This window comes from Carassius carassius, chromosome 19, assembly GCF_963082965.1.
Source record: "Carassius carassius chromosome 19, fCarCar2.1, whole genome shotgun sequence".
Classification (NCBI taxonomy): domain Eukaryota; kingdom Metazoa; phylum Chordata; class Actinopteri; order Cypriniformes; family Cyprinidae; genus Carassius; species Carassius carassius.
In genome coordinates this window covers 10,977,888-11,049,976 of record NC_081773.1, presented here as the reverse complement: position 1 = coordinate 11,049,976, position 72,089 = coordinate 10,977,888, and the positions used below count along the sequence as shown (strand labels likewise).

General features: G+C 39.9%; 1 protein-coding gene across 2 annotated transcripts; it reads right to left on the bottom strand.

Moving 5' to 3' along the window:
• Positions 1-13,438: 13,438 nt before the first annotated feature.
• znf804a (zinc finger protein 804A) lies at positions 13,439-70,427 on the bottom strand. 2 transcript variants are annotated; one of them, XM_059499810.1, is made up of 4 exons: positions 69,762-70,427; positions 28,285-28,428; positions 17,591-17,721; positions 13,439-16,811 (listed from the first exon to the last, which is right to left on the bottom strand). In XM_059499810.1, exons 1-4 carry the CDS (start codon positions 69,870-69,872, stop codon positions 13,796-13,798), a joined length of 3,402 nt encoding a protein of 1,133 aa, XP_059355793.1. In that variant the 5' UTR covers positions 69,873-70,427; the 3' UTR covers positions 13,439-13,795. The 2 variants fall into 2 exon arrangements, with proteins under 2 accessions (XP_059355793.1, XP_059355794.1); XM_059499811.1 differs by lacking the exon at positions 69,762-70,427 and having other exon boundaries at positions 17,599-17,721; positions 28,285-28,420.
• Between the last annotated feature and the right edge of the window lie 1,662 nt (positions 70,428-72,089).

Here is a 72,089-nt window from a genome sequence, read left to right as displayed (position 1 = left end):
ATAACCACCTTAAGTGGAAACTGAAAGTAATATGGAACTCGACTCCAGGGAGGCCTGGTGAGGCCTACTACCTGACAACCACAGAATGTGGGAGCGCACCATCAGAGAGGCCTGATGAAGCCTACTACCTGATAACCACAATATGGGGGAGTCCACCCAGCCCCTCATGTTGAGGGAAGCGATGCTTGAGGTGTATAACAAATACACACTGGTTGAATAAAGCCCATGGACCCCAGGGCTAATCATCTTCAGAAAGGGAATGAAGCGGAGCGCGTAACCCCTACCGTACAGGATTTTAGAAAGTGCAGAGTCTTGCGTGCACACTTACCACTTACGTGGATTTCAGACAATGCGCAAAGTGTTCACGTGCACACTGACCACCATGTGGTTTTAAGAAAGTACACAGGCTTAGCGTGTGTACAGAAAGGTTCCCAAGCATCGCAGAGGCGCTGCATCAAACGGGAGAGGTGAGCTCCAACCCTCAAGTGAGGGGAGCATCACCTGAGGCAGTACATACAGAGGACTCCATAACTACAGTACCACCTCCCCAGATGTGCCAAGCGGCCAGGCGGCCCCTCAGAGTGACCTGGCCGAACATCCATGAAATTCCCTGCAGTGCTGTGCCAATTCTGATGATCAGCCAGTCTCCTCGGGAGGGGGTGTGGGATGGACAACCACAGAGCGCTTGCTTCCCACGCGCGGGTCTCACTCCCCGCCTACCGAAAGCCTGTGATCTTGGCCACCTAGCTTTTTCCAGAGCACTGTAAAGGAAACTCACAGAGTTTGTTAGTAAACATATAACCACCAGCAACATAACATCCATAAGCAGGTAAAGCAAGGATTACGTACTTACCCACCTTCCTGTACTGAAGTCCTGCTTGCGGGGCGCCCCCTTCTGGTCCGGACCGTCAGTAAAGCGGTTACTATGAACATAGTACCAACCAAAACATCATAGGTCCAGGAAAGGAGACTGTTATGTGACAGACTTTCCACCTAACCTCGATCAGGTGGAGAGCTGGTGGCTACAGGGGAATTAGGCAGGGGAGGATAAAAACAGAAGTTAAAACAGAGGTTAAAAACATCCGGAGCTACTAGGTTTTTCTATTGCTTTGATCCGGGCGAGGACGCTGCCTCGTCTGAATCACATCCCTCAGACCCTGCTTACCTCTCCGTGACCCGCGGTTCCTCTTGCCCCTGCCCTTAGGCGGGGGAGGAGCGCGAGCCGCGACACTAGCCTTCTGTGCCCGTCTACGATCCTCAGATCGAGATGGGCCAGGACCCCTTTGTTGTTCGGGCTCGGACCTGGACCTTCGTGGAATGAAGGATTTAAAGGCAGCTGAGCGCGCCCTTGCCTCCCTGAACTTTTCGACCTCCATCTCGACGGAGGTACCGAAAAGCTCGGAAGGCGAGACTGGAGCATCGAGAAGAAACCCCCTTTCTTCCCTCCCGATGTCTGCCAGGTTCACCCACAGATGTCTCTCCGTTACCACCATGGCCGCCATAGACCTGCCCATGGCGGAGGCGGCCTGCTTGGTAACCCGGAGAGAGAGGTCTGTGGTGCGGTGCAGCTCGGCTACCTGGTCAGGTGAAAGGCCCTCGCCTGTATCCAGGTCCTTCAGTAGGTCAGCCTGGTAAGCCTGAAGCACTGCCATCGTGTGCAACGAAGCCACAGCCTGACCTGCTGCCGCGTATGATTTGCCATTTAAGTGGGATGTATCCTGGATAGGCTTAGATGGCAAAGAGGGAGATTTAAGAGAGGACGTTTCCCCCACAGAGAGATAGCTAGCCAGCGTCTCTTCTACAGGGGGCATCCTCTCATAGCCGTTTTCGTGCATGCCCTCGATATTAGCATAACTTGTATGCTGAAACTGAGGGGTGCAAGAGGAAAATGGCCTCTTCCATTCCTTTTCGACTTCTGCATGCAAGTCAGGCAAGAATGGAAGGCTCACCTGGGCTGGGGAGCTATGATCAGTCAAATAACGCTCATCGAGGCGACCTCGTGATGTTACCTTTCTGGCACACTTCCATGGCAAGTCTAATTTTGCCGTGGCGCGATCCATAACCTCTTACAGCTCCTCATACGCAGGGCAGGAGGATTGATAAGGCTCAGCCTCAGCTTCTTCGCCACTCTCAGACATCTCCTGCTCTTTCTGGGTAGAACCCAGCAGAGCACTAACTTCAGTGTCAGAATGGGTTAATTGACAACGTATCTTCCTCCCGAAGTTCACTCTCGTTTGCCGCCGGAGAGTGTGAAAGGAAAAGTGCCTCTCTACACTCCTCAGCGAGATCCACCTGTGATCCCCACGAGCTCATTCTCCTCCGTGCCTCGGCAACGGCGGGTCCTGAGCCGCGGGATCAAGATGGCTGTCCCTCTTTCCTCGAAAAGAGAGACAAACGAGAGCGGAGCTTTTTCACAGAAAAACGCTCGCAGTGCACGCAGATTGCCCCCTCAAGGACATCGCGCGCGTGCTCTTCGCCCAAACAAGAGACGCAAAGAGTGTGTGTGTCATCAGGTAATAAAATTAACTAATTATTTAAAATCAAATAACGCTGACACGGATGCACACACTGTTTAAACAACTTGCTAGAAGATGCCATGATAATAATAATAGATCGCTCTTCGTTTCTCAGATGCACGCTTCAAACAAAACAGTCAGTAAAGACGAAGAAGATGAGTGACGGGTCCTACGGGCGCGTATTTATAGTCGCGCTGGTAGTGACATCAGAGGCTGTCGCCGGCCAACACGTTGGTGTTTTTCAAAGTATGCTTCAGACATGGGTCACGACGAGGTGTTCCCCATAGTGTCCCCTCAGAGGACGCAGTTCGAAGTTCCCTTGACAGCGAACCTGTATATTATTTTATTTTGTAATATCTCAAAATATTACTGGTTTTACTGAAGTTTTGATCAAATAATAAATGCAAATGAAAAAAAAATCAGTGACCCTAAACGTTTGAATGGTTGTGTATGCAATATGATATTGTCATATTAGGGTGAAACATCTCTATTTAAAAAGCTTAGTGAAATTACTAGCCCCTGACCCCTATTTTGACAGAAATCATCTCAGTAGCAGTGCAGTGCATTAAGATGACAGCAGGATCAATAAAGTGATCTAAGGGGACAGTCATTGGGGCCAGTGTGAAGATAGGCTGTGTCATGAGAGCAACAAGGCAATTCATAGCCATCACAAAGCATTCAGAGTGTTAAGACTCTGTGACCTTCTTTCCCCTCACATGGGAGATGTCCACAGTTCGCTCTTGTGACTGAAACAGCATAAAACATTGCCTGCTATGCAGTATTCACAGAAAGTATACTCAGTATTCATGATACAGTATGCAGATGATATCTGGCTGATAATACCATTTAAGGTATTTCATCAGCACTACAAGGGTACGTGTTTCATGTGCCAGTGGGCCTAAGAACACACAACTTAAAAGACAATGCCAGCATGGCAGATGTGCAATATACACCACACCTGTATGACTACAGAATGTACTTCTTAAGTGATTGAAAGGTAAGTTATACAGTAGGTAACAACTTAATAGCCTTAATTCAGTAAATTCAGAAACAGCCATAGTTAGTACGTATCAGTTTGAAACTAGACCATGACCTTATATAAACTGCAAAAGCATCTACAGTCATGGTCTACATGCAAATATATGGGAATTACTTGCAATATAATATACATTAATTGACCGATTTTTTTTTCTCATAGAATTCTAAAAATATTTTTACCTCAGACTTACTATAAAAAGTATGTGAATTCAGACTCAGCAATATTTACTATTACTTAATATTTACAGTCTTAACTACCTCAGCAGGCACAAGATGTCAATATAATGTCAGACATTGTATTTTGGTTGAGAAGGGTTTGGTTGACAATTTGACATAGAATTAATGTTGGATTTTGGTTACACACAAAACGATAAACATGTCAACAATACTGCTGTACAACATGCATGTCAGTATTGGATATTAAATTGCATTGACATTAGACGTTCAATTGACATAAAACCTGATTCCAAAAAAGTGGGACACTGTACAAATTGTGAGTAAAAAAGGAATGGAATAATTTACAAATCTCATAAACGTATATTTTATTCACAATAGAATATAGGTAACATATCAAATGTTGAAAGTGAGACATTTTGAAATGTCATGCCAAATTTTGGCTCATTTTGGATTTCATGAGAGCTACACATTCCAAAGAAAAGTTGAGACAGGTAGCAATAAGAGGCCTGAAAAGTTACATGTACATATAAGGAACAACTGGAGGACCAATTTGCAACTTATTAATTCAATTGGCAACATGATTGGGTATAAAAAGAGCCTCTCAGAGTGGCAGTGTCTCTCAGAAGTCAAGATGGGCAGAGGATCACCAATTCCCCCAATGCTGTGGCAACAAATAGTGGAGCAATACCAAAAAGGAATTTCTCAGAGAAAAATTGCAAAGAGTTTGAAGTTATCATCATCTTCAGTGCATAATTTCATTCAGAGATTCAGAGAATCTGGAACAATTCTGTGCGTAAGGGTCAAGGCCGGAAAACCATACTGGATGCCCGTGATCTTCTGGCCCTTAGACGGCACTGCATCACATGCAGGAATGCTACTGTAATGGAAATCACAACATGGGCTCAGGTATACTTCCAGAAAACATTGTCGGTGAAAACAATCCACTGTGCCATTCGCCGTTGCCAGCTAAAACTCTATAGGTCAAAAAAGAAGCCATATCTAAACATGATCCAGAAGAGCAGGCATTTTCTCTGGGCCAAGGCTCATTTAAAATGGACTGTGGCAAAGTGGAAAACTGTTCTGTGGTCAGACGAATCAAAATTTGAAGTTCTTTTTGGAAAACTGGGATTGCCATGTCATCCGGACTAAAGAGGACAAGGACAACCCAAGCTGTTATCAGCGCTCAGTTCTGAAGCCTGCATCTCTGATGGTATGGGGTTGCATGAGTGTGTGTGGCATGGGCAGCTTACACATCTGGAAAGGCACCATTAATGCTGAAAGGTATATCCAAGTTCTAGAACAACATATGCTCCCATGCAGACCTTGCCTCTTTCAGGAAAGACCTTGCATTTTCCAAAATGACAATGCCAGACCACAAACTGCATCAATTTCAACATTAGAAGAAGGATCCGGGTACTGAAATGGCCAGTCTGCAGTCCAGATCTTTCACCCATAGAAAACAGCTGGAGCATCATAAAGAGGAAGATGCGACAAAGAAGACCTAAGACAGAAGCCTGTATGAGACCAGAATGGGACAACATTCCTATTCTTAAACTTGAGCAACTTGTCTCCTCAGTCCCCAGACGTTTGAAGACTGTTATAAAAAGAAGAGGGGATGCCACACATTACAGGTACAGAAGCAGTCAGCTTCCAAGATGGCGCCAGTGTACCTGTCGGTATGCTGTCTCTCACAGTCTGATGCACCTGTTGCACCTGCTCGTCCTGCTCGTCTGGCATCGGTGCTGTTCTTATTTTCCATGGTGGCGCACTGGTGTCATGTAGACTCAGTGTTGACCTATGATCGCCAAGTTTTGCTCAACATCAAAAACTGTATGGGATTTCATCCATTTTGTCCTGCTCTGTATTCTTGCTTTCAATCCTCGTTCAAGCAGCCCGCGTTAGAGTGCGTTTGCCGGTTACCTTGCGTTCCTCTTGTAAGGAAACGCCGCAGAAAGAGAGGTAATCTTGGTGGTGTTCGAGTGAGAATCAGATGGACAATTGCTTCCTCCATACAATCAGCGGAGTTTCCCTTGGATACTTTAAACTTGGAAGGACTTCACTTGACGCGACGCTCATGGGATTATAAATATGTTTTTCATCTGCCTATTCTCCCGGACTTCTCTCGCTCGTCAGTCTGCTCTGCCCCTCCGCGATCACGGATTCGCCACAGAGGAATAAACTGTTCAAATCTTCGCCAACTAGATTTTGTTCAAATGGATCTGCCCTCGTTACTTGAATCTCATCTAAATATGGCTCTAGTAAATGCTAGGTCGGTGTGCAAAAAAACTTTTATTTTAAACGACTTTTCTACCAGTCATGATTTGGATATTTTATTTTTGACAGAGACTTGGGCCAGTGCTGGTGAATCGACAGTATTCGAGGAACTCTGTCCGCCGACCTATAGTTTTATTAGTACCCCAAGGTCCGCTGGCAAGGGCGGAGGGGTTGCTATGGTTTTTAAACCGACACTTAACGTACGGACAGTTTCCGTTAAAGCCTATTCGTCATTTGAGGTTCAGTGTGCCGTGTTAGAATCTATTACTTCCACTTTATTCTGTGCCTTGATTTATAGGCCACCTAACCTGAACAGTGCTTTTATTAGCGATTTTTCAGAATTCATAACTTTTATCTTGCCTCTGTATGATCATATGTTAATTTTAGGTGACTTTAATGTACATTTATGCTGCCCAGGTTGACCCTTTGTTGCTGAATTTTGTAATGTCTTGGATTCCTTTGGTCTAAGTCAACAAATAAATCAAGCAACACATGTCCTTGGTCATACTCTCGACCTTATATTGTCATACGGGACACGTATTGATAATGTTAATATTGAAAATGCTTCCTTCTCTGATCACAAGCCGATTGTTTTTAATGTCCCTGCTGTAAGCTCTGGTGTGTTAATTACGCCTATTGGCTACTACTCCCGTTTTATAAACTCACTTACTGCTTCTCAGTTTAGTGAATGTTATCTAGCTAATGCTGTTGAATTATCTATCTTAAATGCTGCCTAGTCTTCCTCTGGGCACGATGACTTGATTACTTTATTTTATACATTTTGTTCTAACATTTTAGATGTCATTGCACCCTTCAAACTGAAACAACCAAAGCAAAAATCTTATTATTGGCTTGATGATAATACTCGTTTTCTCAGACAGGTCTGTCGTAAAGCGGAGCGGAAATGGAAGCATGATCGTTTAACTGTGTCCTTTGAGATTTTTAAAGACAAAATTAGCAAAATAAGCTAGATCAAGGTATTTTTCTGATTTAATTGATTAACCTTCATAGGCCTAAGATTTTATTCACCACGATTAATTCAATAATTAATCCGAGTTGCCAATTTCATGGGGAACCTACCATGGTGAACTTTGTGAGAAATGTTTAACATTTTTTTCTGACAAAGTGATTGCCATCCGTTCTTCCTTCACTTTACAGTTCCCAGATCTGACTTTGAATTCGTTGGCTACTCGGGAATGCTTTTATAGTTTTCAACATGTTTCTTTAAAGGATCTGGGTGATCTGGTCAACCAAATGAAAATAACTTCCACCTCACTTGATGTCCTTCCCTCAGAGATTATAAAAGCATCTTTCTCTGAAATTGGCCCCAGTATCCAAGTATTGGATTCATCCAAATTCATCTTTGGATGCTGGGTTAGTGCCAAATTGTTTTAAGCATGCTGTTGTTCAACCTTTGCTTAAGAAACAGGGTTTGGATGAGGGTACTTTAAATAATTATTGCCCTGTCTCTAAGCTGTCTTTCTTGTCAAATTTGTTAGAAAAAGTTGTGCAATCACAATTGATCCTTTTTTAAATTCAGCAAATTTATTGGAACCTTTCCAATCTGGCTTCACTGCTTATCATAGCACAGAGTCTGCTTTGTTAAAGGTATCTAATGATATTTTACTTGCAGTTGATGCTGGTAAAAGTGCTGTTTTAATGCTACTAGATCTTACAGCTGCATTTGATACAGTTGATCATGATGTACTTCTTTGGCATTTAGAGCATTTGATTGGTATCAAGGGTACTGCCTTACAGTGGTTCACTTCATATCTTAGAGACAGGTCCTTTTCTGTATCATTGGGCAAATTTTTCTCTTCTTCAGCTCCTATTATTAGTGGTGTCCCTCAGGGTTCCATTTTGGGCCCGCTCCTTTTTAACTTATATATGCTTCCATTAGGGAATATTATTAGAGGGCACAATGTTTCATTTCATCTATACGCTGATGATACCCAGTTGTATATCCCATTGAAAGCTGCTGATTCCATTCAACAGTTGTTGGAATGTCTTGATGATGTCAAGAAATGGTTAAAAAATAACTTTCTCCAAATTAATGGAGCTAAAACTGAAATTATTGTTTTTGGTCTCCCGAAAGTTAGAAACGGGCTTATTAAGGAACTTGGCAATCCTTTCCCATCAGTTTCTTCTCAGGTCAGGAACCTAGGTGTCATCTTGGACTCTGAATTATGCTTAACCAAGCAAATAAATTTGGTTGTTAAAAATAGTTTTTATCAGCTACGGATTATTTCTAAATTTAAATCATTCTTGTCGTTTCAAGATATGGAGAAGGTCATTCATGCTTTTATCACATCATGTTTAGATTATAGCAACTCCTTGTATTTAGGCCTTCCTCAGTCAACCATTTCTCGCCTCCAGATGGTTCAAAATGCAGCTGCAAGGATGTTAACCAGAGCAAAGAAATTTGACCATGTCACCCCATTCTTAACATCGCTCCATTGGCTCCCAGTCCATTTCAGAATTCAGTTTAAAATTCTTTTGTTTGTTTTTAAAGCTCTTAATGATCAAGCCCCCTCTTATTTAAAATATCTTATTATCCCACATTCATCTAGTAGATCATTAAGGTCTGCTGATCAGTATCTTTTATATGTCCCTTGATCACGTTTAAAAACCAAGGGCGACAGAGCTTTTTCAGTTGCTGCCCCTCGCTTATGGAATCAGCTGCCACTGGATATTCGTCTAGCACCTTCTATAATCATTTTTAAAAAGAGGCTGAACACATATCTTTTCTCCCAGGCATTTTAATCTAATCTTAGTACTGTGTTTTTAGTATATTGTCTTCCATGTTGTTTTATTCTTATTGTATATTTATTTATTATTATTGTTTTTTTTTTTAATACTCTGTTCAGCACTTTGGTCAGCTACGCTGTGTTTAAATGTGCTATATAAATAAAATTTACTTACTTACTTACATTGGTAAACATGGCCTTGTCCAAACTCTTTTTGAGATGTGTTGTGAGTTGAGTTGAGTTGTGTACCAAAACTAATATTTATATATCCTACTATACATTTAATCTGCAATTCCTTCCCGCATGTAGTGCTGTTTTATTACTTCTGTAAATTGCTGGGCAATTGGAAACCACCTACTGCTACTATAATGAACTACTGGAATGTTTATTCCAGTAATCACTAATCATAAATGTAACTCTTGTCACTTGAGTCAGTGCATTACAGTGATTTAACATGGATAAAAGACTTTTATGCACTCTAGTTTGTGTGCTGTCAAAGAACATGTCTTCTGTAGTAAAACGAATGGCCTATCATGGCTTATTGCTTTCATATTCATTAGCCATGCAACACTGATTCTTAAACGTGTTTAGATGTTTATAGTATTTGATATTTCTTTATATGCTATTAATATTTCATGCAGAGGCTTCAGGCAATGAAATGTGTAAGCTTGCTACTGTCAGATCCGCTCTTATTGAAGTTAGCAATAACTTTCTTGACAATTTCTTTGACTTACTGCGGGATTCTCTTTTACGGGAGCACTTTAAGAATGCAAGTAGTGCTGATGAAGAAAAGGTACAAAGTTGAGGTGAGATTTTAATGCACACCACAGACGTTACATTTTAGAAACCGAAGCCAGATTTAATCATTCACAGTCCCTAATTCAGATGCTTCTCTTGCTATTTGAAGCCACACAGATTTTCCTTTCATTCTGTAATAACGAGGGTGAAATTATCCAGGAGCTCATCTTCGTTTAGTAATAAAAAATAAATAAAAAAACGCTCTAAGAGAATGGAAGCGTTAATTAAACTTTGTTTAACAGCTTGACAGTCCTGCGTGTGTCTGTGTGTTTTGCAGTTTCCTGCATCACTCTCTTGTGTATTTCCCTGACCTTGTGAGGAAAATAAAAAGAAAGGCAACAAACAAAAAGGATAATGAGACGGCACAAATGAGTTGCCTGAATTGTTAATTGCATCCCCAATATAGAATCCATCCTCGGAACCTGAAACTGTGATCAACAAACAAACAAAATGACTAAGATAATGTTCCGATTCTGATGAATACGAAATCCTGATTAGGCCGGTACAGTGCTCAGATTGTAGAGAATGCTTTTGTCTGAGGGTAGCCAGGCATTTGTTTATCCCTGCATTATTCTGGCTGTGCGAGGCAGTGCTGTATGTGGGTGTTTGTAAAGAGATGGTCCATAAGTCTGCAGGCAAGATACGCTCAGAGGAAACACAACGTTCTAACTAGCAAAATGTTGCAATTTGGTGCTTTTATATAACAATGGGTTAATGCAAATGCTGCATGTCAATGTATGTACAAGGAAATAAGTATGGACTTTAGTTGTTTGGCTCATTTCTCACAAGGACATGAGCCCGGTAGTCATCATCCGGGTTGTCCAAGTTCAGGGAGAGGTGATTAAACATGGTGCCCAGCAGTAGTGCGGACAGCAGGAAGACCATGTTTTAGCTCTGTGGGATAGAGGTAGCGGGTGCAGAAATCATACAAATCCGTTCCAGGGAAACAAAATGGCACAAGGGAGTGCTGTGACTGGGCCTATGAGTCATAAAGTACGAGGAAATCTACCAAGTGCCGTTGTGTATGGAAAAAGGTCGCCGCACAAAACCGCTCTGAGAGCCTGCAATTGTAGTGGAGCAGATAGAAGATCATGCTGTCTAACAACAGAGGAGCCTCGGAGAGATGTGACTCAAGGACTTGAGGGGAAATAACAGGAGAACATCTGAGCTAATCAGTCTCATACAGGATGGCAGAATAATTTTGCATAATGATGTCACTCTCACAGAGAGGTGAGGGCATCAGCGCTGTTGCAGGAAGCTGCCGAATTTTAAGCCACCCGTAGTAGATGCTCAAGCGCCCAATGGTCTGGCGAGCACTGCCTCAGAGTTGCTAGAAAATGACCACGGCTGTCTCGCTCAATAACCTCTGCATCGCTTGTGTGAGACCTTAAGATGAAATATTCAACAGTTCTTTCCTAGCTGTGACAAAAACCCTGGATTTTCCCAGGCTTCAAAAAGCATTCATTTCTAGTGTGTTTGTAGCTATATACTGTAGACTTTTTCACCTGAGAGTGTGGTGAACCCACCAAAAGCTGTCTAAAACACACACATGAAAGCAAACACTCGTTTCTTTGTTTTATTACATAGTACTTCAGCATCATTCAGTTGGCAAAGTTTTGTAAAAAACATAGTTGTTTTATCTTATCTAAATAATTCATAAATACAGAGTACCTGGCACAATAAAAACATAAAACATATGTACATGTACATTACATATTACATGTTTTATAAATAGTACTGATTTACAGCATATACAATTTTCCAAAGGAAGGTTTTTTTTTGTTTTTGTTTTTGACTGAAGGAAAAAAAAGCAGTAACATTGTGCATTTACACAATTTTCTGTGTTTGAGAATTGACATGAATTAAAAAGGGGCAGTCTGGTGGGTTTCAGGGCTTTGTTAAACAGATTTTACAAAAACACCAGGCTCTCTCTTTCTCTACACCACTTCTGAATGTCTCTGCATCACTTTTTGTCTTTTATTTTCATAAAACACATTTTAATGCATATGTATTTGTAATGAAAATACATGCTTCTGGGATATTCAGAAAAAAAAAGACTGCACTTGAGTGTAGTTCTGCTGAAATTCTTTAACTGGGACATTTGTAAATTAATCTACTTCACATTAATAGATTAATTTTTTTTTATGTCTTTCAGACTGGACCTGGTACTCATTAAGCATTGAATACAGCCATTATCTGTTCACATGTATTTTATTTATTGTTTTATTTGAAACTTTGATTTCCAATTATTATTTACTAGAAGTGGTGCAATATAATCGTGGAGCTGTACAGCTTTGTATTTAACATTTGTTTCTGTTTTAAATAAAAATATAGTAAAACAAAACATATGGTAGCATAATTATTAAGAATTACGTACAATCTACCCTCCATATGGCTATTTGCAAAATCAGTAAAGCTAAGTCATTAATTCCAATTCAACACATTTCCTTTGAAAATGAAAGGATTTTTTAAAATTCTAAAGACACAGAATTACTTATGTTCTTCTCTAACTAGACTTGCTTTTAGATTCAAGTATCTTAGTAGTTAGTTTTTTAAATAAGTAAATGAATCCTTCTCTTGAGTTTAGTCTCTTTCATCTGATGCAAGCTGAAGAAATTGAATCCTTTGCTAACAAAATCTAACTTCTTTTTTGGAGCTACCCCAAAGCAGGATCTCAAAAAAAAGTTCAGTTAACATTTGTTAGAATTAATTGTATTACCAGCATTTCATTACCAAGGCTTGTCCTTTTTATATATATGTGAATCAAACCAATAATAGTTTATAAGGAAAATTGCCTTGGTTGTAAGTACTTATTTTGAAACATTGTTACTGTTAAATTACTCCACATGACAGGCCATTTGGTCATTCTAGGATATGTAAACCATTCAGATTTACAAACAGGACAAAAAAAAAAAACATATATGGAAATATAAAATTCCCTAAATAACTGCTACAGGGCAGGGTTCTCCATGTCCTACATATGTTTTCAGATCGATGTAGCCTACTGTATGTTCCCCCCTATTCAAGCAGGTTATAATATGAGGGATACAGGAAACATCCACGCATGGATTTGCACTTGGTAATTTTTGTGCTTCTTTTCCAACAATGTATGCAACTGTATGTAAGATCTACAGTTTGAAGTACATATTAAACCACACGACACATTCTGTAGTCTGAGCTTCAGTCTGTCATTCAAACTGTCATTCTGTTTGTTTATTTTCTGCACTGAGGTTGACACTGCCCATAATGAGCAAATTAAGAAATAATTTGCCAATATTAGTTTAGCTTTCACAGTCACATTCAGTTTCCCCATTACATGCTATGGACTTCTTGATTTTTGAACTACTAATTTAAATGAGCACTATGGATGTGTTCAACACAGTGCTGTCGTAGCACATGGTGCATAGTGCTATTTTCTGCATTCTGCTAGGCATCAACAGGCACAGCAACATTATATTCTAAGTAATTACTATCATACAGTAGTGCCGATGTGATTCATTTTAAATTCTGTCACATGTGATGAATGCCTGTGTTACATAAATTCTCTGCAGGTTTACTTTGACCCTTTAGGACTTCACTAAAGATTGCAAAAACAACCATCACATTTTCTATTGTAATTCTCTCCTCTCTCTCTCTCTCTCTCTCTCTCTCTCTCTCTCTCTCTCTGTATGTGTGTGTGTGTGTGTGTATATATATATATATATATATATATATATGTATATATATATATATATATATATATATGTATATATATATATATATATATGTATATATATATATATATATATATATATATATATATATATATATATATATATATATATATATATGTATATATATATATATATATATATATATATATATATATATATGTATGTATTCTATATATATTCTTTCTTTCTTGATCATGTCCATACTGCCCTTGATTGAATAAAACTATTGTCTTTGAGGTGATTAAAATCTTTTAAAATCTTCCAAACAACAGATCCTAAAAAACATCTAAGAATTAATCAGGTAGGTGAGTTATATTTTTCCTAATAAAAGTGTTGTGCAATTTTTTTTTTTGCAAGAATCTCTACTGACAACATGGCACAGAAACAGCATCCTTTCCAAGCCGCAAAACAACTCTTTGTATGTTACCCAAGGGCTACTCAAAATTCTAACTAAGGGAGCAGGCGCTGCAGATGTTTCTCTTGCTACTGCAGTATAAAATACATTGTGTTACATAAAGAAATACCTGTAGTCCTAGAAGAGAGGCTGCAGGGGAATGACAGCAGAATGAGGGGGCAACATAGGAGGAAAAACTGCAGGGCGCGGGAGGGCGTGAAACGTCACAGTCATTGGGTGAATATTAGGGGGAGCCACCACCTGTACTTGTGGAGGGGTCACAAATGAAGGTCCTGCGGATGGACAGATCTCCGGCCTAAGGGGGAGTCGAGAAACAGGCACTACCTGGGGGTAGATAGGTGGTTGTGGGGGCAGGAAAGCGGTGTGGTGCTGTAGTATGGTATGACGTATTGTGATGGAGCCAGAAGGCACTGAGGATGACAGGTGAACTGGATGGAGGACAGCAGATGACATGGGCAGATGTGGCCTGGGCAGGACAGATTTGAGCTTGGTGGGGAACACCTGCTGGTGAAGCACCTGTCCATGGCTCTGGATCTGCAAGAGGCAGCGTCTCTCCATGCCGTCTGAGGGGGTCTGGAAAGTTGGAGAGGGTTGGAACAGGCTGCTGGTGGTGTGGAAGCACTCTCTGCTTAACTTCTCCTCAGCCTGAATTCCTAGGTGAAATCTCTGCTGTGGGGTCTGAAGGCTGTGCTGACATGATTTGTCATGAGTGGCTTTTTCAGTCCTCTGCAGAGCTAAATCTCTTACATCAAGCAGGCAGGCCTGAGCAGCCACTGAATACATGTTACAGTTCTTTAAGGGGGTTTGTGCTGCTTTAGACTCGCATCTGTGGATGTTCCTATTCTCCTTTGTTGGCTCCTTCGAGAACATTGAATCTGTCTCCAGTAGAGTTAGACTCCCCTTGGTGCATGAAGCATTGATCTGAGAGGAGGAGCTCCGCTGCCAGTCACTGTTCTTCTCCACAGTATGACCCAGGGCACTGCTAATGGAAGTGAATGTCTGAGAATCAACTGCACCACTCTCTCCATCATCAATACTGCATGAGATTTGGTCTGACCCATTCGAACTGTCACACACACCTTTTAAAACAAGGCATTTCGTGCTCGACTCCTCTGCAGCCTTGTCCTGTTCTTCCAGAACACTGTTTGTAACAATGGGGCATTCAGTTGCAAGGCATGTGATTTGATCTTGGACATGTGAGCGCCTCTGTCTTTTCCTTCTAGTCCCGTGTTCACAACAGGTAAGATCTGTGCACCCATCAGGAATCTCTGCCGGTGATTGACAGGGGTTGTAAGACTCATCTCCATCACTTAGAGAATCTGTACGCCTTCTTTTCGAAGTTTGTCCTTCATATGGTCCAGTCTTTGTTAATGGTGGTGTCTCTTCTCTGCACCCTTCTGATGCACTGGATCTTTGAGAGTGAGATGCATCCTTGCTGTGGGTACACTGCCTTGTGGTTGTTTGCTCCCCTGCAGCTGGATTGTCAGACTTTTCCCTGCTGTTCCCAAGCACCTTTTGACTATCAGCACAGAACTCATCAGAGAGAATGATGCAGCCTGCTGAGCCGTTTACGTTGTCTGCTGCCTCCTGCCTCCTGCCTCCCACCCCTTCCTCAACTAAGGGAGCTATGCTGCTGTCCTCAGCCTGATTTTGAGCTGATTGCTTTGACTTCTCTAATGGATGCACTTGCTGTGAACTGGTGCCTCTAAATTGGCTATCAAGTCCTTCCACACACTCAGGTCGTCTGTGGAATTTCTTAGATTTCACTATATTGCTCTCTGTCTCCCGGTGTCTGTCTCTCCTCCTTTTGCGCCTCCTCCGCTTCTTTTTGCAGTGGCTCCTGTAATGACGTCGGTCCCTGGCCCGCAATTTTTCTTCTGCCCTCTTACTTGCGTGGATCCAATCTTTGGAATGTCTACACCTGTCATGTGTTTTCAGCCCGACACAACTCTCTGTGTCACTTGAATACTGATAACACTTTCTGACCTTGCCTTCAGGTCCTTGGCCGGGACTGTTTCTGGGGCTGGCTGTGGATTCCTCAACATGCTTGTCAGAGTGGCAGGATTTGAAACTTGAGCAGAGAGATAATTCCTCATCAGTTTTGGGCTCAGTCATCTCCTGAGTGTCAGTAGACCTTTTAATCCGTGACCTCTTGAAGTCAAAATGGAGGGGGTTGCAACTGAAAGACAGGGATGGCTCTGTCCTTGTGAAAGTCACCATCTCTGAGGGCCACTGGAAGTTGGTGTTACCGTCTCTGCTTAGGACAGAGAAAAAAGGCTGGCTGGGTTTTGTGAATGGATAAGGTGTCTTTGTAGTTGCATCCTCCACTTGCTCTTGTTGTTGAGGGGAATCGTTCTTGGGTGGCACATCTGAGAATATCTCTTCTGGAGGCTCACTGATGGTCAAGTGCCCCTCCTCTGTAATGCCATTCTCCTCTACTTTCACATCCTCAGAGGTCTCAGGTTTACTTTCAGAAATGCTGCTTTTCAGACTCTCAACAGAGGCCTCAGAGTCAAGAACAATATCAGACCTGTTTAAATGAAAAGGTGAAGTGTTTAAGGGGGAGACAGCCGGACTGGGCACATCCTCTGAGTAAACGAGCAAAGCACACAAATCTGAGGCTGTTGATGAGGGGCTCTCCCTCATCACAGGCGTATCTGATGACCCCTGACTTCCGGCTCTGTCGCTTTTTTGGAAGTGCTTGCCCTGCTGTGTGCCAGTGCTGTAAATTGCCTCCTCACAATTTAGTACTTTTTCCTCCATGGGGGAGCTGGGGAGGTCAAGCTCGACATGGGGTGCTCTGAGTCTTTGTCTGCGGCTCCGCTCCATCGATCCCTCTTCCATGCTCTCACAGAAAACCGCCGCTGATGACTCAAGCTTAACAGATGCTTTCTTTGGAAAGGAAAAAGAGAATGCAATTTTGCGTCTGAAAGTTTGCACTTTGGCCCTCCCATTGTAAGGCCACTGTGACTGCTTACTAGCTAAGCCACAACTGCTGGAATGGATCTGATCCCCAAGATCTTGAGCTGCACAGCTTTGGTTCTCTTCATGGGCAGCATCACAGCAGGACTCCCTGAAAGAACCTTCCACTGCCACCGTGGTAGACTTGAACATAGGACCACTTCCTGGGGCACTGTACCAGAAAAGACAGGAACATATAGATTACACTTTATTTTAAGGTGTCCTTGTTACAGTGTAATTATACATTTAAGTACTGAGTAAAATTAACTACATGTACTTACTGTATGGTTAGGATTAGGGTAATTTATTGTAATTATAATAGTAAATACAAGTAACGTGTAACAATGTGTTACCAAGATATAAGTTGTTTTAGATACTATTTACTTAATAGTAAAACAATGATTAATGTAAATGTAAATACATACAGTAGAAGTTAAGGACACTTAATATAAATTGGGTCTGAAAAATATATTTAAATGCATGTGCCAGGTTCATTTACTTTTTTTTTTTTTGTGATCAACAGTTTAGGTACATTTACACTTTTAAGTAACCAAAAAAGTGGCTGATAATGAGGATTAGATTTCACAGGGGAAACCTGATGATTGCACCATGGTATTCAGGAAGATATGTAAGAGAATAAAATGACATCTTGCGTGCTTAAATGGAAGCAAGAACATCTGACGTTTTTGAAGAAAGGATTGAATGTGATCAATGTGACAAAATTTTATTGAAAATAGTGCAGAAACTTAATTATATATATATAGAATATCAATATATAAATATTAATTATATATATGTAAAATTCTGTATTCTCCTTATTTCCTTGCTTCAAATAAAATTTAAGATTTTCTGACTTAGACTCCATTCTATATATGTATACACTGACACATTGTATATAAATAACATGAAATAACAATATATGGAAATAACAATTTAACAAAATGTCCCCACCATTGCACCTCTCTGCGTTGTTCAGCGAGCTCATGTAGGCGTCTTAGAGCTCTCTCCTGTTTCCTCTCATCCTTCCTGGATTTGGAGGCCACATTGCGGGCAAACTCTCTCTGCTTCAGCTCCTTCAGCCTCTGAGGGGTGACAAAATATATCTCATTCATTCACCTATCTCAGCATGTCAACTACGCCAAAGCAACAAAAGCTATTTGAATAATAATCCTCTTTGAGACCATGAATCTTTTTTTTATGCTTTAACAACCTTTCTAATTACGAAGACTGGGTATCACTGTATATCACACGATGTGGGATACACAGCAAAAAAGATTAAAAATCTTTTCAAGAGCGAAGCAAGGTAATTAAGGTGTTTGCACACCAATGTTCTGTTTCATCAAATCCATTTTCTGTGCAAATGAAAAGAAGCTGAGGATGATGTTGCTAAACTCCATGAAATTGTCCTATTTATTCTAGATAAAACTCTGTGATGCTAATTTGCATTTGTTTCCTGGTCTGAAAGGCTTTGTGCTTTGAATGCAAGATTGATGGAAGCCACCATGACAGGGTCATAAATGCATCTCAGGTAGTGAGATGTATCGATTGGGATTATGTCTGAAAATACAGTGTCCCCTTACATTAAGTCAGTTAGATAATCTAAATTAACTTCCATTAATTATTCTCAAGGATATGATATTTATGATGTTTAAAGACCACACTCCTTTTGACAGCACCAGATGTCTCCAAGCAACAACTAGCTCTAGAACAGTTATCACACCCAATTAATCCTGAAAGCTTTCATTCAATTATCCATTAATACTTGATGCTTAGCTTTAAGACAGACGACAAGCTTTTCTGAAAAACATCTTTATAGAACAATGAACTACGTTGTGAACTTTGGCCAGGCAGATTTTGTGTTAGCTCAAACTGAGAGTAAAAACAGTTTTGGCTTCTCCAGGCAGCCAAGAAGAGTCATCTGGCCCAACATTACGCATTCCACTCAGGTTGCACAGTTATACACAGTTCAGTGGCGCTGTAACCTCTCCTGTTTGAGAAGGCTTCAGTGATTGCATTTACCGTGGTTGGGGCTCATAGTCAGAGGAATGCGAGGTGGTCACATCAGATATAATTTTGTCATGTTAAAGGGCCGCTCAGTGTGGAGTGGGCACATCAGGGTAACTAGTTTGATCCCATCAGGATAGGGTCTCTTTGTGCACCTGCCCTCTATCCTTCAGCGCCTATCTTGTCGCACTCTGTTGACACAGTATGGGCAAAATTAGGCCTGATGCACTGCATTGGTTCGCTGTCAGCCAGCCTTGCAGAAAATAGCAAACAGGTTGGCGTGGGCTATATTTATTTAACTCTCAGGTGCATTTCTTGGAGCTGTTCTATATTGATTGTTAATGTATTTGGCGAGAGAAGCTCTGGAATGAGCCGTTAATGCATGTAGCCTGTATTTCACATGACTGGATGTGGTTACATCATTTATAGTACTGTAGGATGCAGCCCTGATGCGTGAGGGCAAATGCCCAGTGAATCCTTTCATGTACAGCGGGGGCAGACATGGCTGACAGGCCACTTGAGAATGAATGAAAATTTTAACACAGTAATTTTCTGACCGGACATGTATTCTTAATTAAAAGCAACATTGATACCAGTCAGAGGCAGACAGTGAAATCTTGGCAGTGATGATTCACACACTGACAGGAACACCAGGATTTTCTGTAGCTCTGGGCTTCCTGTGGGGCCGCGAGTCTCCTGTACTCCATTATGTTCTCAGCAGACATGCTCTGCCAGCTCCTGAGGGTTGCTGGGAAATTGTGCTATTCATCCATCAACCCTATTCGTGGAGAAGCTGAATGGTAGCATGGCATGCATCCATGCTGTAGAATAGTTTGAACCCTGCAGATAGGAGGCCATGTGATAAACACATCTGAATGACACAACTAGCAAGTATAGCACCCATATCTGAGAGCGAGGGGGAGTGGCTTTTTCCATCATAATCCGTTCATTTCACTTCTTTTGCTGTGTTCAATAGCAAGGTCATGGGTGGAGGGTTTGTAGATGGTGTTCAGTCAATAGTTCAGTGAGCCTTGTTATTGACAGCGCAGCAGGCCCCAGAGACTCTGTGCATTTAGTTTCTGAGTGAGTCAGAGTACAGGGGTCAGGGCCGATATCAAACAGCAGGACAAATGGTGGAATTAAAGCTTTAACAGGCTATTAAAGGTTACACTGCTATTTTTGGATACTGGGGCTCTTAAATCAACATATATTGAGTGTGAAACTGCAACTGAAGTTATGGTACATTTGTTTGTGGCTCAGAACTAAAGAATTCAATTTTATGAATTACAACTGAAACAATTTGAACAAATAGTCAATGAATTTCTGGTGAATGGATGGATTGCTTTATCGCCCTTCTTGCCACTTCCCGCCGAAACGGGTGTGGCCCAACCTATAAAAGGAGCTCGAAAAGGCTGACTCACCTGATTTATTTCATCGCCGAAGCGAACCAGAGTGTATCGTGCGCACGGCAGAGAACGCAGTACTCGTTCGCTCTTCTAGAGAGAACCGAGGTTACGTTTAGTAACCGAGTACGTTCTCTTACGAGAGCTCTCTCGTACTGCGTCTTAGCTAAGACGCTACGGGAACCCAATGTAAAACGCTGTGCGCGCAGGGATCACACACCAATAAACCTGAAGCAACGCCCAGGATTTACAGTGCACAGTCACCTGAGGGACTCACAGAGAGTCCAGGACAGAAAAGGGAAAAAGCCCTCCGTCCTATATCTAGCAGCATCCGTAGATGCGGCAATATGACATCACACAGCCGAGGCAAGGCCTGACCAATGTGGCAATGCGGGTCTTACGCAATACTGCCCATATAACAGTCGGCAGCGCATAGCGCTCGTGAACTCAGAATTCCCCTCAGGGCCCTGATTCGACTATACCGACAACAGCCTTGCTTGCAAGGCGGGGACCTCCAGGTTATAGAACCTGATAAATGTAGACGGCGAGGCCCAACCTGCCGCCATACATATATCCTGCAAGGAGACCCCAGTAGACCACGCCCACGACGAGGCGACGCCTCTTGTGGAGTGTGCTCTGACGCCCAACGGGCACTGAAGGCCCCTGGAAGCGTAAGCTAACGCTATGGCGTCAACTATCCATCTGGATAGAGTCCGTCTCGAAACAGCCATTCCCTTGGAACGTCCACCAAACGAGACAAACAGCTGCTCCATCTGCCGAAAGGCAGCAGAGCGAGACACATAAGCTCTTAAAACCCTGACAGGGCAAAGAAGACTCGAGTCTCCATCCTCCCCTTACACCGGCAGGGTAGACAGGGCAATAACCTGAGCCCGAAACGGTGTGTTGAGGGATTTCGGCACATAACCATGCCTAGGTTTGAGTATGACCCTTGAGTTACTGGGCTCAAACTCCAAGCAAGACTGGCTCACCGAGAGCGCGTGCAAATCACCCACACGCTTCACAGAAGCGAGAGCCAACAAGAATACTGTCTTGAACGACAGATGCTGAAGGCTAACCGATTGGATAGGCTCAAAAGGGGGACCCTTCAAGGCCTCCAAAACCGCCGCGAGGTCCCACATAGGGACTGACGGAGGTCTGGGAGGATTCAGCCTCCTAGCTCCTCTGAAGAACCGGATGACTAAATCGTTCCTTCCTATTGACTGACCGGACGCCGTTTCAGAAAACGCTGCGATGGCCACCACATAAACTTTGAGCGTGGATGGGTCTCTGCCCTTATCCAACAGCTCCTGTAGGAAGAAGAGGACCTCCGTCACCTCACAACTAAGGGGTGAATAACCTCGAGCTGTGCACCAGCTGGAGAACACCGACCACTTCGAGGCATACAGACGTCGTGTCGACGGAGCTCTAGCCTGAGTGATGGTATTTAGCACTCCCACTGCGAGATCAGCGGGTAACCGTTGAGCGCCCACACATGGAGGGACCACGACTCCGGTTGAGGGTGCCAAATCGAGCCCCTGGCCTGCGAGAGGAGGTCCCTCCTCAACGGTACCGGCCACGGGGCGACATCTGCTAACTGCATCAAATCTGGGAACCATGGTTGGTTCTTCCAAAGAGGTGCTACAAGCAGTATTGAACATCTCGTTTCTCTCACCCGTTCTATCACCTGTGGAAGGAGGGACCCGAGACCTCCCTGGCGATTTATGTAGGACACCACGGACATGTTGTCCGCACGGACTACGACGTGGTGATCCTTGATATGGGGACAAAAGCGCGTCAGCGCGTTCTCCACTGCCAGCATTTCAAGGCAGGTGATATGATGGAGCTTTTCCCGTTCTGACCATAGGCCAAAGGACGGTCTGCCTTCGAGCAGCGCTCCCCATCCCGAAGTGGAGGCGTCCGTCGACATCATTTTCACACTCGGGGAAGTCCCCAGGCTTACACCTGATCGGTACCAGCCGTTCGCTGTCCAAGGTGCTAGAGCCGCAACACAGCTCTGATCGACCTTGAAATGCAGCCGGCCAGACGCCCACGCTCTGCACGGCACCTGAGCCTTCAGCCAGAACTGCAGGGGGCGCATGCGGAGCAGGCCCAGCCGCAGAACCGGAGATGCTGAGGCCATGAGACCCAGCATCTTTTGACAGTGTTTGAGCGACACGGTCGCGCCGCAGCGGAAAGAACTCGCTGCACGCTGAATGCCCATCGCGCGCTGTGGTGACAGCCGCGCCGTTATGGAACACAAGTTCAGAACTATACCCAGAAACAGGATCGTCTGACTGGGGTTCAGCGAACTCTTCGCCCAATTGACACTGAGGCCGAGCTTCTCGAGGTGATCGAGTAAAACGGCCCTGATGGCCCACGAGCTCCGCTCGTGATCGGGCCAGAACCAGCCAGTCGTCCAAATAATTCAGCACTCGTATGCCTCTGAGTCTGAGAGGAGCGAGCGCTGCATCCATGCACCTCGTAAACGTACGAGGAGCCACGGAGGACTGTAAACTGGTATGCCTGGCCCTCGAAGGCGAATCTCAAATATCGCCTGTGGTTTGACGCTATCTGTATTTGAAAATACGCGTCCCTCAGATCTATTGACATGAACCAGTCCCCTCTGCTAATCTGCGCGAGGAGTTTCCTGGTCGTAAGCATTTTGAAACTGCGTTTCATCAATGCCTTGTTCAGCTGTCTTAGATCCAGTATGGGCCTGAGACCCCCGTCTCTCTTGGGCACCAGAAAGTATCTGCTGTACAGCCCCCCCCTCGCTTTGAGCTTGAGACACAGGCTCTACAGCCCCTTTGCTCAACAGTTTTGATATTTCGGCCCAAAGTATGTGTGCTACTTCTGTTTTGACCATAGTTTCGACGCGCACTGAAAAGCGCGGAGGGCGTCAAAAAAAAAACTGTAGCGAGTAGCCTCTCTTTATAATGCCTAGCACCCAATCCAAAAACCCCTGGAAGCGCTGACCATGCATCTGCATGAATGGCTAAGGGCTGGATGCGAAGCGCGCTCTGTTGACCGGGCAACGGCGGCGCTCGGGTGTGCAGCGCATTTGAGGCGGGGAGCGCGCTGATCACAGCGGGCAGATCGCTCCTCCTCGACCCCTTCCCGGCGCTTAACCGACTGGGGGAAGGCTGAGCAGGTCCCGTGGGACTCGATATGTCTGCGAGTAACTGTGGGCTGCATATGTGCACATTTACCACTTTCAACTCGCTGTCTGCCTGTGCAGAGCGTACGTGCACGGGCCTCGTTTTTACAGAAGCCACGCGCCGTATGTGACATAGTGTATGTGGGCACTGGGGAGTGGGCACGTTTACTATGCGGCGTGCTCGACCGATCTGTGTCGATCTTATGTGCGCGAGCCCTGTGTGCAGGGCTGTGCTTACATGTGGAGATGGGCACTGAGGAGTGGGCATCGTCACTGCATTTATAGCACCATCGGCTGTGGCCGGACGAGCGTGCACGGGTTTTGTTTTTTACAGAAACCACATGACGCGTGTGACATAGTAATTGTGGGCACTGAGGGGTGGGCACGCTTACTATGCAGTGTGCACCATCGACTTGAGTCGCTTTTATGGGCGCAGGCCCTGTGTGCAGGGCTGTGCTTACATGTGGAGATGGGCACTGAGGAGTGGGCATCATCACTACATTTATAGCACCATCGGCCGTGGCCGGACGAACGTGCACGGGTTTCGTTTTTACAGAAACCACATGACGCGTGTGAGATAGTGATTGTGGGCACTGAGGAGTGGGCACGTCTACTATGTAGTGCGCGTGATCAACTTGAGTTGCTTTTATGGGCACAAGCCCTGTGTGAAGGGCTGTGCTTATATGTGGAGATGGGCACTGAGCAGTGGGCATCGTCACTACATTTATAGCACCATCGGCCGTGGCCGGGACACCAGAAATTACACCTTTTTCGGGAAATATCTGGATGTCCGTGATAACGGTTTTCGTGTGCAGGCAAGCGGGCAACCGTACAGGCTTGCGCATTGCAAAAAACGCTGAAACAGTCACAATCTCTGGAACTGAAACAGCGGCGCGCTTAGGTGAGAGCCTGGCCACAGCGGAACTCGTACACCGGCGCTTCGATGAAGCAGCCATCGTTAGTAGTGCCGACGCAGCGTCACACAGCAGGCTTTAGATGGCAACACCGCTTTTGCCGCCGTCCAGCAGAGGGCGGACAAAGGTGCGTCGCTATCGCCTGTTCCACCGGCAGAAGTGAGTGGTAGTTCCTGTTTTTAGCATCATCAGTGTGGAGAATGCTAGTGAGACAGATGAACGAGTTCGCGCTGAATATGGAGCGTTCCAAGCCTTCGCCACCTCTTCGTGAAGCTCAGGAAGAAATGAGGCGGGCTTTGAGAAGTACGCTCATCCGAAAGGGAAATACCATCCAGCCGGGAACAAGAGGGGGGGCGCTGGTGCAAACCACTCGCGGCCGAGACTCATCGCAACCAACACGAGCATTCGCCCCGGCTCCTTCTCGATGTCAGCTTGTCTGCTGGGCTTCTGAGCAGAAGGCGCGAGATCCTCTGAGCTCGCCCAGCCCTCACTGCCCGAAGCTAGCAGAGAGCGCGTGTCCTCTTCCCCCGACGCGGCCCTGAGATCGACTTCCTCGGACGACGCGCCGGCAAACAGTGGGCGCTGCCCACCGGGAAGCGATGCAGGGGAGGCCGGTGAAGCAGGGCGAACCGGCGAGCTCGGTTGAGCTGAAGACAGTTCCGGAATCCGCTGGAAGCAATGCTTTTACGGCGCCTCAGCGCAGCGGAGAATGCAGGCTCAGAGAAAAAGGCCAGGCGAGTCCTCAGAGTCACCATGGCAACAGCTCGCAGTGGGGGCATCCGCCGTCAGCGAGCGCGAGCGCTGCATGATCTTCACCCAGGCAGGAGACACAGATGACGTACCGGTCTCCCTCGCTGAGTGGGGCTCTGTCGAGCCGCAGGAAGGCATCTTAAAAAAGACGCGAGCTCTTTTACGAGTGTGTGTCGCAGGGCGAACACACACACACACATAAAGAACAGCTTGGATATAACAGAATTGAAAGGATATAGGCGCCGGATAGCGCAGCAGGAATGGCAGTGGAAGGCGGCGATGCCAGCAGCTTCAGAATGGCTCGTCCTGCTGATGTGCTTTCTCAGACGGCGCTTACTTCCTCCGTGATCCAGCGATGCGTGAGCTTCACTGAAGAGATGAAAAATCAGGTGAGTCAGCCTTTTCGAGCTCCTTTTATAGGTTGGGCCACACCCGTTTCGGCGGGAAGTGGCAAGAAGGGCGCGAAGCGCCCTTATTGGTCTGATGTTGCATCAGCCCGCGCTCGATAGGCTGTGCAGTTGCCGCAGAACAAGCCAATGAGCGAACGAGCCGTCTCGCCTATGGCTGTGTACTGCTGCAAATGCGCTTTACAAAAATACAAAATTAAGGATAATTTTTTGCTTCAGTATTTCGTGAAAAGAGACTTTTACCGTAGCGTCTTAGTTAAGACGCAGTACGAGAGAGCTCTCGTAAGAGAGCCCGAACCGTTCGGTTCACCACGGTTCAGCACGCGCTGGGACCGCGGTTCAACTTAAATCTGACAAAGCATATGTAATATGGTTTGCTATAAATAACATGTAGGCCTAAAACAAACAGGGTTCAGCTAATATATGTTTCTGTTGATGGATGCGCATACTGGCTTCCCAGACATTATAACAACAGCGAAAAATGAAAAAAAAAAAAAACACCTGGACAAATCCTTCACTTTTGTTCAATGGGAATGTCCTGCTGGAATATTAGCATAATATTATATTAATATGTGTTTAAACTAAACTACTACTGTCGGTTTAAACATTTAAGAGCCAGAGGACGCGAGCAGTGAGAATATTTGTGCATGCGCTCATCCGAAGCGCGCAAACCCACGACTCAGAATGCTCGCAAATATAAGCTCTCTTTGAAGTTTTGTGTTTAAAGTGACAAATTCAGACAAAAATTATGTCAAAATGCCCGTCTTGGTAAGTATCCTACAGCAGACATAGCCGGCTGAACGTAGGCCTACTGGATCAGTGCATTCTCTTAAAGTGACAGTCTTTATATTAATCGAACAGCAACAACGAAGAAATCACTCTCTGCTCTTGATTAAAAAGCTTTTGTAACTTTAATAAAGAATAATCTTTAATTTATACAGTCCAATATGCAATGCTGTTTTACATTTGACTACTTTATTAAATTTCTGTACCTAAAAACTTATGCTAGATCTACACTGTTAGCAATTGATGTAATTTTACAATACATTTTACAACAATACACTGTATTCATGGTTTTTATTGTAAATTCAAATGCATGATGGGAAATTGGTGGACAGTCCTGTAATATTATTGTAACTACACTGTAGAAGCATTATTTTACAGACACCACAAAGCATTGTGGGATAGCATTAAAACTGGTACTTTCATATTCTTTCTAACATGAAAAAAAGTCCAGTTTTCTTAACGTTAAAAAAAACTTTTTAAAAGGTATGATGTTCCTCAAACATTCTTTCAACTTAATTTTGATTTAAAGATTCAACATTCTAGGAACGTTGATTTGTAACATTCCAAGAACATAAAAAAAAGGTCCAGTTTCCATATTAGTATAATGTTATTTTAAGGTTAGTAAAATGTTCCTGCAACATTCTCTCAGATTTCAAACACCTGCTGTGAACAAGCAAGGAAGAAAGAGAAATAAGAACAAACTACAACTTTCTTCAGCCACAGTCTTAGGTGAACTGAAGATACAAGACTTTAAATCTCTCAAGATCTGAATAAACAACTCCACAAACAGCATTACCAGCTTCACTTATACTAATACTAACCAGAATGATTTTATTTCTGTCATGCATCTACAGAAGTTCTTATTGAGAATTCACAGAGGTTAAGATGTTGATGTCTTATTGAAAATGTTTTTTTGAGATCACCATCATAGAGATCAGGGTTTGCTTCAGTTGTGCTCTTGACCCTCAACTTTTGCTGCAATACTTTATTATGCAGCAGTTACAATTGTTTTCAGAAAACATATCTGCATATATAAAGCAGATCAACAAGTCTGTTTTAATAGCAACCAACTGACTGCACTAAAATGGTTTAAGTGACCCAACTGATATAAAAATAAATAATTTGAAACACTGTTGTGGTTTGTACACTGATGTTTAACAGTGTATAAATATTGTCTTTGCTAACTTTTTTGTTTAAAACATGTTTTAGGTTATTTATACACTCACAGACATCAACATTTGGCGTATGAAACACAACAATGGTGACATGTTTCATGCCAGCATACAAAACATGTTCATGGCTCCCAGCATGCATTGCTGCAATTTTTTTTTTCTGGAGTTGTCACCACTATTGAGGATTGTACGACAACAATACAAAATACAACATTTTATTGTATTAATGCTACTATAATTACAGCAAAATTGCTGTATAAACACAGAATTTCATTGTATTAAATCAACAGTATATTTCTTGTATATTACTTGCTGTAAATTCACGGCAATTAGTTGCCAGGAGTTTCCTGTAAAAATACAATACATTTTTAACAGTGTACCTAAAAAAAACAACAACAACTGAAAATCACTGTTTATTGTTTGTAGCTTTACTCTATTGTATTTATTTGTGCTGTTGCTTGTAGTTGGATAAAATATTCTTCTCCTTTTTTATTAGAAAGTATTAGTTTTTCCATAAACATAGCACATACCGAACTGTACCGAAACTGTGACTCTAAAATCGTGAAACAAACCGAACCATGAAAAAGTTGAACCATGCCACCCCTTCTGGTTACTGACGAGACCAAATGGATTCCAATTAAGCTATTCTGGACAAAAGTGCATTGGTGTTGGCGTTATGGCTTAATGAATTTGCTGTGCTTAAGAACAGGTCAAGAAAGCTAGCACTCTAACTTGTTTATGCAGCATGCTGCTGTGGAAAAAGATTTAACGCTGTCCTGAGAAAAGAGGATAAACAAAAGGAACAAACAACAGCAAAGCTGTAGGACTTCCAATTGTCCTGTCTGCTTTTGATCTACAGTATGGCCTTCTAAATTAAAACTCAATAAGACCACCACCACTCCACTGACTCTGATGTCAAAGGGGAAGTCATTTTTTTCTTGTGTTGTACATGTGTGCTACAAAATCCATTTGTTGTCATATTCTAAATCACTTTATTATTGCTATGCATTGCATCAGTGGAAGTCTCAAGGGGCAGACAACAGGCCCATTACCTGCTTGTGAGCGTGGTCATAGGAGTTGATGTGGTTGTCAAACTCTTGATGCTTGTAATACTGTTTGTCACACAACTGACAGTAGAAGTTGGCCTTGAGGTCCTCTAGGGCTTTGGCCAAGGTTTTCTCCTTCTCAGCATAATCCTGGAGCAAAAGGAAACAGCATAATCCATCAGGATAATAGATTCTTGCTCGTTTAAAAATGCTTTACGAAATCACATACAGTAATTTAGAGTGACACTCTGTCATGTAATGTCCTTCATTAGGTTCTTGACTTGAGACATAGTAGTTTTTTCGCCTTTCTCATGACCCCAATTATATTGAGAAGAATGCAATGAGAAAAACCATTATACAAGACACAAAACTTTTAAATATTGTTATTTTGTGCACGTATAGCCATTAGTAAAAATATACTATTTTTTTTATTAATACAGAAAGACTATTGCCCTGCAAGAAACTCTTTCTTTCTTAGATGTGGTCAAATAAACTCACAAATATACACACAAATATTGGTAGACAAATTTATTTATATAGAACATGTTGCTGTCATATTGATATATATTCATACTGTATTTGTGAGGGTGAATATTTGTGGCGCTCTTCTATGAAAACGATGCTCATATATCCAAACTCAGTTCCCATGATGCCAACCTCATTTTCTTCCCTTTCTTTAATACTCTTTATTAAATATTGATTTACAACAAATCTTAGGTGGGAATACTTTCACCAAGGGTAGACTGTATTTCAAATCTAATTTCTTTAAAGCTCTAGATATATGGAAAAGTGCAGATTTAAAAACAAGACGCCAAAAAAAAAAAAAAAAACACCCTCCCAGAAGGTCTCCAATCTAAATGACCGCAGGGAAGGGGGAAAGCACTTGCACATGGAATCAGTTTACTATAAAACCCATCTGTGAAGAACAGCACATGGAGGACTAGTAAATCAGCCAAGGATGATTAAGTCAACTATCAAACTTGTCAACCAGAATGAGATGGCCAATAAATTATATACGATTGTCATCATCAGTCGACAAACATATGCCTGGTGTTATTACTGACATGATCGTGAGCTTTTCACAACTGCATCAAACCCATTAGACTGAGAGACAGGGAAGCCCGGTCCATTCAAATGAACTGATGGTTTGTGAAAATAGTCTGTCTCTCACTCATTTTAGGTGAGAATATGCTGCTGCTAAACACTTGTCTGTAATATGCAAAAATAATAACATCCCTCTCACCCACTAATAACACCCACTGTGTGTGCCTGCATTAAACAACAGGCGTTTAATTGTATTTAATAAGTGGCTAGCTTACAGGTAATGAAAACTGAATCACTTGATTAGCTGGATGTGCTAGGAAAAGTGACCCTTATTTTATTTTGCTCAATAGCACTGAAAGCTTAGATTAAAATCACTCACTATACATCAGGAAATAGTTACGCCTTTTGGGAAAATCCTTTCATGAGCATCTGTGCTGGTGTGAAACAAGCTCGTGCTTATATAGACTTATTAGCAACCCGCTGCATCTAAAAAAACAGCTCAGTCAAGAGAGCCCCCCCCCCCCAACAAAAATAAAGTTGGCTTTAGCAACTTTGCTAATTGAAAGTGTGAGGATGCAAAATTAAACAACAGAGCTAATATGTGGGGGGGTGGGGGGGTGAAGCTGTGAACTCATTTAAACCGCAGATAGATCTAAACACTGCATGGGGGAAAGCAGCCACTTAACAACAACTTTGTGTCAAGCTGAGAAATCCCCCATACCTCTCTGTTCCTTTCAATATTTCAAAATAGAATGAGGTTGTTCTCAAAGGCATGTGACCATATGTAAAATCTGAGGGTAATAATAAAATAAAACAAAAATCATAATAAAAACAAATAAAATTCATGATTTTTAGTGTTAGTGGTACTTCCAAAGGCAAAAATCACTGTTTCAACTTAAAACAATACTTCGCATTTAATTTCTGCACATAATGCATCTCTCACTGTTTATACAAACAATAGATACCTGAAATCATGCAGAGAGTTGATAAGAGGTGTGATATTACTTTTCTAAGTTATCTAACTTGCTATTTTTGCCTGAAAGACAATAAAACAGGTGAAAAATCCCATAAACTTGCATTGAAGGCAGGGTCAGAGCCATATTTAGTCACCAGGATATCATAGAAATTTGGGGGTGGGCTCAAAGCCAACCTAGCACCAGGCTTTTATGAAACCTGTCTCAGAACACACTAGAAACTGCATAGCAACACCTTTTGACTGAATGAATGAATGAATGAATGAATGAATGAATGAATGAATGAATTAATTAATTAATTAATGAGTAAATAAATAAATTTTGGGTAACACTTTAGTATAGGGACCTAGCTCCCTATTAGCATCCCTATTATTAACATATTGTCTGTTTATTAGTACTTATATCCTGCATGACCATATTCTTTATATCTAATCTTACCCAATACCTAAACTAAACAACTACCTTACTAACTATTAATAAGCAGCAAATTAGAAACTCATTGAGGCAAAAGTCGTAATTAATGGTTTGTTAATAGTACTGAACCTTAAAATAAAGTGTGACCAAATAATGTGGGTGCAATGAATTCATTATTTTTATTTTTGCTAATAAACTAATAACAGAGAACTATATTAAAACACCAGCTGCTTGCATTATAATTTGTATAATATGTTTTTGCACTGGCACTTCAGTCTCACAGCACCAGTCTATTGTTTTCTGTAGGCCATGCACAAAAATCAACAATCAATCAAATCTTTCCAGTACATTAAACACTGTTGTGAGTCCTGTGTAAGTGATTGTAGACTCTTTGCATTATAAAATCGTTGTAAACACACCTTTTTGTGGTACATTTTCCAACCCGATGCCCTAAGCACAATAACGAAACTCCAGTCTCAACTCATGATTCCAGCAGCCTAGATGTTAAGGTGCAGTGGATGGGGAAATAAAGATCATCCCCAATCTTTTAAACGCAGTCTCAAGACTACTCTAACACAGGAATAATTAATGCAGGCCACATTTAGAAGCATTTTGCAAACTAAACATTTGCCTTTTGTTTAATGTTTGTAGCAGCAGACTTCTTCAATCTGGCATTCCATTAAAACATCAAAAGACAAGTGTATTTACATACAGTGGATTACTGCCTGACTTAAAACAAATCCTGCGATGGGTTGACACACAGGGGGTGTTCATATAAATAGCACACTTCTGAAGCATCACAATGCATCTCCAAAATCTGAAGCAATACTTAACATGGCTTCTCTTTTTACTGAACATCAAGCATGAGAACATGAAGCATTGAAGATCAAGTGGCTCTTTAGGCATTTATGGGACTGCCTAACAAGGTCAACCACAAGGGTGGGAACCACAAAGACACCTCACATCAGAAATTTATTGAAACATAAAGACAAAATATGATTGACATGAGTCGTGATCAGAGAGACTGTGATTGCTCTTTTTATAGCACACCTGGGTTATGAGAGATGTCTTTTATATGGCGTAGAAAAGGGGCCATTTCCGAGCAGAGGGTTGAGAGAGTGTATTGTGGTGCAAACAGAGAAAATGAAGATGGTCCTTCTCAAAATCACATCAAGTGATTCATGAATTAAACGGTAAATTAAACCCTGTCTCAAATAACATTAATTAAAAACAATGTGTTGATTAATTAATGCACATTTCCAGAAGCCTAGAACAATATCTAGTCAAGAAAATCAAAAATTCAATTTCATCAGGGATCATTTCATTTTTACAGATTCTCACATAATTTATGAGGAAATAGAAAATATTAACTGTGCATATAGCTCACGGGCAAATCTGTTGTAAATCTCATGCATATTTTCAGCCTGTTCTATTGAAAACTCGACAGTCTTCTATAATAACCAGCAGTGATGGCAACACTTCACAAATCTCATAGATGAGAGCTGCTTCAAACTAACAAATACCAAACACCATTATTCAGTCTGACCTGCAGTGAAATTGTCACAATTATGTCGTGAGCACAGCAAAACATTTTCATTTGATATTACTTTATAATAATTACAATTACTACAATAGTATTTTATTATTATTATTGCTATTAAAATTTAATACACAATATATTTTAACAATTTTAATAATAATTTTAAAACAAAGTTATGACTAGGTGCAAGAAGCCCATCTTACCAGAAATTATTTAATAACAATGATAAGAAGAAGAAGAAGAAGAATCTACTACATTTTCATACATTATTACTTTTTTAATAATTACAAATATTACAATTAATAGTTTCCGTGTCCAGGGAGGGTTCATGGGAGTATGCCCAACCAGTCCACATGTGCTTTGTGGATTTGGAGAAGGCATTCGACTGTGTCCCTCGCGGCGGCCTGTGGAGGGTTCTCCGGGAGTATGGGGTCCGGGGCCCTTTGATAAGGGCTATCCGGTCCCTGTACGAACGGAGCAGGAGCTTGGTTCGTATTGCCAGCTGTAAGTCAGACTTGTTCCCGGTGCGTGTTGGACTCCGGCAGGGCTGCCCTTTGTCGCCGGTTCTGTTCATGATTTTTATGGACAGAATTTCTAGGCGCAGCCAGGGGCCGGAGGAGGTCAGGTTTGGTGACAACACGATTTCGTCTCTGCTCTTTGCGGATGATGTTGTCGTGTTGGCCTCATCAGGCCAGGACCTTCAGCATGCACTGGGACGGTTTGCAGCCGAGTGTGAAGCGGCTGGGATGAGAATCAGCACCTCCAAATCCGAGGCCATGGTCCTCAGTCGGAAAAGGGTGGCTTGCCCACTTCAGGTTGGTGGAGAGTTCCTGCCTCAAGTGGAGGAGTTTAAGTATCTTGGGGTCTTGTTCACGAGTGAGGGAAGGATGGAACGGGAGATTGACAGACGGATCGGTGCAGCTTCTGCAGTAATGCGGTCGATGTACCGGTCTGTCGTGGTGAAGAAAGAGCTGAGCCGCAAGGCGAAGCTCTCGATTTACCGGTCAATCTACGTTCCTACTCTCACCTATGGTCATGAGCTTTGGGTCATGACCGAAAGGACAAGATCCCGGATACAGGCGGCCGAAATGTGCTTTCTCCGCAGGGTGGCTGGGCGATCCCTTAGAGATAGGGTGAGAAGCTCAGTCACCCGGGAGGAGCTCAGAGTAGAGCCGCTGCTCCTCCACATCGAGAGGGGTCAGCTGAGGTGGCTCGGGCATCTGTTCCGGATGCCTCCTGGACGCCTTCCCGGGAAGGTGTTCCGGGCACATCCCACTGGGAGGAGACCCCGGGGGAGACCTAGGACACGCTGGAGAGACTATGTCTCCCGGCTGGCCTGGGAACGCCTCGGTGTCCCCCCAGAAGAGCTGGAGGAAGTGTCTAGGGAGAGGGAAGTCTGGGGTTCTCTGCTTAGACTGCTGCCCCCGCGACCCGGCCCCGGATAAGCGGTAGAAGATGGATGGATGGATGGACAATTAATATTAATTATTTTTATTATTTTTATTATTACTACAATTACTACACATTTTATTATTATAAATAATAATAATAATAAAATATACAATAAACCTTAAAACTACTGAAACCAGTACCAGAATTATGACTATATGCAAGAAATTTTGACTAAAATTATATGTGGGGAAAAATGGTATAGGATAAGAAAATTATGGCTACTTTAAATATGACATTGTATTTTCTTACTACCTCTAATTGCATTGTTCTGTGTGTTTAAACAGTGTCAATAATCAAAGAGCCCAGAATGATTCAGTTCTTGATTATCACATTTTCTCATTCACACCTTTTTAAATAAAAATTCTAATTCAAATATACACTGCACACACTGTGTTCCAATTCAAGCTAGAGCAAACAGCAGAAAACCACAACACCGACTCTGCTGGCTGGCGGAACCGTAGCGTAAATGTATTTTGACATGATCCGCTTGTTTCCGCCCACTCAAGTAGTTTTTAGAAGAGTAATTTTACTCTTCCTCGAGCGAATTGGTTGTGATGGAACATTGACTGTATGTTCTCAATACACTGCTCTAATAGTACACAACTCACTGCTGCATCTACAATTCATGGACGAGACAATGCAAGGTTCAAGCCACACTTCATGGCAATGCGAGGTGAAGTCATTTTCACTAACTGCACACTCTGACTTTGAAGCAGCGTAATAACCCAACAGGCTCCAGTCTTAATAATGATGCAGTGGCATTTTACACTGAAGACTGCGGGAGAGCGAGATCTCTCCGAGCAGACGCTTACATCTCGCCATGTTGTGATTAATTGTATCCCTTCTGGTGGGATTCCTGTTGGCTGTTGTTTCTAAATTGCTGACATACACAGAATCTATCTCCATTATTGACTGAAGAGTCTCCTCTAGAGGGCATGAAGAGAGCTCCAGCATTTGTCTCCAGCTCTCGCTCACTGTGTGCTCTTCCAACAACGACCTGAGTACGACACGTAATTGTATGAGGATTAAGAAAAAGTGTTGTGGGTGTCTAGGGAACAACACATTTGATAAGATTTGAAATAACACAATTTTCCACAAACGACAACAGAATGGTGCACTGCATAACTGCACTAGAAATCTGAGAATATACTTATAATCAGCATGCATTTGTGGATTGGAGTTTTAATTGGATTTTAATAGTGCAGTGTGTGTATACATATTGAGCTATTGAAATGGAATGGAATCTATGTTTTGGTTACTTTATGTAAGAAGCTAGGAGGTCAGCTGAACCAATGTCTTGCATTTTAAAGTGACAGTAAAGCAAGTGACTGTTTCCCCAGGCTTAAGTAAATCACAAGAGATACTTGAACTTTTGTATATTACAACTTGACTAACTTGCAATGCATTTATTCTATTAAGGGCGAAGAGGGTACATCAGCCTCATTTAGCACAGGGTTTCAAAACAGCCTTCAGCTGTGTTTTGTCATGGAAGCACTTCATATCAGAGCCAGGCATTACCGTTACTGCTGAATAAACATTGGTGAGGAGATGTACAGTATCGCACACTGTATAGCAGTGCATATTGCACTATATACCATTCATATTCATAAGCTGTAAGTTCAGGATGTTGTGAATGCATAAACAAACACAGGGTGCTATTTTCACTTTTGTATCTGTGTCTTCCTGTTTTTATTAGAGATATTAAGTTGTAGGTTTAGAATTGAATTAACTATCAACAATAAATAAAACTGTCAAAATTAGGTAAAAAAAAAAAAAACCTTTTCAGTTGTTTGGTAGATAATGGATGAACTTGTGGGAGGACAAAGATAATGAGCACAAAAGATGGTTTTAATTTTAGCAACTTTTGAATCATGTTTCAGCAACCTTGAGACTCACTGTAAAATCTTTTTCTTAATCTGAATTTTTGCAATGTTTTTCAATAAAAAAAATATCTGACCATCATTTAAAAAGACAAACGTAAAAGCAAAATTACCAGACAAATTAATGTTTTCTTTTTTTTCTTCTTTGCCCACTGCCAAATAGTTTTTTTGTTTTAATCATTAATCTTACAAGACTTAATGAGGTTTATGCAAAAAACATAAGTGTCAATGGGAAAAAAAAAAAGAAAGAATAAATTTAAATGCAGTTAAGATGTTGTTGTTTTTTTTACTGGACAACTATCCAAAAAAGGAGTCAGAATATGATCTGTTGCAGAACTGGAAAACATAAAGATCTCTTCCTGCTAAATTAAATCTCTCCATCACATTATGTGCACATTGTATTCATAGAGTGGAATAGTGCATATTCTACAACCCTGTAAATTAGTTTGTTTTTCATGCACTGCTATTAAAAACCATGTATTTGTTAGGTTTTAAACACATTTCAAGCATTTTTTATTTATTTTTTTGCTTCGAGTGGTTGCAAAGAGTGGGCTGTAATTGGAGGCTGTGTAGACTGTAGACACAAAGCCTAGAGAGAGAAGAATCCCTGAAGACCCAAGTAAAGGATAAGTTGACTGGGACGAGGCCGATTTAGGTGTTAGATGAGAAACTCAGCCTTACACTCTCTGTTTATACATCAGGGATCTCTTAAGTGTCTCATGCGAGGTTTTGTACTAAAGTGATCTGCATTACAATTTTGCCTCTATAAGCGCTAGCCCCCCGGCCGGGACTGGGAGAGGATGTAGTTGAATTAAGACAAGAGAGGAGAGGGAGATCACACACACACACACACACACACACACACACACACACACACACACGCACACACACACACACACACACACACACATACTTACACAAAGCTGGTTTCCATCTGCTTTGTGCCCGTGGATTTGGGGCAGGGAGTAAAAAGAAGAATTCTCTTGTAAAAACTACGATCAAATGCCCTTGACTTGCAGCTGCAATTCCTACAGGGAAGTTGCATTGACAAGGTAAAAGTAAGAAAGAGAGAAAAAAAGCAGAGAAAGGGTGTGGGACTACACTGACAAACAGTCAGAGGAGATGTGCCTCAGTTTGACAGCTGCTAATTTTCCTAAGGTTGCCCTCCTATTGTGAGGGAGGGAGAGATGTGATAATTATCATCTGCAATCAACTGAGGTTATGAAGGAAACAGCGTATGTTTTTCTTTGGCTTTTCAGAGACATGACATGGGAGCTTGGATAAATCACAGGGAGCATGCAGCAATTAGAGGGACGTTTTTCTGCTTGATGAAGCTGAGCTTGATAAGCCTTTCCCAAATGTCTCAAAAAAAAAAAAGAAAAAAAAGAAATGCAGCTGTAGTTAGGTGGTGTGAGGAATGAAGACTGAGTACTAATGCAACCTGTCAAAAATAGGAAACATGCTCAAATACATGATTCAAAGTACACATGATTCCTTTTTATCCCTAACAGGTAATATTCAGCTTGTATTGATCCTTTGTGTGCTGAATATTGATCTGTGGTATGTCTGGGAAATCAAAATCAGCTCATGCATACATTCATTTCATATGCATATTCATGAATAATTACATGCAGGTATTGTCATTATTATTGTTCCACAGAATCCACACTCAAGCTGAGATGCAATATGAACCGTAAATGATTTTCCAGATCTGAAAATTGAACCAAACGTTTGGCTGCAGAACAAAACAGAAATGGCATATGCAGAACGTATCTCAAAATCAACATGAGTAGTTCTTGCACAATCACAGAAAACATGCATTGTGGGGTTTTTAACACATTTTCATTTAGTGGCACGCTTGTATTAACTGCAATAGAATGTGAGCTGGAACAAACGCGATTAAAAGCAACCCACAAGACGACACGGTGAAAGATGACTAATTTGCTAATTCCATCATTGGCATGATTGTGTGCTGGGAGTGTGAAGTGCAGGACTTACAGGTCTGAGTGTTTCTGCAGATTTCAAGTTGCAAGCTCGTAAATAAGGCCATTACTGGTGTCTCATTTCATTTTATTTAAGTGTTTTTTTCTACTAAATGTAGGTTTGAATTTCACATGTAGACTGTCAAGATGTCACTATCAAACTCTGACCATATTCTTAATCACTACTGGTTAGCTTCAGTTAAGGAGGTTTATGATATCTGGACAAACTCAGTTAGCATTCCTATTCATCTCAGTTGGTGAGTTTGCCGAGAGCTTTGGAGTTTTGCTTTGGGAACTCCCTGTGCTCATCGAAATATCATTGGACCCAAGTACCACTCATCATCTGTTTTAAAGATCAAACACGAGGAGAGACTGGAATTAGAATTAGATCTTATATGACAAACCTCTTATGTTCTAGAAGGAAAACCATAAAAGCATGCATACAGAGAGCACTGCTCTGATTGGGTGTGTTTTTGGATTGACTGTCACATTATGCCTTTTTTCCATGTTTGGCAAAAAGACAAAAAGGAGGCTCTGTTATACAAACCCGATTCCAAAAACGTTGGGACACTGTTCAAATTGTGAGTAAAAAAGGAACTGAATAATTTACAAATCTCATAAACTTATATTTTATTCACAATAGAATATAGATAACATATCAAATGTTAAAAGTATGACATTTTGAAATGTCATGCCAAATATTGGCTCATTTTGGATTTCATGAGAGCTACACATTCCAAAAAAGTTGGGACAGGTAGCAATAAGAGGCCAGAAATGTACATATAAGGAACAGCTGGAGGACCAATTCGCAACTTATTAGGTCAATTGGCAACGTGATTGGGTATAAAAAGAGCCTCTCACAGTGGCAGTGTCTCTCAGAAGTCAAGATGGGCAGAGGATTCCAATTCCCCCAATGCTGCGGCAAGAAATAGTGGAGCAATATCAGAAAGGAGTTTCTCAGAGAAAATTTGCAAAAGAGTTTGAAGTTATCATCATCTACTGTGCATAATGTCATCCAAAGATTCAGAGAATCTGGAACAATCTCTGTGCGTAAGGGTCAAGGCCGGAAAACCATACTGGATGCCCGTGATCTTTGGGCCCTTAGCATCACACACAGGAATGCTACTGTAATGGAAATCACAACATGGGCTCAGGAATACTTCCAGAAAACATTGTCGGTGAACACAATCCACCGGCAATTGCCCACATGGCATGGGCAGCCTACACATCTGGAAAGGCACCATCAAAGCTGAAAGGTATATCCAAGTTCTAGAACAACATATGCTCCCATCCAGACATCGTCTCTTTCAGGGAAGACCTTGCATTTTCCAGCATGACAATGCCAGACCACATACTGCATCAATTATAACATCATGGCTGTGTAGAAGAAGGATCCGGGTAATGAAATGTACAGGCTGCATTCTTACAGTGGTAAACATAGCCTTGTCCCAACTTTTTTGAGATGTGTTGATGCCATGATATTTAAAATCATCTTATTTTTCCCTTAAAATGATATATTTTCTCAGTTTAAACATTTGAAATGTCATCTATGTTGTATCCTGGATTAAATATTGAAATTTGAAACTTCCACATCATTGCATTCTGTTTTTATTCACAATTTGTACAGCATCCCAACTTTTTTGGAATCGGGTTTGTATACATGCTGCTTTCAAATAAAAAATTTCTTTCAAAAGTTTGGAGTCTGTATAATATTTTCAAGTTTTGATGATTTTTTAATATTTGATCAAAATCAAAATATCAATATTGTAAAATATTACTATAATTTAAAATAACTTATCTATGTGAATGTATTTTAAAATGTAATTCATTGCTGTTATGGCAAAGCAGAATCTCCAGCAACATTATTCCAGTCTTCATTGTCACATGATCCTTCAGAAATCCTTCTAATATGCCAATTTAATGCTAAAGAAACATTTCTTATTATCAGCAATGTTGAAAACAGTTGCGTTGCATCATATTTTTTTGTGTGAAACAGTAAATTTTTGACACATACACTTTTTTTGATGAATATGAATGGTATTTATTTGAAATATAAATATTTTGTAACATTATAAATGCCTTTACTGGCACTTTTGTTCAATTGAATGCATCCTTGCTAAATGTATTAATAAAAAAAAAATCTAACTTCTCTACTTTTTGAAGTGTGTATATTGCTTTGTGTTTAACTTATTTAGATGGCCATCAATGGACAAAGAACATTTTTTACACCAGATTTTTCCAGCCAGACCTTGACCTCTTGTTTTCAATCACATCAGGTGAAGTTTTCACTGCATGTGATTGCAGGTGTATTTGAACCACATCTAAGCATTAATATGACTTTCTGTTAACTCCCTCTACTTCAATAAGCTTTTCAATCATTGAAGCCATGTGATGTCTTTCCTGTGAGCTTTGAATCCACTGCGATTCCCTCTCTGTGACGTTCGATGATGACTGAGCACATAAAGCCAAGCAGCCACCTTTCATTTTCCCTCCAAATCACGCTATGTTGTTTAGTGTAGCATATGTGCATGTGAGCCACACTAAAGCACGACGTGACAAGGGGTTTAATCTAAGCTTGGGCTCCGCAGTCACTCCATAATGAATGGGCAGCCTCACTTTGATAGCTGCTAGCGCTGCATATGCATCAGCGTTCTGCTGCAAATGAGCAGCATCTTCGAAGTCTCATCTTCACCACTTCAATCGATAATAATAAGAGAGAGACTGCCGAAATGAGACAGGCTGTAATTAATCCTTCCAATCGCGCCAGCCGGCCTCTGCCAGCCACTTCTGTCTTAATAATGTCGAAAGGCCTCATGACCCAGCCACTGAAACAACCATTTAATCACAGCGTGACACAGAGAAACGGGCCAGGAGACACATACGCCTCACATATCACATATAGGCCAAGTGGAAAACACAAAGGTCTGAAGGGTCCTCAGAAAATGCTTTCAGTCTGTTAACTCTGCAAGCAAGACTGAGATTCAGGTCCTGTTAAATAACAGAAAGAAAACCAAGCTGTTCAGAATAAAAAAAATGTGAATCAAACTGAACATTCCTGGAATGTGTGAGTGACTTCCAAGCTTGCAAAATAATTATGTCTGACAGTAGAAAGCATCTTTCTCCATTGATGACCACTCAAAAGTATCCATGTGTTCTTACTTTTTCGGTAGCAAAATGTAAATGATAAATATTTCATTTTAGTACACCAGATGTTTACTAGTGCCTGATTTCTTTATGAAGGGCTCTTAAAAGCGTGAAATGGATTTTGGAAATGGAAATGATTATTTTTTTCCTGTCTATTGCTTTTCATGGCAAATCTCAGGATAGGGTTGGGGACTGTGTATATTCTTATGCTACTGTCTGCCAATCATGGCATTTATGATGGAGTTAAAGCAACAAAACTGAGTGCTCATGATGGCAGATTTCAAAAGTTTGAGATTTATCCCTTTTATTATTATTAGAAATTTGACCGTACAGTGTATTTTTATTTATTGCTACAAATATAGCCGTGCCACTGTACTTATGACTGGTTTTGTGATCCAGGGTGACAAATATTACCGGTATAATATTTTAAAATATATAAAATATTGTTTTACCGTTTTTTAAATATTTTTTTGCAACCTTGGTGGGCATAGGAGACTTCTTTCAAAAAACATAAAAAATCTTACCAACCCCAAAAATTGAACGATAGTGTACTTAAAGGGTGTCTTGTGCTGGCCAAGCAAGTACCATTGAGATTAACTGGAATGCAAACACCGTTTGACTTTAAAGTCAAGTGTTGGTCAAATCAGATGTACCGACAACGCATGAACAGCAGGCACAAAATAAACTTCAAAGCACAAAAAGAATGTCTTGGCTTTGATGACATGATATGTGATTACCATTTGAATATCCCGAGGCCCAATTTCTGCCCCTCCCACCCCCCAAGAACTGGAGCAGAGACGGAAAATAACAAAAATGAGGGGGGGGAAATGTAAAATAATTCTAATGACCTACTTCTACTCTCTTCCCCCAGAGCTCTGTAACAGGGAGCTGTATGCAGGATTATAATAACAGGGCTCTAGGTACAGAAGAGTGCAGGACTGAGAAGGAATACATACGCAAAACAACTTGAAGATCAGTGAGTTGAGATCAATGGGAGCTGATATTTCTGTTGTCATCATTATCTCGGCATCACATTTAATATCTGAGGAGGGTTGCATGCTAATTTGTAAATTATGACAAGGACTGATGACGGATTGGACGGTTTGTTGATAACGATCTTATAGTTGACACTTGTATATAAAAGAGCAGTTTTGAGTTTCCTGCAATAGGGTAAAACAGTGTAAATAATTAAGTCTACTAGATGAACTTGAGTTCATTTTGCTATAGCTTTAAAACATATGTGGTATGAAAATAAAAGTTGAATTAGACTAAACCTGATTAACAAAAACAATTGTAAAAAGTTGTAACTTGTAACTGTAACCCATGAAAATTTGTTTTGTAGTTAACATCTATACCTGTAGGTTGGTTCAGTGAGGTTGAATAAAACAGTTATTTGGATGTTGTATTTGTAGGTTAACATTTTTTCAGTGTATGAAATATGTGAGCAGATTGTAACTCAGGGTCATTTAAAAATGGAGGATCAAATAATTATATGGCCGATCCAGATTCATCTTGTTCCGCCATAAATTTAGCAATGCTTTGAGGGAATTCACTCTCATCATAAAATGATTCTGACAAAATGATTCACGAACTACATTTCCATAAACTAATGTTCTGATATTCTAACTCCACTCTGCAATATGCACAGGAAAATCAGTTTGATTAATTCATAAATATTTCCAGTAAAAGCAGACATCCAAAAAGATTGTGTTTGAGAATGGATATGGAATAGATTATGCCACTGGCATTGCATTACAAGCTGTCACAGCACATGGATTACCCATAAAACAGTTTGATTCATTCAGTGATGAATGATCAAACATTCAATAATGAATGTGTCTCAGATATCTTCTGCAAACAATTACTGTGACACAGGCTTGACAGGTGTGATTAAGCTGTGATGGCATTATATGGTAACTCATAACCTTTGTAGGACCCATGAAGACTGAGATTGCATCTCTGTAGCTGATGGGAGAACAGAGAATAAGAGGCTAACATGTTAAAAGTTAATATATTTTACATTTGTTTTGGGAAACAAACAAGTACCACAAAAAAAAGGTTAAAAAAGGTAAAAAAAAAAAAAAAAAAAAAAAAAAACACCCAACAGCATGGTGACTTCACATCATATTATTAGTAATTCAATTAATAACATTTAATCATGGTCATAATTCAATGAAATTATTATTTAAGAAATTTATAAAATTAGAAAATTAGGATTTATTTTTTAAAATTAAATTTATATTTATTAATTTTTTTTGTGACATAAAAATTTAAGTCATAATTCAGTATTTTTATGAGATAAAATTAGAAGAAGGAAAAAAAAAATATTTATATTTTAAATAATAATTATCATATTATTATCACTTATTTTTCTTTTTTGGTTGTTTAACTCTTGTGTTTTAAATGCTTTTAAATATGGACAAATAATATTTTAAATATCTTTTATTTTTCTGGTTTTGCTGTACGTTCCATATTAATTCTGTCCCCATCAGTAAGCAAGTGTCGTGCTGTAAAGTAATTATGGCTGGCTTCTCTTGCAGCTGAGAGGCAGGTTCTCTCAAAGGCAGTCCCCACAAATGTTCTATAAAAACTAAAATACTTCAGGAGTATCATTAGAGTGCAAAATTACTGAAACAGTAATTCCAATGGCAACGAAAACTATTATCCCAAATAATGAGAATACAGTATGTAGGCCATAGAAGCTAGGATAATGTGCAACGATAATTAATAAAGTGCATAAGTATTACATTACAGCAGCCAAAATTCACGTTAGTAACAGCATGTGCTCCTCTAGTCCATTTCCCGTGCCAGGTAATGTAGATAATCTACAATCAAATCTCAATGAAGGGCCACGCTAACCTTTGAAAGAAATCAACCAGACGTGAATTATTCTGATTGTCAAATGAATCAATTAGCCAAGCTGGGAGCCTCATTTTCCTCTCTGCAGCTTTCACGGCCAACTTGAGAATGAACACGTGTGTCAGCACTTTAAGAAGAACCCCCTTCAAACCGACAAAGCCTGTGTATTCTCCTTTTACTATAACTGATTGCAAGCTATCTGCCTTTGTTTGCAAGTGAGAGACAATTAAACAAGTGGGTGCTTTTCTTTTCGCACACTGTGATGGAAATTGTAGAAGATGGAATAATTCTCGGTAGTTAATAAAATGAGTGTCATACACTGAAACAATGGTTACAGGAGGACCCACTGTCATTCACAGTTGGGATTCAGAAAGAAATTTTGTGCTCCTATTCATTCTTTTAATCCTCGCTGTCTCCATCTCTTGGGGAAGCGTTTGCTTTATCAAAACCAGGCTTAAGACAAGCAACCATGGAAACAGAAAAAGAACCCTGTCTTTCCACACAAGACCTGCGTTCACGTAAAGCGGCAAAGTGAGCGTTTGGAGTGGTATTTTTGAACTCTGTGTAGATGTGATCAGAGATGTGATAATGTGTCTTTTGTGTCGTCTCTCATCTAAAGTTTGCTTGAGCTCCATGTCCCAACCCTCAGCTACGCCAACATAATGCACCGCCAAGATTTGCAACTGGAAAACAGATGAGCTTAGATAATTGCTAGTGAAAATAATTCTCTTAAAATTAGATTTGATTTTGGAAAGAAATCACGCGCTAAAGGTTAAACTCTTTATTGTAAACTCCCTCATAAATAGTGATTGTGATCTTAGATTTTGTGTTTTGTGGATGCAGTAAGATATCAGAAATATTTTCACTGTAAATCCTCCCTTTTCCAGTCTTTAAAAAATTCATTCATCTAAAAAAAGTTCACTAACTCTCTCGTCTGAACAGTTTGTTGCAACGAAACTTCTACAAACCTGAAATCCTAAAATCTACCTCAGTTAACTTCTGTATGTGTGCAAGCAATTAAAATAACATAATTGCAAACTAAGATATAAAATACAGATTTTCCAGCATAATTTACATTAACATTTTACTTAAAGCCTTTACGCATAATGCATAATAAAAGTAGTTTTGATGCATTAATTATGCCTTGTAATGCAGCTTATAATGCATTGTACAATCTCATGAATAATTGTAACCACAGTTAATACATTATAACACACCAATTTATTGTTACACAATCCATTGTAAATTCGCTTATAATTATTTACGACAAGATATAATGTATTACAGTGCACATGAATAATTATAATGCATCATATCCTTTAATATCCCTTTATAATGCATTATACATAAAGGCTTTAAGTAAAGTGTTACGAGACTATCTAATCATCTTTAAAAGAAGAAGTTCAACTGTGAAGTGAAACTGCATGATATTTTAGAGAATATATATATATATATATATATATATATATATATATATATATATATATGTGTGTGTGTGTGTGTGTGTGTGTTCAGAGAATATATTGTGAATTATTCTTTTTTTCTACACATCACTAAATGTTGTTAGATTGAAGCTCAAGACAACTTATGTTCTCTGCTATATTCCCTAAAAACTTATATTATTATGATATCAATTACAATATAATTTTCTGCATAATTAACATAATTTGGCTTCACAATTAAATGTTGCTTTAAAGATATTTTACTGGAAAACAAGAAAACTGAGTGCAGAATAGTAAACAAAGAGGAAAAAAATCTCTGCTATAAGGAATCTTCAAAATATGCTCTGATGAAAATAAATTTAAAGGTCCACTGGATAATTTATTCATCCTGAGGCATGCTGAAAAATTATTTATTATTGGGAAGCCATCACTGGAAATTAGTTAAAATTCTAACATATAAGCAACTTCACAAGCAGAACTAATGTGCGTGAACAACATTCTCCATGACACCCTGGTCCTTAGCAACAACAGAATCGCTCCAGATGTTCGAAGATGTTCACTCCAGGACTGAGTGATGATTATGAGCGCTCACAGCCTAGTTCACATACACAAAGCGCCCAGGCTCCCCTCGTTCAGCTCTCTCTTATCAAGTTAATGAAATAGCACTGCTAGGGAGAATTAGATTAAAGTTGCAGACTTTTAATCACAGAGGAATCTGAGATTTTTTGGGGGATGGGGGGTGGATGATACAGAGGTCTCAGTGATACACGAACAACAACACAAATAAACGACGACTGATAAGTCCCAAGGACAACGGGAGTCAGGTGTCAGGAGCTATAAACATTGCGGCCCAGGCGCTAGCTGCGCACAGTCTGTTGTTTGGGATCCTGTCGTGGGTTATTAGCAGCAGTGGGGGCAATGTTCACTGGGAGAGTCCACGATCAGGCAGCTGCGCACAGGCGGTCAGGGAAAGAAGATGAAGCATCTGGGCCGGAGGTCTCTAAGGACATGGGGTACATCTGTACATCACTGATATCACATGCTGCTCTACTGACAACATCCGTCCATCTGAGCAACCACAATCGCAGCACATGTAAAAAGGCTTTACTCTGATATATAAGAGTAATGATTTTTGGACTTTAGTATGATGGATACTTTGATCTGAGTGCCACTGATGTCCATGCAATTGTGTTTGATACTTCACAATCTACACCAAATCTATTCACAATCTACATCTATTGTGAAAAATAAAAAATACTTTAAAAAAATACTTAAAAATATTAATACAAATCAGTGGGTTCAATGGGGTTGTTGGACCTCACTGACCTTCAGAAAACTGTCAAATATTATCTTAAATGTGATTTCAAAATAATAATAGTTATACTAAATAACTAAATAAAAAAGCTCCAGGTTTGCTGTGCTTGTTTGCAGGGCTACACAATTAAGCGAATATTGTGACTATATATCAACATGACTATAAAATAATAATGCTGTGTTATTCTTAGATTTATTATTCAATAAAACTGAACATTTAAAAAAAAATACATTAACATTTACAGTACCTTAATTTTACAATTTTCAAACTTTTAGACATAAAAAAAAACAATGGATCATTTAGCATTTTCATGCAAAAACCCAAAACTCTACTTCACTCTGAAAAACGCAACATATATATGTATCTTATTAAAGCCTTTGCAATTCAACAGTCGCACTTAGCCATATCAATTAATAAATCGTGGAGCTTAAAGATTTTCTTCTAAATATTATTTTGCATTTTGCAGAATAAAGAAACTCAAAGTGGCTTGGAAGAACATGAGAGTGAGTAAATGTTAATAGACTTATTGGGTGAACTATCCCTTTAAGTCATAAGACGGATACATATGTTGAGGTTATGTGACAGTGCAATAGCAGCCTTTAAGCCCAAACAGAGTTAAGGCACACAACTGACTGTGAAATGTCTAAAAGGCTATGGTTTTGCACATAAAAGTGTTGGCCCCTTTTGACTGCATCGGTTTCAGTCCTCGGTTCATTTTGAAATGTCAACTCTGTTTTGACTGCCACAATCACAGGAACTGATACAGGCATCTCTGCTGTTCCAATGGGAAATAAAAGGTGAAAGCTCTCAAAATCTCCTTTTAATATGACCTTTACTGACCTCAGAAATGGGTTAAGATGGGAGTGCAGGTGATGAACAGTTTTAGAGGGTTTAGGAGAATGAAACTCAATTTCATATGGCTTTGAGAAGCTGTAAGAATTGTTAGTGGATTTATAGGAAACACCACCACAGTTTCAAGAGAACAGCTTATGCATAGCAATATAGTCACAAAAATAAAGCACAATGGCAGGTGTATACATGACAGCTGTTCTAAAAGTTTTTTATTTTTATTTTTTTATGATGGTTCTATCAAATCAGACACACTTTTATAGACTCGCTGTCATGCAGTCTTAAGCCAAGTTCATTTTACAGCAGTCGACATTGCTTCTTGTCATATCTGTACAGGAACACTTTTGTACTTCACAAAAGATAAAAGCCATCGATTCTTGTGATTTATCTCTGGAGCAGATGTTTCCTGCTGTTAATGTTAAACTAAATTCACCTGCAGTGAGGAAGAAATTGTACCTGATGTTTGAAATAAAAGACATGGCTTGTGTAATTTCACGCATATCAAGTCTTTACCTGATGAACTCTCATTGTACTTCTCATTCTTAATACTGAAGTGTACAATTTCTTTTTATTTTTTGTCAAAAGGCAATAATTCACCCAAAAACTTTTTGTCATCATTTACTCACCCTCATATCATTCCAAACCTACATGAATTTCTCTCTTTTGCAGAACACAAAAGAAGATATTTAGAAAATCGTATTTTTTTTTTTCTTTTTTTTCTGTTCATACTTTGACGGGAGGAGCACAAGACAGACACAGTGGGCGTGGCGTCAGGCCTCGGAGAGGCTTTTATTAACAGAAATCAAATAAAACAGGGGATAAAATTGGCCAAAGGGGAAGAGTGTCCGTGTGGTTCGTGTGGGTCGGGCAGTGTTCATGGAGGAAGGGTCCAGGTAAGGGGTGGAGTCCGGTGGCCGCTCGCGCTCCCCTCTTCGGTCCGGGACGCGAGGGGCGGCGGCGACTTAGGACGGGGTGCCGGTGACAATCAGGGAGGAGGCAGCTGACTCGTCACAATACAATGAGAGCTCAACCAATGACATGAAGTTGGGGGCGGGACCAACTATTTTTGCAAGTTCACTGCAAGTGACAAGAAAGCCATCAATGAAAATGTGCTTCTCTATCAGTGCATGTGGAAAAACTGGCATTGGAAACTGGAGAGACGTTCGTTCCACTTCACGCTGGGCATCATGACAATGAATTTATTCACATGATGTACACAGTCTGATGGAGTGAAAAGGTACAGTATGTAAGCAACTAATTATTCATCTGTTGCTTAAACGAGGGTCTTGACTGATCTGACAGCAAATGTGAAACAGCATGTTCAGATTTAGAATCAAATGATATTCAACGTGAATTTCTCACTGGCCATCTCAAGAACATGAGAATAAATTCAGAGTGATGGTTGTAAACTGGGCTTTCCATTTCAGTCAGGGAGTGCTTGCTTTCAAACCACCAACTACATACAAATTCTTTCTCGGTTAATGCTTAAATATTAATAGGGCACTGCATGGAAAAGATGCTAGCGCTAGAGAATGAATCTAGTTTATAGTTCCATTTTCCTTACACGAAGCCAAACTGATCAAATAAGTTTTTTTTTTTTTTTGCAGCAACTTTGAAATAGAGTCTGCGATCTGGAGTTGAAAAATTAACCAATGGCAGTGCTGCAAACCCAGAGAAAACAGAACCATGGGCCAGATCTGAAAGGTCAGTGTAATTGCAGTTTTTCAGACTATTCATTGAGGTACACACAGCGATAGACGGCTTTGTTGGTGTTGTTGCTGTCAACAGTTTTGATAGTATTTCTGAACAAAGATTTTGTTTTGTGGGGGAGTTGTTGTTACAGTATGCAGTGAGTTATAGAAGTGGTTTTGAGATCTAAGCGCACAGGAATTCCCCATCTACTCCCCTGAGTCCTGTGCTATAGGGGCTAGAAAAGCAGCATTCTCTCTTAATCTGATCTCATTTTGCTTTATGGATTTTTTTTCTTATCCTCTCTGATGCTTACATCAGTGAGCGCTGCTGCTCTTGTGTGAGCTGAGGCCATATCATGATTGGGTTTTTACAAGGCGCTCCAAGCCATTTGAATCTGGCTTGTAATAGGTTTTTTTATGACCATCCTCTCCTTCTCTCTGTCAAATTTGTGTGTGTGTGTGTGTGTGTGTGTGTTTATAGCTTATCTAATTATGTTTCAGGTCTGGGCCTGGAACAATATTATATCATAGCCCCCCTCACCAATACTTAACATTTTGCTAAGGCCACATTGCGTAATAAAGCAGTGGTGAGATCAAGACATCTAAAATGCAAACTGTCAATCTGCAGGACGTACTAATTAAAAAGCCATCAGGGGGCCACAGTCAATCTACATCATGTCACAATTCATAAATCGGCATATTATTTTTATGTTGAAAACATGTATCTTTTATAGGAAGGTTGAGATGCCCCCCCCACCGCTTTCTTTCTATGACGATAAATCTAATACAAAGGAAGCATCTCCATTTGTCAAGCAGAGAATTCATTTCAGTTCATTTGTGTGTTACAATGAGTGAACCTGGATATGTTTTTAATGTTTTGTTAAGTGGTTGCAGTCGTTATCAGGAGAGCATGCAGAAGGCAATGGCGAAAATATGTTTTCTCCAGTACTCAGTTCCTTATCTATCACTTGTCAATGGCTCGCTACACGTAAGAAATGATACACTCAAATACAAATTGTAGAAGCAAGCTAAAATGGCAAATGTATTTTTATCTCAGATTTGCTTTTGTCAGTGTTGTGTACGTGGTACATTATTTTCAGACATGACAGCATTAACCTTTAAGGGCCACTTATTGGACATTTTGTTTTCGAACTGCCATATATACAACAAAACAAGCTAATCAAATGTTGCCTGATTCATATTTATCTGTGTCAAACTAAAATTGCGCACACTTTAGCGCCACTCACTGGACATTTCACTTTGTAAGTATTGCAAAACATCCAAGAAGCAATTTTACCACAGGTTTTGTCATAAAATGTTTGTTTACATTTCAATTTCACTTGTAAATCAGCAAATACTCTACTACAAACCTGAAGTCTAATATATCAAATACATAGGCCTAACATCCTTTTGTCAAGTCACAAGTTGGATGTCTGTAACCCCTCCCAGGGGATCATTACAGTTTAAAGTCATTTGTATGTAATCTAGAATCTCTCGTATCTGCTGTACAATGAAGGTGAGCAAACCTCTCGTCACTGGGTTTCAAGATATAATGGTGTCAGATGACTTAAGTAGATGGTGGAGCACTGGGATTTGATTGTGCTTCTGTGCCACTGCTGTAATGATGATCTAAAATGAAGGTTAAAAGTTGCTGTCAGGCACAACATGAAGGATGGCACAAGAATATGATAAAAGACACCAATGTTCAATAGATAATTGTGTTTACTTACAATTATAAGAATAACAGATTAGAAATTCTTAAGAATACAAATTTTGTCTAAAATTTTCTACTATAGGCTATTTATGATTTCCAAGTAACTTTAACTAAAAGAGGGATAGACTTGTTAATAAATATAGAAAAAGTGTGATCGCAGGAGTGTATATCTGCTACATTACAAGGAGTGTAACTTATCAAATTTATCAGAATTTAGATCCAGAATATTTATATTGAAATAGGCTGTTTCAAGATACACGCTGGATTTTTTTTCTTCTTATAAAAGGTTTACACATAAAGTGATCGCCTTCAGCAGTGACTATTCTAAGTAATGTCAGCATATGTGTGTGTACATATTCCTTGTCTTTTGCTGCTGACAATACAATACAATCTTCAATAAAGACAGATGGTTTTTGCCTGCAGTCTATGTAGTTAGAGGCAAACAGGGCCATGCTAACTAGAAAATCTAACACGGACAACATAAAAAAGAATACTGAGCGCACCTTTACTTTGGATTGTCTGTTTACTTGTGTAATATTCTTATAAGATTATCCTTAGATTGTGCGGGTGGGTTAGCGTGATTTGGTTGTTCCTCTTAGCTTGTTTCCACGCTGACTGATAATGACTTCTTGTCTCCATCCCTGAGCGTCTGCATTCCTCTCTCTCAATCCCTCTACACTCCAACTCTGCTCATCTGGAACCATATTCTCTCCCATCTACACCCCCCGCCCCAATTAAGGGTCTCTGTAACAGACCCTCTGGAGGACGAGATGTGAAAGCATGACTAGCCACACCCGAAAAACAGAGATGCACACACACATATGCAAACTGCCCTGCGTAGCAACCCACACGGTCATGCAACAGATATTCCTATGCGGAAAAAAAGGAAAACACTCCATTATAAGCCTCAAACAGCATGAAGCACATTCACATGAGTGAGAAAAGATTAAATGCTGGAGGACTGAGAACTAAAAATATACTAATGCCTTTGTAACTAACCTACTCTGCTCCGTTGCAAGTCAGCAGGGACCGCATTACAAGCGCCGTCATTCTATAAAGGATAGCAATCAAAAGAACTCTGAATGCGAGGTTGCCATAGCAGAGAGAGGGAGTGTATTTCTGTCTTGTGATGTGGCAGAGAGGATCAAAATGAATACTTCAGCTCTGGCATATTTAATATGGTCATAGTCGCTCTGCCTCTATATGGAGATGCACTACAAAGATCCAGCAATGTATGGGTGTAACAGAATCTGAGCTGCAGATAAAGAGATAGCTGATTGAAAGGGAGAGGAGAGAGTGATTGTTGTTGGCCCAGATAGCAGCAAAACAACAGAGAAAATTGGATAAAAGGGAGTTTTGGTAGGGTTACCGTATCTAATCTGTCCAGGACTGCTAGTGTGTGACGATGGCGTGGGATGTTCCCCAAAGCCCTTTCTGTGAGATAGAGGCACTCTAATTCACTGTGCTGTGAACTCTCCACAGCTTGCTCGACAAGAATGTGCGACATTTGAAGAGAGAGTGAGAATCTGAAGGGAAAAAAAGAGCGAAGGGAATGGCACTCTACTAATTGGAAGTTTACTCTGTACTGCAGTAGCACTGTTCAGATTGCATCATGGAGTGCATTTAAATGTAATAAAAATCAGCTCATTCTAAAAAAAAAAAAAAAAAAAACTATGGAAGTAAAAAATGTTTTGACTGATTCTGGATCATACAAGTAGAACTGCATGATTTTGGTTTAATTTAAAAAGCAATTTAGTATAAAATTGTGGCACTTGTTTATAAGGCTGTACAATTAAAAAGAAAAAGATTACCAATATGACTATAAAACACCACCACCACTACTAAATTATTAGTATTACTCCACCTAAATTAACAAAATAAGAATAAAACAAAACTTAAAATGTCTGAAAATGTAAATATTTATCAATATGACAATAATAATAAAAAAATTGTAATACTTACAGTACATGATAATAATAATGAATATTTTATATATTTTAAACTATAATAAATGTATGATAGTAAATGATAATTCATTATTTAACACTTCACTGTAAAATCAAAAAAAAAAAAAAAAAATATATATATATATATATATATATATATATCACAAACATTTTTAGACAAAATACGGTACATACCTCATTCACAGAATGAACATTTCAAGGACATTTTGTGACATGTTGAATCATGAAATGCAATGCACAAAAAACATTTCTTAAGGGTAAATTGCATTTTGTAGTTCACAAAACAACTTTAGTTAAATTCTGAATGAAACATAGATTGAACAACTGCTTAATATGCAAACATTTTCAATCTTTTTTTTTTTGTACATAATGAATGAAAGAATCCTGCATTTTTTCAATAAATTCTGGATGTAATGTCAGATTATACATTCAGTCCACAAAATTTGTAAGATCACTTTAGGCAGATCAAATATACTGTTTGTAGATTCTTTTAGTGCAATTAATTTTTTTAACGTTGAGCTGCTCATATGCTTACCACCACACAGTGAGGCATGCTGAGACGCAGCTGAAATGAGATGATAAAGCACCACGACTGGGCCACACGCTGAGGGTGTCTCCTGCCTTCTGGAGCTGCACCGTACCACCCAGTGTGGTTGAGCCTATAGAAATCTGTCATCCCTCCGCTGAGCTGACAGAGGTTCACATTTCAACATGAACAACGTTCCTCATTTATAAAGTAATGAGAAATTAATAAGTAAATGAATAGATGTGCCTTGATGTAGCAAGAAAGTCAGTCTTGACCATCGGATACGTTAGACCTGACAGAAAGCCAACCACTAGTGAAGATGAACAATGGAGCAAAGGTCAAACAAGGTGATTTTTAATGGAAAAGCAGCCAGCAGGGAGACAATATGCCAATCTGGTGCTAGTTGTGACAAAATTAATTCCCATCACAAAAGAAATCAATACTCATTGTAGCCTCCTTCCTCTTACACAGCCATTTGTCTTTTGAACAGAACCCTGTCACTTCTTCTGGCTGTCTGCAAATTATTCACACTTATTCAGTGGATCTTAAATTCCCAAGGTGCCTGCACAGGCTTCTAGCTCCTACGAGTCCAGTTTAATCAGTAAATTGTGTATTTTTTGCTCTATAGTACCAGATAGCAGAAGAGGGGCCTGTATTGTACCCAGGAGAATCTATCAACGGGAGAAGGATTGCTTTCCCCCCTCACGTATGAGGAAGTATATAATACACACTATTTAGATACAGGACAGTGGATGTGAAATGAAAGGAGTGAACTGATAGGTTGCAGACTCCACGCTGGATCTTGGGAAACCTATTTCTCTTCCATATCAGACCTTCAGCTGACACTAGCTGAACAACAGCTGCAGATATTGCACTCTGCATTTTATTTCACTACATGTCTGATCGAGGGGTTGGCAGCAAACAAGAAGCCCGCCAAGAGGTGTAATTTCTGTCTCCCTGTGGATGTCTGCATGAAAATAACCTCAAAAGTGTGTGATATAGCACTCTTGTATACAAATATTTAATTGGTAATGAAAAATTATAATTCTGTCTTCATTTACTCACCCTCATGTTGTTCCAAACCCATATGGTTTTCTTTTGTGGAGAAATTGTGAATAATGTACTGGTTGCTCTTAACAGTAACAATTAATGGGCTGTATCTTTACAAAAAGATAGAAAAACACCATAAAAGTAGCATTAAGCTTCTGCAGATGATTTGAGTGCTATTTGAAGGCTGACATTAAAGCTATTATTTTGTGATAATCTTTCACTCTAGTGGTTATTCCACAGCTGTGACAGGAACATTCAGTCAGTGAGTTATCACTGAGTCAGTTAATTAACCATTCAGACTGGTTTTATCAATTAACTGAAAAGATCTGACTCAAAAGAATGATTACTGGGTAATGTGTCTCATGAAGTAAAAGAAGAGCTCAGATAGTTGTCCAGATTTCAGTCGAAAATGACTTAAATTACTTACATAAAGCAGTTTGGCTTCAGAAGTCTTGTCTGCGTGAAATTAGATGCATCTTTTAGATCTTATAATGGTCGATACATTTGTGCCCATAATTTTAAATCAATTGATGCCACAAGATGTCAATTTCTAATATATATATAAGATTTAGAACAACTTGAGATTGAGTACATGATTACAGAATTTTTAATTTTCATTTGAAAGAAAACTACACCTTAAAATCTATTGGTATAATGATTTTGCACTGTTCTCCACTTAGGATTCACTGCTCTTGCTATTGAGTGGCCTTCTTAATCAGTCATCAGGCAAGTGTCTTTCCCTCTTAAATGAGAGCACAAATGCCACCAATTTCTGCAGAGAAAAATAACTGCAGTTGCAAATGTCACAAGACCCAAAATCAACAGTAATAAACGCTTTGATCAATAATAGATCACGCTGTCAGGTACAAACACGTTCTGCATTAATTAGCTGCACACGAAGCAGAGGCTGAGCCAGGTTTATGTGGTACACCCCTGGATGTGAAAAAAAAATACAATAGGCCTGATCCAATGGAAATGAGGGCTTTGATTAGCCAATGACATAGAGAGGAGAAAGACAATTAAGTTGGAGGCCACTATGGTGGATATCTGTCTGGGATCAGCAGCGTGAGAGAATTGTCACTGAACTGCTGATGTGCACAGGGTGTGATTGTATCATGAAAAAGCAGGAGAAAGATTGACAGAGAAGCAATGTGATGGCAAACAGATGATTTGATACAGGTAAAGGACAGATAAGTTAATTATGTGTCGTTTAATCCCATATTCAACAACGTAACCCTATAGTGCAGCTAATCTTTCCTCCCTATAAGGCATAAATATAATTCACAGGATACATGAAATGATCATTAAGATGTATATTAATTATAACTTTTTGTTTCATTAATGAACATGCACTTTAATGATAATTTAGATTGGGGTCAGACAAGGACAGTAAAACCTGTAATCACTAACATTATGGTAACAATTGTGCCCATGAGAAAAACAGCTCAGTAAACATACTAAATCATGGCTTAGTGAAAAATCTAAAAAGAGACAGGCTTATATTAAATCCCCAGCAAGAAAAATAAATATTTGCATATGCGTGTATGTAACTCCATGTTGCTGCAGGAGGACCGTCGCTGTCACTAAGGATAAAAGCATCTGCTGAATGACAGTTTGCCATTTAATTTCTTACTAAATCTGGCCATGACACATTGCCTATATGTAATCACATACATAAATGCAGATGGAACATGGTAAAACGGGGGCACATACAGTATGTAAACAAATAGCATTAAAGGAATATGTCTGATTCAAAGCAAGTTGAGCTCAGCTCAGCTACATGGCATCTGTGGCAACATTTAAGAAAAGAAAATATATTTTATTTTAATTGATAAGACAATAATTCATGTCTCGTTTAAAAAAAGAAAAAGCATAAATTGAGGTTAGAGTGAGGCTCTTAAGATGGAAGTGAAAGGATTTAAAAACAGAAGCTTATAATTTAAAAAAGAACTAACATTAATTCATCTGTTAAATCTTGTATACTATTTGAGTCATAAAACTGTTGTTTTAGAAGTTATATTGTCATGGCAACAAGGAAAGTTTGTAAAATGGAACATAACTTCACAAATAAAAGGTTAGTAATTTTAAGTGTGGCTATACTACTGAAACAGTGAGTAATATGTAGTATTTAGATTGGGCTCTTTCACTTTTATTGTAAGTGCCTCATTAAAACCCAGATGTTTGCTTTATTCAAAGAAAATTAGGGACAAGTCAAAATAAATGTGGGGTAATCAACATTATTCCCTATACATTACATTACATTCCTGTAATACTTAATACTCTCTCTCTCTCTCTCTCTCTCTCTCTCTCTCTCTCTCTCTCTCTCTCTCTCTCTGTATTTATATATATTTATACATATATGCATACACACAATTCATCAGATGCATCACATATGTTATGCATATCAGGATTATGATTATGGATAACCTTTTTTTTTTTTTTTCTTATCCAATTTAAAATTTCAATTGTTATTTTTCAATTCAGGAGCATAGAGTCTCATAATATCACAACCTGTTCAACAGCCCCCTTTATTACCCCAGCTCTATTTTTATGTGTGTGGGTTTTAAGTCAGTTCGTAGCCTCAATGCCTCTGTTTATTACTACTGCTCTTCAAAGATGGATTGCATTAGCGACGAGCGCACTCAGCCCGATACAATAACCAAGTGCTACCTGGACAGGCGCCAGAACAGTTCTAGCATTAGCTCCACATCACATATGTCAGAGTCAGTGCGTGATCGGCTCTCTGAGGCTGTGATTGGGGCAATTCAGAGCGGCAAATCAAATCAGCTTTAACAGGGGACGGCTGTAAGTGCTAGAGAAACACTGACCACACATTAATTATTAAACACAGAGATATCAGGCTTATAAATGTACACTGCAGATACACCTCCACGGTAGCGAGGAGATGCTATCTGAACCTCACAAATAGGGCCCTTAAGTGCCCCTGAACCTGAGATAAATTTGGGCAATCGAAGAGCTTGTACACACCGCAAGATTGCACGTCTCCATTAAACTACAGCAACTTGTGCTCAGGTTATTTTGAGGCAACAATCGAGGCTGGATAGTGAGAAATGTGAGGGCGAACATTGCCCCGCTTTGCGGTGACAGCTGTAGTCATTGTGCCTTTTAAAGCAAGACCACGGGAGCAGAGTGTTCAGGCAAATGCGCCAATATTTACAAAAGCATTGTGAAAGCACAATGGCCGACACAATGCCTCTGGACCGCAATGAAGAGGTGAAAATCCCTTCAAAGCTTCCAAGTCAATAATTGTTTGCTTAATAATATAGATAAAACAATGTTTTGTTTCCTTTTGTTTGCAAAAACCACCCTTTAGTCTCTCCGGGGTCCATTGTTGACTAGTGCAGAGCAGGGAATCATGCTTCTGGCAGCGAAGTAGAATCCCAATACATGTTCCCTCTGTCATGCATTTCAAAAAGAAGCTTAATTAGTCTTCCAGCTTTTAAGACGCTCTGGCTAATGAATTTCATTAAACAAGAAAGTGGCCTGATATGTGGGCACTACTCTGGCAGATGAGAGGAGGGGAGTGGGTGGAAAGGGAGGCTAGCTGTGTGGGTAGTCGGACAAAGATACAGCCTCCAGCAAAGACTTTATAAAATACACAAGGATGCCCTGCAAAGCTACTCATTATGTAGACAATGACAGCCATCATACTGCTGGGAACGTATGTCCTCCTGCATCCCATCAGGATTGTTTTAATGAAGTGGGTTTGGAATCGTAGGAGAACTGTGAGGTAAGTCTTTGGGGTCGCAGAAATGCATCTACTTTCTGAGCTCTCTGCTGATACTGCGAGAACATGAGCCAACTCCTGGCACCTGCCCAGGCCCTGAGCTGAACCCGACCCTTCCCCTGGGTCCTAGCCCGCTCCCTCCCCTCTGTAATTTTAGTCTTTTGAGCAGAGCCACTACACAGATAAACACTGCAGCAAGGAAACTCAAACAATGTAGTGAATGTATCCCAACACATCTCGAGGTGCTCTGCACTTTCAAACCCAGCACTGCGGTGAAGCACTGAATTTATGAGCGGGATACTGAGAGTTGATGGAATCAAGAGTGCATTTTAAATCACAGTTTTGAATATTATGAAAGGGAAAGATCACCCAAATATGTAAATTCTGTCATCATATGCTCATTCTCACATTGACTTACTTTCTTCCGTGAAACTATAAAAGAATATATTATGAACAACTGTTTTTGCCCATACAGCAAAACTCAGTGGGTCTCTAAAGTTTGCAGCTCAGAAAAAGGACATAAAGGTAGAGTGAATTTAATCCATATGACTCGACTGATATATTAAAAGCCTTCTGAAGCAGCATCCTCAATTTGTGTCATGAACAGAAATGTAATCCCCTCAAATCAAATAAAAACATTGATCATTCCCATGTTTAATTTAGTCTGTTTATTCAAGTGCTGATCAATGTTTTGAAATTAAATAAAGACCTTAATTCAATCTGTTTATCATACACCCTCAAAAAAATGTCACCCTTAAAGTGAAGCTTTATTTACCAATACCCCAACTATATTATTCCTAAAAGGCTCAAAGTAATTCCTTGATGTTTCATTTTTTAACCCTTATGTACTAATATGCACAGTTTAAGAGGTAGATGAGGTACATAGTTGTCCCTTTACAGTTACAGTACGCCTAAAGGTATAATTTTTTGAAAAAAAAAAATCTGGCAGTATACAAAGTAAATACACCAATACCAAGTTTTACTGGCAATATACCAATTATACTTCAGGGGACTTCAAGTAGAATGGATCGATTTTATGCTACCTTTATGTCCTTTTTGGAGCTTGGATGTTTGGCCCCTTTGACTTTTGTTAAATGGGCAAAAAACAGTGGAGAAATTCTTTCAAATATCTTCTTTTGTATTCCAGAGAATAAAGCAAATAATATGAGGCAGAGTAAATGATGAACTATCTTATTAAAGCAAACTCAAGGTGGTCTGCTCTTGAAAACCCAGCGCTGTGGTGAAGCAGTCAATTCATGAGCTGGATATTGAGAGTTTCAGGACCTAAAAATGCATTTTAAATCAGTTCTGAATATGTATTAAGGTGAAAGAGGCTGTATGTATTGAAACGGGGTCAAATTCACCATTCATCCAGAATAGAAAAGGAAATGGGAAATTATAAGGGAGATAATGTTTTCACACAGTTGGAAACATTCTAATAAAGAGGATAAGTGTATGAAATGACATTTACGCTCTCAACCGCAGCGCCACACACACAGAAACCCTGCACGCAGAAATCGAAACACACAAACACAGGTACGCACACACACACAGAACCTGCTCCATAAAGCTGTCTCTTTGAGCTCTGCTGCTTTAATTTACACAGCCAGTACCAACTCTATCTCTCTTCACGCTGACCATGCACATTCCCCGGGATCCTTCCACTGCCATTACCGCTGCTGTTGTTTCAAGCAGAGATTAAATAAGAGGCCAGAGGAAGATAAATTCGGAGAATCTGCTAGGCTGTCAGACCAAAAAAAATCAATGCTTTTTCTATGGGAGAATTCTAATGAAGGTACGGAGGTACTAGCCATACAAATCACCAGCAGGTTTAGATATATTTGAAGCTCTATGTGATCTTCAGAACCCTTTGTGTAAAGCTAAAGAAAGAACTAATTAAGGGTGCTATGTAAAATAAAGAAGCCTCTCGCACTAATACGTCAAACAGACACTTTTAAGGCATCTGTTTGCACTATTTGCATTAGGTGAATAACATATGTCAACAGAAGATGCTGGATTAATGGTCAGAGCTGGAAAATGTGAGGTTTTGTTGTTGTCATCAGTCTCTTCTGGCACGGTGAGCATCTCACTCACAAATACAGCTCCTCAATCTTATTTCCCGACTCTCAGATAGATCTATCTTCAGATTTAAAGCCCCGCTCGGGTATCGGAATAGAGAGTCAGGGCAATATTGATTATTGGGCTGGTGTTGACGGCATTTTCTACAATAAAAATGCTTGAGTAGAAAGTTTAGAGTAAGAATTGGTGATGTCATTAGAAAGGAGAGATTACAGGGGTCATTCAGAGGTTGCTTTGGGGACTGTCCTAGAACATCACCAGAGAGAGAGGGATTATGGGATGGCATGCACACAGACATATACCCCACACCACACCCCAGCCCTTCAGTCAGCCTCAGAGGCTAAAAGAGATTACTTCAGTGTCCCAAATCAGAGAGATCTTTCAGCTGTGCCTGATGTAATGTGTGCCTCTGTGGTGTGAAATATGCACATATTAAAACTTGATCTTTCAGACGTCTCTCAGCATGATAAAAAAGGCCTGTACACAATGACAGCTATTCTGTTCAACCAGATTTCAAATGCTTTGGAGTTTATGGTTGAAACCTTGTCACAGCGCTCTCTTATTTGGCACTGTGTGTACATTTGTTTGTTAAACTTTCATCTCACCAGCATGCACACCACAAGACAAGCGGACTCGCACTAGAGCACAGGGGCAGAATGCCGTGAAATTGCTGTGATCGTGTGCACGTGCAGTATATGAAGTGAAACACCATAGGCTTTAAACGCTTGACAGGCAACGATAAAGTTTGTATCCTACTGTACATTCGCAAGTCAACCTGTTTTCTGATCTGAACCGAACCTCAACAAGGATCGCGTTGTTATCTGCTTAGGTGTTTATTAAGGCTTTGAAACAGGGATTTAAATGTCAATAATCGCCATGGCTACCGCATGAAAGGCTGGTGGTTTCCTCTTCTTTGAAGTCCAGATCATAGCTTCTGCAGAATGAGAAGACGTGGTTATTGGGAAGAGATCTAAAATGATCTAACCATAAGTAGGATTCAAACATTACTAAATATTGTACAAAACGTTCAAAAAATTGGGTTCTGTAAGATATTTTTATACCCTTTAATACTAATTGTAATCAACAACAAGCTTGCATTAAATTGATCAAAAGTGTCATTAAAGATGCATATTTTTACAAAACATTGCTATTTAAATTAAATGCTGTTCTTTTAAACTTTCTATTCATTTTCTTTTTTTCTTTAGCATATTATAATTATTTCTGAAGTAATGGCTGTTGAAAATTCAGCTTTGCCATCACAAGAATAAACTACATTTGAAATTATATTAAAATAAAAAAGTTTTATTTTACATTATTACATTTACTGTTTTACTGCTGTATTATTTTACTGTATTTTACAGCTTTTAAAAGTTTTGGGTTGGTAAAAACATTTTTGGGGAGATGGTGTTGAAAGCGGTCTCTAATGCTCATCAGAAACCGCTTTCAACAACATTTCCCCAAAAAAATGTTTTACCAACCCCAAAATATTTTGAAAGGTGGTGAAAGGAGTGCAAAAAGAGAAAAATGTTTTTCAACAAAAGCACAAATAAATTTTCCAATAAATAATAATAATAATAATGATGATGATAATGATTGAGACAGAAATTTGTTCCGTTTGGGTTACAACAATAGTCTATAAAGACAGAAGTGTGGATTATTGAATGTGATATAATGTATAACTGTATAAACTGAACACAGTCTTATGATTACTGTGGTATAATTTATTTCAGATTTATCATCCTTAAAAAGCAAATTGTAGTTGTGGACATTTTACGTGTCTGTCAGACAGCTGCTTCCTGTCTAAGTGGGTGGTTCTTGGCCAGTATAATTGGCTAAAATTGCAAAGTGGCCCAGACTTTATTGTAAGAAATCTGGCTCTACAAACATAATCATTTCTCACGACCTGTCTTTCATTCAAGCAAAAAAATAAAAAATAAAACTACAATGTATATGAGTTCCCTCCCATCTTAATGATCCATAATCATGTACAAGATCAAAGCTATACAATTTGCTTATATGATTAGTAACCTACATCTTTTGTTTTTATTCAAATTTAAATCCTAGACATTTTATATACAAAAAAGAGATACATGTAAAGCAATTTAAAAATGAATTATCATCTAGTAATTTCACCAGTGATTTCAATCCCTTTTTGAACAGGTACAGTTTACCAACACTATCTGAGGCTTATTGAAAATAACACTGCTAAAACTGCCCTTTTTTCTCTCTCTGATGTCTCATCATCTTTAAGCACACAGTAGATCACCGTCAATTAGCTGACATTCTGATCATTAGAAACTGCTCACATGCAGAGCGCAGTCTCCCAGTAAACAATGGCCAGAGATTTTAAATGTGTTTGGAACACAAACACATTGACATGCACAAATACACACAAGAGAAATGACAAAACAAGGCACAGACACAAGTACAAAACCAGGTTCACACACACACACACACACATTACAGTTCAATATTCAGCATCTATATCAAACAGGAAAATGATTCGAAATTGTAGCCAGCAAAACATAATGAGCATTTTGTAGTGAATGTTTATGGTGATTAGGTAGTTCTGATGGATCTATTTCCTACAGTTATTTTGTACAATTAAACATAAATCAGTCTGATATGAAGCTCAAGTGGCAGTGGCTGACCCTGACTCCACTTTCCGGATCTAAATGATTGCAGATTAAGAGGCGGTTGGCAGAAGACAGCATAGCCACTGCCGCCCCATCCTGACTCCATTTTGCCCAGAGACAAAGGTGACGACACTTGAATAATTAACAACCACAAATAGAGACTTTAAGCCGCTCTCTCTCTCTGGAGTAGAGGAAGAAAACATAACGTGGTAAGACAAGGATGGCACTCTTAGAATACCTGCGTTTTGTATTCAAGTTTCAGTATAATTTTAAAATAATTTGTAGGTTTTATACAAGGATACTAATATATAGCACCCTTTTGCTTACAATGATGCATACTACACTTTATCAGAAAAACTGCGCCATTATTGAGAAAAATAAAATAAAAATGTACTCTAAGTTTAAGGTGATGTTTTATTCACTCAAATTTACAACAACAGCACACCATGCTACTTGCTGGCAATGAACGTGCTATAAATGTGTCCCTGCTATATTTTACAGTAAATTATAACTACAATCACTCTGGTATCGCTGGGACATTTATGATTCGGCAGCACAAACTGGACCCGATCAGATTTTCTGTCAATCTCAGATAGTCTGTACTGGATAACATCTAGTTGCTGGATTTTACCGCAGTTTGAGCATGTCGCTGAATCATTGAGTTTTGAGATTGTTTGGTTCATCTGTGGCATTATCTGCTGCAGACACTTTGCTATACGTGCTTATTTATTATTGTGGTGTCTTCAAATTCAGATATACCTCCTCCGATACATCACACCCCTTGTACACTCTTTCTCTCTAATTGTCTTTTTTTCATGAGCTTGAGTGTGATTTATCTAGCAGGGTGATCCCTGTTTACACATACACTACCTGTAATGGCAATCCGAGCAATTTTCCAGGTAAAACATTTACACTGTTATAAAAGTTTTCATTTTCAAAAGAATTATGTTGTTTTGAACTTGCTATTCATTAAAGAATCACAAAAGTATCATACTCTCCACAAAAATGTTATTATTATATATATTTTTTTTTTACTGTGTTTTTAAATAAATAAATTTAGTCTTTAACAATCTTACCGATTTCACTTTTCTAAATGGTATAATATACTTGGATAGATACTGATTCATTTAAACTTTACACCCTTTCATTTATCAATTTATTTATAAAATTAATTCCGATGGAACTAAAAGTAATTTGCAATTATATTGCTAAATTTAATTATCATCAAAGCTCAGTCTAAACTCAAGGTTCAAAACATGAAGTACATTTGGAACTTTATAATGTTACAGTACAACATTAACAACATCATGTCACACATCAAGTACAGGCACAATCGTTCAGACTTCTCTTAAAAAATCACCCAGAATTAAACATTAAATATCAAAGTTGGTAATGGAAGAAAATTGTGTAAAACTTTTAGTATTTCATTTAGTCATTTATATTTACAGGTCGACAATAAAATCTAATTAAATTAACTTATAATTTCCATGAATTATTGGTAGCTATTAGTACATGAATATCATACGTTTTAGTGTCTCTCCAAGTGTACTGTATGTGCGCTAGAAGCACACTCTAAGTACGAATACTAATGAATAGTAACAAGATCAGGTTGGATTTAGAAAGAAAGAGAAAAAAGTGTTACAAGGTAGAGTGAGAGGAAGCGAGAAAAAGAGAGAATGAAAGAGCAGCATGAGAGCAGAGCAGCATGAGAGCAGAGCAGAAGTTAATTGACTTGAGTTAAAGACAAAAGGTCTAGTATTCAGCACTCTAATAATATCATTGTTTGCTGAAGTACCTGAATACTAGACAGATAAAGGGAGAGATGGAGAGAGGTAGGAGGTTCAGTGAACACCTACACACTTAACTCAGAGCTCATCAGAAATACTGTGGTCACCTTGAGGACTCCTCACAGCCCCTCTCTGCACCTCTTTCCCTGCATCTCCATCTCTCCTCAATCGCAAACATGGCCCATCGGTGGTTGTCTCCCTGCGATCAGCTCCGGTAAAGCGGGAGGTGGGCAGCAGTGAAGCTGAGGGTCTGCTGCTGTGTTGCTCAGTGTTTACAAGCTTGCTTGGTCCGCTGCAGATTTTATTAAATTTTTTCTTCGAAAAGGAGGAAAAGAAGCGCTTCACTTCTATCAAGCATCAAATCAAGTGAGACGAGGCAGATGGGATGCTCTGCATTATAATATCACTCAAAGGAATGGGGAACATTAAAAGGCTCTCAGCACTCATATTGCGGTGAGTGGCTATAAGCAACGATGGGGACTCGTTCAATTACTGGCACAACCACAGGGCTCTCTTTCCAGCGCTGCACCTATACCTTCCCATACCTACTGCATTCAATGTGCTGCATATTTCATTTATATTACATAGCATAAACACACAAGCATATAGAGCGTTAAATGGACAGTTCACATAAACATCAAATGGTCATCATTTACTCACCCTTATGTCTTTCCAAACCTGTATGCTGTTATTATTATTTTTATTATGCTCACTAAGACAACATTTATTTGATCAAAAAACAGTAAAAACAGCAATTTTGTGAAATATTATTACCACTTAAAATAACTATTTTCTATTTTATTATATTTTAAAATGTCACACAGTCCTTCAGAAATCATTCTAATATGATGACAGTGATACTAATAAATATTTTTGCGGAATGTTTTTACCCTATAACTTTACCCTAAGATGGTCCTCACTTTAAAATGTCTTTATATGGAAAACCGCTATATAAATATTCTTCAAAAATTTTGTGATCCACTGAAAAATAACAATATACTGTATAGTTTGGATCAACATACAGGTGAGTACAGTAAATAATGAACACTTCTGGGTGAACTATTCCTTTAGGAGTCATATGCTTTCAGGGTCAGAGTGGATATGTCACAGGCAATGGTATAGCAGTATCCGTCCCTTAGGAGACAGGAACGCTGGAAGGAAGCCTCTCTATATGCTGCCCTTCAGTTGTACAAGGCTAGAGCTCAGGGCTGGCAGGGTATTTTTACTCCACTGCTTACGAGTACAAAACCCTCCTGACGCGTACAAAAATGCCTGGCAAAGTTCAAGCGATTATATAGAAGGCGAGCGCTTCGGAGCAAGAGATTGGTCTCACCGTGTTAGCCGCTTATTCTGCATTGAAACAGCAGGTAAATTATAGATCCTTGTGGCCGGTGACTTAAATATTTATGAGGGTAAGACAACAACAATGGGTTGACAGCATAGGATCGCCGTGAACGTTTCATCTCTGAACATCAGGTGAAACGAATACAGGAAGGAGAAAGGGTAAAGCTGCCATGCTACTGTGTAATTGTGCTATTATACCTCAGCAGCAAGCCTACAGTGAAACCCAGCTGTGCCTTTGTGCCTTCTAAGTACACAGTTTATTCAATGGGGTATTTTCTGTGAATCAGTGTGAAAATGGGTTCACCGTCAGTAGAAAACATGGGATTAGCACTTTTATAAGGGCCCCTGGAATCTGCGGCGTGCCTCTTTTGTGCAGAGAGGAGGAGAACAACACAACCAGGGCAAGAGATTTGATTTGTCACAGTGAATACCTCCAAAACACACACACAAACACACTCACAAAAGAAACAAACACCGTTTCTGCGGGGTTCAGAGAGAATGATTCCATTGTTATAAAGTTAACAGCACTGTGAAATGAAATTGATGCAGCACTAGCAGGCAAAACGCCACGTTCAGGGTATTTAAATGAACCTGGCATTTATGAGTAACAGAAGGCCATGAATGGAGTGAATTTTAATCAGCCTAGTGCGAGCGTGCCACACATTTGTCTCGGGCGTGTGTAAAGTTAACTACATCTGTCTGCATTCGGCAGTGATGACAAGCCTTGGGTTCTCCCCGTCTGTAAATAATGCATGCTGCACGGTGTGATATCTAAATGCTTGTTTCTCCCTCACACCTGGATGGAGCCATGTGGTAAAATGCGGCGAAAGGTTGTAGAGGCTAATCGTCTGAGCCACTATATTAATTACCCTGCAGCAGAGCTTGTGCATGGCGGCCTGGTCACTGCTAGAGCTGGATTTCTGCTGTAATTCTCAATTAGGAAGCAACTCGGAGCGCGTCTGCACACACATACGCATTCTGTTCCCAAATGCAAATTGTCGGGCCAGCTTTCCCAGCAGGGAAAGACAAAGGGTAAGAAGAACATAATAACATTTTGCCCTTTTTCAATCCCTCTCCTCCTCTGTTTTAGTCTCTTTCTCTCTCGCTTTCTGCTATTAAGCTAGTCTGCTGCTGCCTCGTCTCTTGCACACAGGCAATGATGATTAGGGCTTCACAGACTTCTGTGCTTTGAATGGTGGCATGAAGAAAGAGCATGATACACAAGACAAATAGGAATATCAGAGCGACAATGGCAGTTTAATTCTATGCATATCACGTTAGCAACATCCAATCTACACAATCGCCCAGAACCCCTGTGCAATCAGCACAAGAGCTGATTATAACACCTGTTCACGCTGCCACGCATCTGCCAATAGAGGCACTGTGGCCATACATACTGTATAGTTATTCAGCATAAGGATCCTTTCCCAGAGCACAATAGTGTCTGAAAGAGGCATCACTGAGTGGAAATGGATGCTCACAGCACACAGCTCAGTGGGGAGATGGGCTGACTTAGCGACTGTGAGGAAATCAATACCAGCGTTGAAATAACCCCGTTGATATGCATATTCATTCAAACTAATGCAAGGGGCAAAATTCCACTCAGGTGCTGGTGTTCACTCTGTGTCTGACTTTATAAAAGTCCACTGATATGGCACCACTCCAATCAGGTACTTATTCAGTTTAATACAAAGGTTGATGTTTTTACTGCCTTATCACACCTGGACTAAACAGAACATAACAAAAAAACAACAACGAAGAAAAAACTAAACTAAACAAAACAGAGCAAGGCAAAGCAAAGAAAAAAAAAAAAGAAAAAAAAAGAAAAGCAACAAATCTAGCAAAGCAATTCAATGGTATAGGCTTCATATTGTAGGCGTCTTTATAACACTTAAAATAAACATAATAAAATAATAAATTTTTATATATTATTTTTTTTAATGAAAACTTAATACAATGATTTAAGAAATTACATACCGTATACAATATGTTATTTATTTGCTACTCTAATATGACAAATGACAAAAAGAAACCTAATATATAATGTTGTTATTAATAGTAATAATAACAATAATAATAATATGACAAAAGTGAGTGTCATTTAATTTTGTAATTGTTATCCAAACGGTGTTAAACATTCTGTTTCAAGAACTGTTCCAATTTCTTCTCCACAAATGTCACAAGTTAAACATGCTAAGCATCAAAGTCACTGTTATAGGCCATTCAATACGCGAGATACTTGACTTGTTTTCATTTTTCTCTCAACTTTATCAATAGGTTGACTCTTTCGCTTGAACCAAGCCATTTGATGTACAGAGAAAGCCATCTGATGTACAGAGAAAGCCGGGAGAGCAATTTCCTCTAATTACAAAGATGGACTTTACTGAGTGGTTCTGTATTTTCACAGTAGAAAAGTCCATGATATCATAAGAGTGACTAAGGGAGCACTCACACTCTCAGTTATATCGTTATTATCCTTCTTCCTCTCCTTTCCTCTGCGTCTGAGCCACATAGAACAAATGTTCTACAGCACAAAGCTTTTCTTCTGGACTAAAATATCACTGCACCAGGAAAAGGAGCCAGATGGCACTGCACCAGCGCTGGGATAAGCACAGCTTTCTTAGTCTGCCTTTCATACCCATACATCTGAGTGTGTGTGTGTGTGCAGGAGTATATGAGATTTACAGCTGCTCTATACAGCGGCGGGAGTAATGAACAAAATTTACTGTTACAGATCGTCGGCAGTGATGCACACAATGCTCTGCCATAATTTTACATTAACTAACACCAGATTCTCCCTGCAACAGAGTGGGAGATGTGTCGGATCTGATACTTGCATTGAGATCGAGCCGACAACGGCCACCAAAACCTCATTCTACTTTTAGTCCGTGCTCAAGAAACAATCTGTTGCTGCATTCACAGTTACGCCACCCAAACGTTCCCTCGGTATAAGCCTTTCAGCTGGAGGCGGGAGGCAGATGAGCAGCATTGGCGCTTGATCCCAAGCCAAGAGCTTCAATATTTCATCTCCAATCATTTTTGATTCTTTTGAAAGGAGGAGGCTGCTGTTAAGAAATCTCTGTTCCCCCAACTGACAGAGATGACACGGGCAGGCTTGAGAAGAGAGCAGTGAAAGAGAGTATGAAATTCCACTTCCACATTTAAAAGCTTTGAAAGATGCTTCCTTTGAGGAGCCGAGTGCTTTAATTAAATTACACTGTACGGCTGCATCATTCATCTCATTACTTTGTATTTATAATCCTGCTTAACTTGCCAACAAATTGAAAAACAATCTTCAAACTGCTCTTAAGAGTAATTATGAAACATAATATTTTTCTAACGCTGATTTTGTTTTTAAATTCCTCTTTGCACTGCCCTAGACATGCCGGGTTTACAGAAGAGTTTTTGAGTAAATAGAGGCAGTTTAGTGGGAGCAAACACAGGAGGATTATTTAGACGGCAAGACCAGAAAAGTACGGTTAGACTAAATTGAGATTAAAATGATCCCTATCCATCTGTTAGAAATGTAGTTATGGTCACGGACAAGAGCCGAACACACTTTCTCCATATGCAACTTCCTCATAAACAGGAAGTACTGAGGATGCAGTCATTTTGCAACACTTTTCCAGAAGGATTACTGCTTGGCCAGCTTCACATTAGTGATCCTCTTACACTGCGATTACTGGGGAATCCTTAAAATCTTTACAATTACAATTGTATCTATCTGAACTGAAAAAAAGTGGTCACGTCTAAAATAGCTGGTCTTATTCAATTCAAAAATATTATTTAACATCACTGAATCAACCTAAATTATTTTTTTTATTTAAATCTCATTCTAATCAGGTAGACAGTTGCATGTTAACACTTTTTGCAGTGTGTATATACAGATTTGTTTTACTATAGTAATCACAGTATTCATTATTTATACTTATCTGTAGTAAAGTGTTACCACAGTACTGAAAAGTTTCCAGAGGCAACATTACAGATGCAAACACTTGCTAAGCACATAATCAAACACACATTGGTAAGGGTGACAGGGTAGTTACCAAGTTTTTGTTGCCGTTCTTGCAGAGGGGACCTCGGAAAACTCCCTTGATGTTTCGAAAGTGTCCATTGCTGAGGTGTGTGGAGCTGATGACAATGTAGTAACACGCCATGGGGAACCTGAAGCTTCCATGCACAGAGTCCAGCCAAGAGAGAGAAAAACAAGTCCACCCAACAAGCCTTTTCTTTTGTTTCTCTGTTTCAGATGAAAGGCACAAGCTCACTTTCCCTCAGTCAGGAATGGAGTGAGCATGTTCCTTCATCCTCTTGGATCCTCAAACATCGGTCATTTCTCATTACTCAGTCTGTTACAGTCACTTTGTGGGCTTTTTCTGACGTGCCTCTGCTTCTTATAGTAGCCTCAAGCAATGCGTTACCCTGCTCTCTCCTCTTCCGTGCAAAGGCAAAGAGAGTAATGCGGAGCTGCTCTTTCCTCTTCCTCAGTCTCGGCTCTCTGCGCTGGGCTGAAGTGTGTCTGGGCTGAGTCTCTTGCACGTTGCGCAAGTGATACGCACTAGTGAGAGAGCTCCGCTGGGTCTGGAAATGGAAAACATGGTGTTATAGCGTGCCGTGCGTTGCCGGTCCAGTGAACGGGGCCAATGGCGAACAAGCCCCTGGTCTGATGGTGAGGACTGGGATGAGAATTGCATCTGTCACATGCTTCTCTTCCAGATCCACTGAGTCAGCCTCTACTCTCTCTAGCCAACCAGGATTCAGCATCTTTTTCCTCTCACACACCCCCTCTCTCTCCCTCATTAGTCCTCTCTCTCTCTTTCGCTCGTGAGCGCGTTCTTTCTCGGGAAGGAGCTGAGGCAGCAGTCAGGAGCAGGTAAAGGCAGGCTGAGGCGCTGAGAGAGACGACTCGGTATGTGTTACATGCCCTATCATCCATCTTTTATCAGGTTAATGTGTTCGAGAGTTGCCATAAAAAGATTTATATGTTATACGGACACAGATACATGCAAATCAAAAGTCTCAGCTGGTGCAGTTTACAGGCATTGGGTATTTCCTAATGAGAAAATACAGAAATCCATAAATGATACTATAATGATAATTTACATGACGATATGACAGAACTGAAGATTCATGACTTCTTTATGAAGAAAATTGCATTATAGATACTAACTGAAGAAAGATCAAACAGCAATTTTTAACTCATTTTATTTTAATGAAGTCTGGGGAAAAAAAACAAGCTTCAAAACACAGCCGCTCTTGAGAATTGGGAATCATGGGTTAGAGTTCTCTGGATGCATTCATTGTGTGCCTATTTAAGGACTACACTGACTTCAGCACTAAACAGAAAGAAAGAAAGAACCGTACGAGCTTCTACAGAGCATGTGGCTGCATGAAACATGCCAGAGAGAGAGAGAGTTCCCTTCCCACCCCCCAATTTTAGAAGAGCAATAATGCCTCGTAACTAAGCAACGCAGTTTCTGAATCAATTCTAAATTGCATACAGTAGGAGAGGCAGATGTAAGGGGCAAGACGAGTGGGTTCACACATGTACAAATGTGTAAAAATTTGTCTCTCACTACGTTAAGAGACATTGTAACTGGTAACTTTGCAATAATTATTAAAAAAATAAATAATAAAACGATAGGAAATATCATTTGTCGATTATATTAATGAAAACTACTGCGACATGAAGACATCTTGGCATGTTTGAGACTGCAGCATAATTGAGCAGAGTGAAAGACAGATATCTTGGAAATCGCTGTGACCAACTGCCAATTAAAATGAACCATCAGGGGATGATTTAAAATGGGAGAACAAATGCTGTTATTCATTTCATAAGTGTTTGAACCTGCTCTTGAAAATGATTCTTTCAATATAGAGTCAATATATCATTTTGAAAATCGGTCCTGGTTTATTTGAAACAGTGCCCATGTAGTATTTGTATAATTCATAATCATGTAGTAATATGTATTAAATAAAAAAAAAATATATATATACACCGTGCACAAAAAACAAAACTTTGTTGATTTGCAAAAGATGAATGATTTTGCGATTGCCTACAAAAATGCTTAAACAAATCATTATTCATTATTCAACTAAATGCATTTATTGACCACTAAATCATTAGGCTTATAATGAGTGTGGTGTGGACTATTTCACTGAGAGAAAACATCAAATGCATTTCCGATAAAAAGAAGCATCTCTTCCCCTTAACCAGGCGATAATTGCAACCACAAGAAGACCATTATTAGTAAACTAATGGAAACAATGTTGCATGGACTGCTTTACCTTGCAGCAACAGCCCGGTCTGTGGAGAGGAATATCACTGAATAATAACTGCAACCGCAGGGAAGAGAAGGAAGAAAGTTTTCCTC

Bases quoted from the DNA above. Each gene is read 5' to 3' on its own strand.
- znf804a (XM_059499810.1), bottom strand. From the start codon at position 69,872: ATGGCGTGTTACTACATTGTCATCAGCTCCACACACCTCAGCAATGGA. The intron at 17,722-28,284 runs GTAATGGGCCTG...GTCACCCCTCAG, and splicing joins ATGACCACGCTCACAAGCAG to AGGCTGAAGGAGCTGAAGCA. The intron at 16,812-17,590 runs GTGGGGACATTT...TTTCTGGTACAG, and splicing joins CAACGCAGAGAGGTGCAATG to TGCCCCAGGAAGTGGTCCTA.